Source organism: Pinus tabuliformis, chromosome 7 (assembly GCF_031772625.1).
Source record: "Pinus tabuliformis cultivar Carrire ecotype Pingquan chromosome 7, CPIR1, whole genome shotgun sequence".
Classification (NCBI taxonomy): domain Eukaryota; kingdom Viridiplantae; phylum Streptophyta; class Pinopsida; order Pinales; family Pinaceae; genus Pinus; species Pinus tabuliformis.
Genome location: NC_142293.1, coordinates 344,032,936 through 344,105,024, shown reverse-complemented (window position 1 = coordinate 344,105,024; position 72,089 = coordinate 344,032,936). Strand labels below are relative to the sequence as shown.

The 72,089-nt window shown below is 35.6% G+C and overlaps 1 protein-coding gene across 1 annotated transcript; it reads right to left on the bottom strand.

Annotated features, from left to right (window-relative positions):
* Positions 1-21,897: 21,897 nt before the first annotated feature.
* LOC149247344 (DNA replication licensing factor MCM4-like) lies at positions 21,898-50,813 on the bottom strand. Its single transcript, XM_089443953.1, is given in 14 exon segments — positions 21,898-21,995; positions 22,493-22,647; positions 22,745-22,842; positions 22,916-23,099; positions 23,209-23,327; positions 23,437-23,655; positions 23,873-24,013; positions 26,231-26,302; positions 27,815-27,901; positions 49,535-49,648; positions 49,790-50,128; positions 50,244-50,293; positions 50,494-50,544; positions 50,651-50,813. Coding segments are annotated over 14 exon segments (1,890 nt in total).
* Positions 50,814-72,089: the final 21,276 nt, after the last annotated feature.

Sequence of the window (72,089 nt, the reverse complement as noted above, 5' to 3'; positions counted from 1 at the left end):
AATCTCACTTCAGAAGCCAAAATTAACATAGCCCATGGTTGGCTTGACTAACTCCTCGACCACTTGATTTATATATATATAGGCACCCATTGTTCCACAACACATAATTAGCTTTATATATATATAGGCACCCATTGTTCCACAACACATAATTAATTTGAATGAGTATATGAAGTAACCACACATGGAAGAGTCCGAGGAATTTCGTTACAAAGGTGTTTTTTTTTGTTATTGTTTTGTTTAAGGTATGTTTGTGTAAAAGGACAATTATGATGGCTTTGACTCTGTCCACGTGGATATGCATATGAACAATTGCACTTAGGTTTGTTCATGTAAAAGGATAACCATGATGCCTTTGACCCCATCCTCATAGATATACATATGAATGATTGCACTGAGGCTGTTCATTTACATTGACATACATATGAACGATTCTAGGGAGACCTATTCACATATCCATGATGGCTTCAACCTCTTCCACATAAATATACATATGAGTGAAACCATAGAGGATTGTTTGATGTCAAATCTTGTGGGCCAGTGAAAGGCCTTGCCTAGTTCAGGGGAAGTATTATTACAATAAAATGATTGGCTCAACATGGTATCATAAGTGACACTAAGCAATTGAGTTGGTAAGCTGTGTGCAGCATATACCCTAACTCGGAGGTTTGACCTCTGTGAGGTGAGAGGTTAGTTTAGTTTTATTTTTAATTTATGGATGTCTTTTTCTCGAAATAATAACTCAATGGTGATGAACAAATTGTGGCACCAACACCATATTTTGGCATTCTCTTAATCACGCCTAGGAAGGGGAAAACTATAGCATATTTAATTTAAATATAATGTTTTATATGATTATTCTAGGTTTCTAAGAGCATTATTTGTCCAAATTGAGTTTCGAAAAAAGCTAGACGATTACGACTCAAAAGATGAATGTAACTAGAATGGTGTTATGGTCTTTTAACACTTATTTGATGGTTAGAATATCTTGTATTCATTTTGATGATTTATGAACATGTTGCAAGTATATGATGTAAATAGGTTTTGAGAAGGGGTTTGAATGACCAAATTGATTGAAGAACTAGTTGAAGCAGAGGATGGGAAAAGGTATGATAGCTAACAATAGTGATGGATATGATTTTTGTTGCAGTATAATATTAATAGATTAATAAATAAAATATTTTATTTATTTTTAATTAATTATGTTTATATATATATATATATACACACACATACGCACACACAAGTATGTGGATATTTACTTTCTAGTTTCTTTTGAGGTCATGATTTTTTTTTTTTTTTTTTGTGCAATTGGAAAACTGGTTGAATAACTTATCCCTATGAATACTTATGTTACATCTAGAATTGGTACATTAATTACTTTTAGGGTCTCTTTCCAACTTATGCACTATGGCATGGAGGAAATTCAAATATTAAGAAACTAATGAAGCTAGAATATTGATAGATATCCATGCTAGGTAAGCTTTTGTACAATGAAAAATTAAACACAAAAAAAAATTACAAGGTTGACTTCTTTTTATTACTAAGAAAGTACATATTGAAGAATTTATTTGTAGTAATTGTGGGATTTGAAGTTAAATAGAAAAAGAAATTTTTTTTTTACTCTTTTTGACATTCTATTTGTTATAACTAACAATAGTAAACCTAATTTCATGAATACTAGATTATTATGTATTATAATTTATTTATTACATAGTTGTTCTTTAAGAAGATAAAGAAAACATTAATTGTTCAAAATAACATTATAACATCCTATAATTTAATATAATGTTTCATAGATTCATCTCAACCAATAATTTATCAAGGGAATACAAGGAGTAATATTCTTGAGGTGCTTCATAGTAAGAAAGGTAAGAATATATACACTTTTGTAGACTTTAGTCAACTCCTTTGTAGACTCAGTCAACCCCTTTGTAGACTTCAATCAAATTGTTGTGCAAATTTTACTCACTTGTCCCATGAACAATGGGGTCCCATACATCATTTTTGTGTATACCTTGGTAGTGAATTTCAAAACATATTATTATTACTATTATATGCCACTTGATAGATATGTGCTCCCAAATGCACTCTACAACCTAGTGTGGGGGAGATGTTCAAAGATGTCCATATTAGATCATTAGATTGTTATTTTTAAAATGAGATAAAAATAAAAGTAAAACAATTGATGTGAGTTGAACTAAAAAATAATAAAAATAAAAAAGTATTAGAAATAATAAATGGATTCAATTCAATTTTTTATATTATAATTTTTCTTCTATTAGGAAAATCATAAATAACATTTTGATTTAATACTTTTGGATCCATGACATTCTAATTTTTGGTCGCGAGTGTGGTTTATCATCAGAAAGCTGATGGGAAGTTTGATAAAAGTTCGTTAAATAAATAGGTGAGAGATGTTGGGAAGGAAACCTCAAAAAATAAAAAATAGGAAAAAATGTAGTAACCATTGAGTTAATTATATATTCTTAAAAAGTCAAAAGAATATATATATATATATATATATAAAAGAGAACAAAAATACATATTGATTAATATTAATAAACTCATATTCCAATGTATTTGGTATGTACATAAATAACTCAATAATAATAAAAGAATCAATATATATAACCCCGCCTTGGCATTTTCCCTCCGTTGAACCCCTTACTAATAATTATCTCTCGTCTACCAATAAAGTTGTTAATCTTGGTAGTTTTTTATGAGACGTGCATGTTTATAACCTTTTAGAGAAATGATAGGGCGAAAGAGCACAACCATAACCATGTCTTAGTCTGCAAGTTCCTTTGAGAAAACTAGTAGGAGCTCGATTAATTATGATTGAGAAACTAACCAAATAATCACATGCCATTATCCATCTTACCATCCAAGTACCCATTCCAATTTTGTGAAGTAGAAGCTATAGAGAAGTCTAATACAACCTATCATATGTTTTTTTAAGATTAAGTTCCATGAACACCACTAGATTTTTGTTGACTTTGATAGTATGAAAAACCTCCTAAGTGACGCCATTGGCATTGAAAGTCAATCTATTGGATAAGAACCCAAACTAATTTTGTTAAATAATTATAGACAACCCATCCTTCAATCGCAACGCTATCAGTTTTGTAATAATTTTGTAAACCACATTCCAAAAGGAAATAGGCCTAAAATCATTAAAAGTCTCAGGATCGTACTTCTTTGGAATGAGTGAAGTAAACGTCGCATTTAGTCCACATAAGATTAGACCTTCAAAAATAGAATACTCCACCACCTTTAGGATTTCTTCCCCTATTAAATCAAGAAATTTGATAAACACATGACTAACCGAACAATTTGGGCCTAAGCTTTTATCCATGGGAAAATTTTGGAGGATAGTATGAATTTATTTTAAAGTGGTTAGGTGCTATAAATCATCATCAGACACCTAGTTGACTAAAACGAGGATAAAAATGGATGATTTCTAGCTGATAATTGATATTAAATACCCTATATGAGTAAAAATATATTGGAAGAAATCCTTACCAATTTTAGTTATCTCCTCATGAGAATTTGCCCAATTCCCCTCTTGATCCTTAATGCAGCAAATGTGATTAATCAATATCTTGAGATTCGTAAATTTGTGAAAAAAATTGAATTCCTGTCACCTTTGGTAATCCAAAGGGGCTTTCTTTTTAACCTGAGAGTTGTTTCCTCCATCAATAAAGCCTTATGCTTCTTCTTTTGATACTCTTGTAGCTTACAATTTTCAAAATATGAGAGTAAACCACTAGGATTATATTTGAATATATTATCTATTTTAACATCTAAATTAAACAAAACTTTTCTTTCCATTTCCTTCCTAATGTGAATCCAAAAAAAGACATACATTTTAATGTCAACGAGATTCTCCGAAAATTATTGCACCACGAATTCAATCTTATGTAGGTGAACATGTTTCCACTTAGATCTAATAATATAATTCAACTCTTCAAAGTTTAGCCATCCCCTGTTGAACTTGAATGGATAATTTTGGTTAGAAGTATCAATCCCTAATTCCATAAGGATTGGGAAATTATCCAAAATTGTATCAGAACCTATTAATGAAAGTTAGAATCCCACTTCTACAAGTAACAACCCAACACCAATGAAATGATTAATTCGTTTCAAATAACATCCTAGATAAAAAAAAGATTCCTTTAAGGAGGGGTTACCATAAGGAGTTCAATATTAATTAAATCAAAATTAGATAGAATATATTTAAAAGGTTTGATAAAGGATCCAGTTGGGATCTAAGACCCCATACTTGTAGAGCAGATAAATTAAAATCCAATTCCCCCACCCCAAGGATTAAATTATGATTGCAAATCCACCCCTTCTCAATAATGTAGTTCTAGTAAATTTCACAGTTGCAATAAGGCCCATAGATATTTAAGATGATCAAAGGGATATTAAGAGCAAGATAGGAACCTTTTATAAGGATTCCCAAATCACAATCCTCTTCAACATAATTTTTTGTTAACGAGCTCCATCCAGTGACAAGCCCTCCAAAGTGGCCTACTACTGGGAAGGAAACAAAAGTCCATCCAATTAAGAAGGAAGACAAAATATTGACAAACTTAAGGCTAGATATTAGGGTTTCTTGTAGAAGTAAAAATTCAGTATTATGATGTAACATCCATGGTTAAAAGGCCATGTAATAAAGTTGATAAGGGAAAAACAGGACCAAGGTCACGAGACCCGTAGTCCAAGATGAATGTTGGAAAAAACATCTTATTAGGTGTCACTTATGTTTATTAATGGCTAAGGAAATTGACAAATGCTTTGGCAAAGGATTTGAAAAGGAAAAGAGGCATTAATTGGTATTTTATTTATGAAAATAAAGGAAAATAGGAGAAAAGGGAGGTGAAAGGTCACAGGTTGTATGTGAGGAATAAATTGAAGGTAAATTAAGGAAAAATGAATAAATTAGAAGCCTCAATGATAAAAAAGGTTATGAGGATCAGTTTGTAACTTTTGCTGGTTTAGCCTTTTTTCAGTTCAGTTTTGGAATTAGTTTAAGAGAGGAGAAGGAAATAAAGAAAGAAAAGGAAGAACAAGGAAAGGAAAGGAGAGGAAGGACAAGGAAAGCAAATGGAATCAAAGGAAAGGAAGGATCAAGCAAGGAAATGTTGGATCATGCAACTTCAATGAGAATACTTACATGTAATAGGCTGCATGTATCATTTCCTTGTTAATTTTGGCATGCATCGTCTACGCATGTGTTTATTTGGTTAATTTTATTTCATTGGCATGGGTTTTGGTAGGTTTTGATAGTGGTTTCAGTCTTGCCTCACATTTCCAGATAGCCATGGTGTGATGGGATTCATGCTTGGTTTAGCTTTGGATTGCCCAAAGGTTTTGGATCTCGATGAGGTGGTCTCAGAATAATCCCTAGGGTTGGGGGTGGAGATGGTTTTCTCTAGGAAGCCCTCGATAGGTGGGTGGAGATAGGAAAATTCCTCAATGGATGATGAAGTAATTCTAAGGCATCCAAGCTCAGTTTGGTTTTGTGATCTCGAGACTGGTTTAGGTGAGATCATGGTAGTATGAGGGTAGAGGTGGTTTAACCTATGGATTGGTTCATTCCATGAGATCCCGCATTCATGGTTGGAATATGGTATGAGGGTGATTGGATGGAAGAAAGATTTGGTTTAGCCCAATCTATGGTTGGGTGGTCCGTGGAAGTCCCTAACTTGGTTGGATTTTACATATGTCAATAAGAGCTAAGTACCTCTTGTATTTTATGAGTAAATGTACTTGTTATTACGTGGCTTTAATGGTTATTCTATCATTGTTATTTATCTCATTATAAGTTGGTTATAAGCATGGTTTTATGACATATTTAAGTATGGATCTTATCACCTTTTAATTCATGAATGACTGGTTAATGAATGCATGACCTAATTGGTATTATGGTAGCTATTGTGAGAGGGCATTCGACCTTCTTGGTAAATCTTAGATAATTTTCAGATCTCTATGTCCAGACATGCATTCATGGCCTGTAGGTTACATGTTGACCATCTATTTGACGGAATGACTGTCGTGGTTAGACCAGGTTAGGTCAAGTCCTTGAGTAAGTTTTGTGTTAGTGGATTTGTCTCTATGTTATTTATTATTTCTGTAGGGTTCATTAAGTTCAAGGCAGAGCTATGGATCCTGCCCCTAAAAAAGTGGCTTAGATTTTGCGATCGTCGACACCGAATTGGCTAAAAGAGATTATAGTCAATGGGAAACAGGCCCGTGGGAGCGATTTGATGGTTACAGTCTCTTGGAAGCCTTTTAATGGGAATGAATGGGGGTGTCACTCACTGAAAAATAAAGTTATCTTGGGGGTTGGACACCTCAAATGGTTGGTTAGTTCCTGGGGGTCTTGTAGCACCTAAGGGAATTCAGTAAGGTCTTGTTATGTTGGCTCCATTTCCGTAAGGTCATATAGGAGGTTGAGTCATGTCATAGGAACCCTCAGCTCATGTTTACCCTGGGAAATCCGATGAAAGTGGGTAGATAGAGAAGGAGGCGTTACAAAGTGGTATCAGAGCATGGTTCAATACTTGGAATGGATGGGCAGAATGTGATTATTGTGCATGCATGTTTTTCATGTGCATGCATGATAGTGGTGATGGTTTTCATGTATATGGTCAGTGTCATAGTTTATTTTATCATTTATGATGTTCATGTTTTCGCTGATATAGAGTAGGAGATGTAGATCATAAGAGTGAGGTTGTAGTACTGGACCTTGGGGTAAGAGAAGATCATCATACAGGTTTGCATGTTTTCGAAATAGGTATGTTGGTTAATGGTTGTTATAAGAATTATAGTTAGATACATGCATGTCACTCTATGGTTGTTGTGGTTACATGTATGATAGATGCTAGTTGATCAGTGTGGTCATATGCACTTGTGTCAGATACTCATACATGGTGGTTAATTAGTGTTATATGCATTGTGGTGATATGCATGATGATTATGGTCATTGTAACTAAGGTCTTGATGTTATATGAATTGTGTTAAGCTCAATTGTCCTATGAAAATGGTTATGATTATGATATTCAAGTATGAGTCGATATATTTTTGATATTGTGTCATACTAATTTAGACTGACTTGTGAAGATGTGATAGCCTCCCCTGAGATACATTGAGGTGTGAGTTTGATTATGTCATATTTTTGGTTTATCTAACATGGCATGTTACAGGTTTTTTGAATGTTTATTTAATGGCATCGTATGGGTCTGTGTGTCTATAATATTTCATGAAGGAATGATCTTGTTTTAAGACCATTTTACTAACAGAATATGTGTTGAGACAACTCACATGCACTTGAGTGCTAGTGGTAGTATTATGACTGATGACTATGAGTTGATTATGACATGACTATTAGTCTTGGTAAAGGATTATTTCAAATTGATAGACATGATGCCTTGATATTTGGAACGTGTGACTAACATGTGTGAATAGTAGCAGGGGAACATGCTTGGGATTAGCATGACAAGGTAACTGCTGATTTTTTTATATAATTAACAACTAGGTTTTGTGATAATACATAATAAGATTCAATTTCAGCAAGGATAAAATGGAAAAGAAAGGAATTTGGTGAGAATTCCTTTGGCTATGTTTGGCAACATAAATTCCAAATGAATGAGTGCTTTCCATGAATAAATGAAGTCTTTTTAACCTTGATTATGTCTAACATTATGTAGATATGTCCTATATTCATGAACATGTATTTGATAGGTATGATAGTTTATTTCGAGTTATAGCTGGATCTGTTAAGGAATTGGAGTTCCTTGAGATATGATACGGGTACATGTTCAGTTACAAGGCAACATGTGTTTGGCACAACAAGGTAAGGTAATTGATATAATGTTATGTTTATTTATGCACTAAAAATTTTGTTTCTATGGGAATATGATACAGGGAATTGAATGGAAAAAGAGGCTACCATGAAATCTTGAAGAAGGCTCTGGTTGAGAATTTCCTTCGAAGCATTATAAACCCATGGGGATTGACTCATGGTGTTTTTTTCTAGTTTTGTGCTTTCAGTGCTTTAAGATTTGTTTGCATTTGACTTGCATTTTTTTTGTTGTGTCTAGTGCATGACCATGCCACTTTGTTTGTGATGTCGGATTGCTATTGTTTTTTCATGGTTTTCTTATTATTTGTTTCTTTTCTTTCCTTTTATGTCTTGAGGGTATTGGCAATTGGTTTGGGAAAGAGGAACGTTAATGGAGCTCAGGGAGAGCTTAATGAAAGCCAATGGGTAATGTAAGACCCAAATGAAGGTCAGTGAATGAGTAAAGTGTAGCTGAAGGAAAGAATATAACAATTAGTTGGATTAGTTGGGTCCATTGGGATAAATGGATGATGGCATGATAATCAGGAGAAAGGTAACAAGAAAGGTGAAGTAAATGGATTTGAGGTGTCAAATTCCTTAGCTACGTTGGGAACTATTGTTCTCAGGATCATGCTTGTGGAAGAATCATTGTTTGATGCAGGTTAATGGCATGAAGAGGTTCTTGGTCTTATGAGGAATCAAATTGGAAGAGTAGCTCTGACAGATCTATGAGGTTAGTGTCATGTGGATATGAGTTGGTATTATGTGATTGTACTATGTCTATGTTGATTTCATAGCAAGTAATGTTGAGGGATACATCAACAAAATGGAAGTTGTGTGATCTACAACATTCAAGGATAAGGACAGATAGTGGAAAGACATTAGAATCAAGGTTGCTTGGTAAGGATGGTGTGGTCTCTAGATGTGTAGTACTGATGTTGGGTACATGTTGTATATCGGTGTTGTGTACATATGGTGTTATGTACATGTTGTATATGTGGTACTGTGTACATTTGGTGCTATGTACATTTTGTATATGCGATGTTGTGTGCATATGGTGTAGTGTGCATGTTGTACATGTGATGCCATGTGGATGTGGTGTTGTGTACATGTGGTACATGTAGTGTTGCGTGCATGTGGTGTTTTGTACACATCATGCAAGAGGTGCTATGTAGATGTGGTGTTGTGTACACATTATGTAGGTAGTGTTATGTGCATGTGGTATCGTGTTATGCGTGTTGTGTAGTTGTTGTATTGTGACATGTGTATTCATTGTATCATATGGTGTGTACGTTTATGCATTGTGTTGTACACCCAGTGTGAGTGTATGTATTATGTTGTTCACTAGGTGTAGGTGTGTGTATGGTGTTGTACACTGAGTGTATGTGTATGTGTTTTAGTGTACATTGGGTGTAGGTGTACGTTTTGTGTTGTACACTATGTATGTGTATGTGTTGTGCAGTCTCATGGGACAGGTGGCCATGGGATTGTTTGGATTCCCTTATTGTTGCTATTAAGGGTTGAGGAGATTTAGTCTTTCGATACCCTTATTTTTTCTATTGAGGGTTGAGTTGGCTTAGTCTCAATATACCCTTGTTTCTATTGAGGGTTGAGGTGGTTTACTCTTTGGATGCCCTTGTTGTTGCTATTGAGGGTTGAGGTAGTTCAATCCTGGGATACCCTTGTTTCTATTGAGGGTTGAGGCTGTTCAATCTCTGGATTCCCTTGTTGTTGATATTGAGGGTTGAGATGGTTTAGGCTCAGGATGACCTTATTGCTAATACTGAGGGAGGAGGAAATTTAGTCTCCGGATTCCCTTATTTCTTAAAGAGAAGAGAAGGCACTAGGTGCTCGCTAGGTTTGGAAACTAATTTAGTGTGTGTACAGAAAGGATAAAGAAGAAAGGCAGAAGAAAAAAACCATTTCAAAGATAAGTATCAGTATTTTTCTTTAGTTTTAATTATGCATGTGATCTATGAATCTGATCTATGATGGTTGCATGTGATTTATGATTCTGATGTATGATGGTTACATGTGATTTATGATTTTTATTTATGATGGTTGCATGTTGAGCTAACAATGTAATTTCATGCTTATCAGGCACCCACATTCTCAACATGGCTTCGGATATCCACCCATAAATATATCCTAATGGCAGTTAAAACTCAACCAAAAGTAACTAAGCGGTCAACAGGGTCTTGGTATGATGATAAGGAGGGTGTGTTTCATATGCTAACTGAGGTACAAAATCTCATATCCCTTTGCCTCCCATGGGCCATCTCGCCCATCCAAGAAAGTCATCATGCCCATGTATGAAATTATTGTTGGATATGGGACTAGGTGCAAGCCCTTGGCATATATTGTAGAGAAAATTCCCCATCTATGGCTGCTTAACCATAGATTCTTTCAAATGTTGTAAACCAGCTATATTTAATCTTAATATTCCCATACCTGAAAAAGGACATGCTTGCAACAAAGTTGAATTACTCAAATAAATAGAAATAATTTAATGTTTATAGTTGTGCCAAAAGATCTCAATTAGTTGGATAAATCCAGATAAATTCCATATGCGTTATGATACAAAATCAACCTAACTATCTAAAGGCCATGCAATCTCGATCTACTAATATTTCCCCTGTTTAAAACAAAAAATAAGAAGGGAACGATAAAATATCACCATGGAGATTGTTGAAAGGATCGTGAAGAATGACCTTGGGAATAAAGAGAAGGAAGTTGAACTTTTGATTGACTAGGCTTCATGAAATTAGTCTATTGTTGATGGTTTAGTGTTTGAAACTATTGATGTTGAAGGGGTGGTGCAGATGAAGGTAGACGTGGAAAAGTTTGCATAGAAGGCCACACAGATTGTGTGATAGGAGACAAAGAAGAAAGTATTTGTTATTGTTTCCTTTGTGAGAATGGAATTTTGCTTGATGATGGTGTCACAGGAAACATGAATTCAAAGCTCAGGGTATCAGAGCTAAGGGAAGATCCATAATTTTCCCAAGATTTTGGTACCATTCCTAATGGAATTTTTGTGACTGTTGACCTACAGTCATTCAATGAAGCCATAGGGTGACTAGCAGAATATGTTAAATTGAATGAATATACCAAGCTAGAACTAGAATTGTTGTGACCAAGAACAAAAACTTGAAGTGTTGTCAACCTTCATTATGAAGTTGGGCTATTATTTCGATTTGACTAGTGAGGAGGCTGAACCATTACAAATTGATGTTCTAATGCACCTTGATACTTTGCAGCAAAGATGATATCTCTGTGGAAGTATCTCTGATATTTTGAGGCACAATACTTGATTGCGTAAGAGAATATCGATAGTTTTCTTCGGACTCCTACATTAAGATAAATATCATTGTCAGATATCCTTTATTTTTACATGCTAAGGAAATCATTGAAACAACAAGAATGAAAAAAGGAAATGGGTAATAATTTTTCATCAAAACAATTAGATCAAAAAAGAGAGCAGGGAGAAAGGAAGCCTACCCTTCTAGGAGGTCATCTCTCCTTCTCACTCATCATATGTCTATCCACATGAGACAAGGTTCTATGCATATGCCAATCACTGTCAAGAAGAGTAGGTTCCAGACCCATTCTTTTCTCTCTCTCTCTCTCTAATCTTAACCACTTATTTAGCACACCAGCAAAATAATCATATTTCCTTGAGTTATCACTTCCTCTTCCATGATTTTCCAATCTTGGGCTCATATCCTCCCACAATTATTCTTCTTCCTCAGAATTTCGCTAGTTTCTAGACACCATTCTACTGCGTATTATATCAATTTCCTGAGGTGGTTGTACAAGTGAAAGTAGTCCACGCAGAGATCTCTAGCCCCTGTAATTTCCATAGGCATCAATTAGAGCACCATGCATTGGTTGATGCCTCCAATCATAGACATTCCTTGAACCATATGCCACACTCGTATTAGTAGTGTCAAGTTGCCTAAGGTGATCTCCATCACCTTTCCAACCCAAGGCCTTTCCCACCCATTATCCTTCTCTGTATTCATGTCATTTAGTGTTTCAACAATCCTTGATGGAGAAGGATTCCTTCCAACTCAAATTCTTGATGATGCAAGATTAGAACTCCTACCAACAACACTTAATAGAGAAGGATCCCTTCCAATTCCAACTCTTGGTGGAGAGGAAACCCTTCCACCTCTTAACCTAGAGAGTTGAGAGGAGGGTTTTCCAAATCCAATCCTTGGCAAAGGAGAGAGAGGCCTTCCAAGTCTAATGATTTATGCAGAAACAATGAAATTGTAATCACTATAACTTGTAGTAGGTTTCTGTTCATATCCAAGTTCAAGAAAATCATCTACACTTTCCAATCGATTGCCCTTCTGGAAATAAGAAATAATAGTGAGTGGTGATGTAGAAAGATATAAAACCTACAAGCCAAAATTAGTCATACATGCATAACATACAACAACCCACATGAGGTCACGATTTGATGGTGACGATGGGGCATGTGGGGCCATTAATCCATATTTTACTATCCAAGAGCATGATTAGAGGTTGGGACCACATTCAAAGGAAGTCGTACCTGAAATACTTTGTCACAATAGGAACGCCCCTGTTGTAGAGGCTTAGCCATGCATGCAGTTCATAATAGTATGAGAATACGACATTTATTTTTGTAGGTTGGCTACATGGAACTTTGTGATTTTCCATTTAAGGAACTGGACCCACTTAGGGGAGTAAGTCAACTATAAGAATATATCATTTAAAAAATAATATACAACACCAAGCATCAGTGAAAAAACCAAGTAAATGTGAACAAGAATCACACATAAAGCCAAATATGTTCAATAATCGAGATAACAATAATAAAAAATGTTATTAAAAACAAAATAATCAAGTCCATTGTAATGAAAGAAGCTAGAAAGAGAAAATTCCCAATGAGTTTTCTAAAATTATGCACAAGCATCAACAATTTCCAAATCAATGTTCTCACACTCAGACTCAGACTCAACAAAGACTCGTCCGGCCTAGGACTCAACAAGACTCAATAACTTTGGAAAGACTCAGCAAAGACTCTGACCAGTGGCAAGTTTCAAGAGAAAGTCTTAGGCAAGACTCACGAATCTTAACCAACACAAACTACATTGTTCTAAATTACTATAAGCATCAGTTGCAAAATCTAGGTTAGATTCAACAAGGTTAGAACTGTGAAAAAAAGTAAATACACTTTGATGTGCCACATATAGAGGTAATTTTCTATAAGACACGTAAATTATCATGATCATATTAACCTAGCAAAAAGAATCTTACAAATATCTACATCATTGGTTACCATTAGGTGTAAGCTTCAATATATTCACTATCTCAACAATTGGGCTACATGTCATAGAATAATATTGTACGTACTTGAAATAAAATTTAACAATTGCCAAAGCAAATTATTAAGTACATGCTTAAAATGAAAGTATAAGTTAACTAGAAGTCACCTACAAAGTCATATTTTGGCTAAGTGTTGTTTATCTCAGAAAAGGGTAGAAGAATAATATACATGTAGTCTTCAGGAATCTTTAGGCTACCTTTTTGGACTTTCATGTATAGATCTGCCAGATCTCTTTGGTTCCGGACTTAATGAATCCTCATTTATTTCTGAATTTGACCCCTCTACCTGCCATGTGGACCATGTACACATTTAACATTCAAGTTAATTTGTTGCACCTTAAATAAATAGAATATGGGATTGTGTTGCATAGAAATGCATCAGAGAGCATAAACAACATCAATAGCCCAGGTGTTCCAACCAAAAACTCAATTTTGAATGCTTATAAATGATATTCTGAGGGGAAATAAATACATGTCTGAATGGATATCTCAGTAACTTAATGATCAATAGCCAATCAGTGGCATAAATGGATACAATTGGAAATATCATACTAGATTAAAATGACACATTTTACAACTTTAATGGTTATGTCCCCTAAATCAAAAGATTACTTGGTAAAAATTTAACTTAATAATTGAATAATACAAGGAACTAAGGACTAAAAAATCAATTGCAAGAGAAAAATGTTGTATAATTGGTTACATAAGAAGGCATAATATAAGAGTTCACATCTTTGACTCATGATATATTGATTTTCATCTTCTACTCAAAGCTCATAAATCAAGGCTTCAAAAGGCATAAATGTTTCTATGTTACATTCATTTGGCACAACCATTCTCAGGACTTCTTTTCTCAACTTGCATTTTTCATCCCTTTTGGTACCCGTTTGAGTTGGTAAGGGAATATTGCATGAAGGAGTATAAGAGTTTCAGGGTGGTTGACAATTATGTCAGATACACTACCTATAAAATATTACCAATTGACTTTATAAGGTGATCACATAGAAGGAATGAACATAAGAGATGAAATAGGTCTGTGAAATACAACCTTGATACCTTCTCGAGAGACAATTGTGTCTCATATTCTCTTAATGTTGTCTCCACGAACATCTACAAATGAATTTTTCATGAGGGTCCAAGAGCATTGTGAATCTAAAAGAAACCCTAAGAAAAATGAATTAAGCATGTGATAATACCAATGAAGCCAACAAATATACACAGTCATTTCAACTACAACATAAAAGAAAACAATTAAGTCAATCAATACATGTATTCATGCTTGAATTTGCAAATATAGAGAGAGCATACTTACATCATGAAGATGAATGTTAGGTCACTATAATACTAGTGATTGCCCCATTACTATTGTCACTGTATTCCTTATTGTTATTGTTGTGCCCCTATTGTCCCCATATTGTTATTATTGTGTCCCATAGAATCCCACTATTGTTATATTTGTGCCTTTATATTCTTATTGTTAGGTCGGCTTGGTTATATTGTGTCCCCTTAGACTCCTATATATAGAAAGGAGGTTTTTTCATTTGAATCATCCAAGAATTGTTCATTTGTGTAATGTAAAGGAGCTTTCCCCCTCGAAGAGACTAAATTTTAAGGCGTTGATCTATCTTTTTATCTTTTTGTGAGCTGGTTTCCTAGCATTTGGTATCAAAGCTTTGGATTCTAGGGTTTCACCGCTCCAAATAGGTCATCATGGCATTTTCACTATAATTTTTTTCTGCAACGTTTTGGAAGCAAAAAAAAACCCATTTGAGACGAAATCGTGCTGAACCTCCGGTCTAAATGTCAGAGCTTGTCTCGTGATATTTTCGGAGATATGATCTTAGGAAGTTAGGGTTTTTGCAAGCTCCAACATTTAAGCTAAAATAGGTCATCGTGGGATTTTTGCTATAACTATTTTGCTACGAAGTTTTAGAAGCTAAAATAACCCCATTTGAGAAGAAATCGGTTTGAACCTCAACTCCAAATTTCAAATCCTGTCTTGCTATATTTTCGAATATATAGTCTGAGGAAGTTAGGGTTTTTGCAGACCCCCGAATTACATTCCAAACAGGTCACCATGGGAAAATCGTCATAACTGTCTCTCCGAGAATCATATTGAAATTTCGTAAGAAGTTACAGAAAGAGGATGGATTGTAGTTTCTTGTTAATATTTTTCAGATCCAAAGGTCAAAATAGTGACACGTGGCACTTCATACAAGCTCGTTCTTCTTAAAAGGTATATAATTAGGTCATCTTTGATGATTGTTCATAAATCATTCTTAGAGAATCCAATTTTGATCAGACTTGTGACATTGGAAAGAGGACATAGAATGCTACGACAGGTTAGAATTTCAGAACTAGAAGAGCTGAAATCACAGAAATACATTAGATTCAATATCAGGCTCCTACAAAGTGAAAAAAAAGGTGTGTAGTTTTTTTTCAATTTTCGCATAAGCTTGGTTTGAAGAATTCAAAGGGCTTAGTGAAGAATTATTATTGGTAATTGATACCCTGAATAAATAAAATGGGAACACATAGTAAGAAACCTGAAAGCTCTAGCATGACTCATGAAGAAGAGGAAGAAATACAACATGATATATCAAAATTACAAGACCAAGTACAACAAATGTCACTCGCACAAAAAGTAATAGAAGCTAAGATGGATGATTTAAAGAAAGACGTAGAAGCTAAGATGGATGGTTTAAAGAAAGGCGTGGAAGCTAAGATGGATGGTTTAAAGAAAGGTGTAGAAGCTAAGATGAATGGTGTGGAAGCTAAGATGAATGGCATGGAAGCTAAGATGGACGGCGTGGAAGCTAAGATGGATGGTGTGGAAACTAAGATGGATGATTTGAAGACAGATTTGAAGACAAGCATGGAAGATTTGAAGATAGATTTGATAAAGTTTCTACAAGAAATTCTTACTAATAGCGAAAGGGTAGTAAAGGAAACTCATGATGAGAACAAAATAAATGTTAATCATGATTTCATAGACTCTAACATTGGATCAAAGAACCATCATGTTCCAAAGATTGATATGAGGAAGTTTGATCTCAAGGATCCCGGAACATGGATACTATAGATGGAGCAATTTTTTGATCTCCATAATGTGCGAAACACACAAAAGGTACACATTGCAACTTTATATTTGGAACCAAATCAGTTTGTATGGTATCGATGGATTTTCTCTCGTAAACAAATTTTCACTTGGGTTATTTTTATGGATGAAACGATAGCACATTATGAGGATACAAAAAGAAACATTTTTTTTAGCCAATTGATGAAGCTCAAACAAAAGGGTTCAATGATGGAGCACATTGAGGACTTCCAAAAATTGAATATGAGGGTAAAAGATATTCCAGAGGAGCATAGGATTGTTCGTCAGGACCTTAAAAGATAACATCCAACATGAGGTTCACCTTTGGGAACTAGATTGATTAGAGAAGGCATTCAGGTTGGCAAGAAAAATGGAAAGAAAAATTTTGGCAACAAGGAAGCCTACCACTCACAATCATAAGGAAGGAAGTGTTACTACCCCTAGCCATCCACAACCTATAAGGTTGACACCACAAAAATTGGAAAAAAAAAGAGCAAAAGGGCTTTGTTATAGTTGTGATATTAAATACACTAAAGGTCATAAGTGTGCCAAGAAGAAATTATTTTACATAGATTGTGAAGAGGAGGAAGAAAAGGAACAAGAAAAATCAAAAGAAGAGGATATACATCAAGAAAAAACCCTAGAAAAAGAAGAAATGAATCCGACCATATCTTGTAATGCATTGGCTGGAATTACCACTCCTCAAACTATCAAGATAGAAGGGCATATCAAGAATAAAAAGGTAATAGTGTTGATTTATTCGGGAAGTACCCATAATTTTATTCATTATAAGATAGCCAAAGAATTGAATTGCTTCCTATATCCAGCACCAGAGTGTCAGGTGATGGTTGCAAGTGGAGGAACCATAAATTGTTCAGGAAAGTGCCATAATATTAAGCTATCCATGGGAGAATATGTATTCAATAGCCCAATGCTTTCCATTCCAATGGGTGGTGCTGATGTTGTACTAGGAGTCCAATGGTTACAATCCTTGGGTACAATAGCTTTTAATTTTCAAGAACTTTTCATGAAATTCTCTTGAGAAGGAAAGGAAATTGAATTAAGGGGTATCATAGGGAAGATGGGAAAGATAATCAACTCTAATGGAATGACAAAGCTTCTGAAGAAAGATTAATGAGGCATAATTGCACAATTATGTTCACTAGAGGTTCCCACATTGAAATCCTCCATTTCTCCAGATCTCCAAAATGTCTTGGACAATCATTCCAAGGTATTTGAGACTCCCAAAGGCCTCACACCTATTCATGATCATGATCATGCTATCAATTTGATTCCAGGAAGTGTTCCTCCAAACATCAGGCCTTACAGATATCTCTATGTCCAAAAGAGTGAAATTGAATGTATGGTTGAAGAAATGCTAGAGGCTAGTATAATTCAACCTAGTCAAAGTTCTTTCTCCACTCCAGTAGTATTGGTTCACAAAAAGGATGGATCATGGCGCATGTGCCCAGATTATAGGGAGCTCAACAAGCTCACTATTAAAGATAAATTTCCCATTCTTTTCATTGATGAATTATTGGATGAATTGCATGGATCAATTTACTTCACCAAGTTGGATCTTCTTTTAGGATATCATCAAATGAGAATGAAGACTGAAGACATTCCAAAAACAACATTTAGAACTCATGAGGGTCATTATGAATTTTTGGTCATGCCTTGTGGCCTTACTAATGCACCTTCTACATTTCAAGGTTTGATGAATTCAATTTTCAAACCCTTCCTTAGAAAATTTGTGTTAGTAGTTTTTGATGATATACTAATTTATAGCAAGTCTTGGAAGGATCGTGTCCAACATGTTGACACGGTGCTCAAATTATTGGAGGAGAAACAATTATATGCAAAACTGTCCAAATGTTTCTTTGGAGTACAAGAGGTGGAATATCTGGGTCATATTATATCTCATGAAGGTGTTAAGGTAGACCCTAGCAAAATTAAAACCATTAAGGAATGGAAAATCCCCACATCCATAAAGCATCTACAAGGATTTCTCGGGTTGACAAGGTATTATCGCAAGTTTGTTAAGAATTATGGGAGAATAGCAGCACCTCTAACAACATTATTGAAGAAATATGCATTCTCATGGACTCTAGAAGCAACGAAGGCCTTTGAACATCTTAAACAGGCAATGTGCCAAGCACCAGTCTTAGCTACACAGGACTTCACAAAAACCTTTATTGTGGAATGTGATGCCTCAGGAAATGGAATTAGTGCTGTTTTAATGCAAGAACAAAGACCCATTACTTTCGAAAGTCATGCAATCAAAGGAAAGTATTTACACAAGGCTATTTATGAGAATGAAATGTTGGCAATACTACATGCACTTAAAAAATGGCGACCCTACCTAATGGGAAGACACTTCAAGGTAAAAACAGATTATGATAGTCTTAAATACTTTTTGGAACAAATATTATCTTTAGAAGAGCAACAAAATGGGCCACAAAGATGTTGGGCTATGACTTTGAATTCATCTACAAAAAAGGGAAGTAAAATGCTGTGGCAGATGCACTCTCAAGAAAGGATGAGGATGTGGAAGAATTTCTTTGCGCCATTTCTATTATCCAACCTGATTGGATAAACAAAGCAAGGGATGAATGGAAGAATGATGGGGAAGTGTGGGCACTCATTCAAAAGATACAACAAAATCCCATTACATCTGATACATTTAGCTGGAAAAATGATTCGTTATGGTACAAGGATCGATTATACCTATGTAATAATTCCCAACTCAAACAAAAGATTCTTAGGGAATTGCCCACCTCTCCCTTAGGAGGGCACTCAAGATTTCTAAAAACCTATCACAGGGTTAAGAAGGATTTTTTTGGGATGGCCTTAAATCGGATATTCAAAAGTTTGTGGTGGAATGTTTGATTTGCCAACAAAATAAAGTTGAAACAATTAAGACCCCAAGACTATTACAACCCTTATCCATTCCAAGCCAACGTTGGGAGGAGGTTTCAATGGATTTTATCACAGGTTTACCCAAGTCTGAAGGAAAGAGTGTTATCATGGTGGTATTTGACAGACTTACCAAGTATGCACGCTTTTGTGCATTATCTCATCCATTTAAAGTGAGTACAATTTCTACTGCATTTATGGAAACAATTCAAAAGCTACATGGAAACCCAAAGATTATTGTAAGCGACAAAGATCCCATTTTCACTGGAAATTTTTGGACAGAATTATTTTCTTGTCTTGGGACTCAGTTAGCTCATAGCTCATCTTCTCATCCTCAATCTCATCGGCAAACTGAGATAGTAAACAAATGTTTTGAAGGATATCTCTGTTGCTTTGTATCTGATAAACAGACACAATGGGTCAAATGGTTGCCTCTAGCTGAATGGTGGTATAACACTTCCTTCCATACTGCAACAAAAATGACCCCATTTATGGCACTTTATGGATATCATCCACCATCCATCACATCATATTTAAGAGAAAATTCTAAGGTTCAAGCAGTGGAAGATCACATCGAGCATCAACAACAAGTTCTCCAACACTTAAAGGATAACCTTACCTTGACGCAGAATAGAATGAAACAATAGGCAGATCAACATCGCAGCGAAAGAAGTTTTGATGTAGGTGATTGGGTATTCCTACGACTACAACCATATAAACAAATGTCCCTCAAGCAAGCTAAGAAGGATAATAAATTATCACCAAAGTATTATGGTTTGTACAAGGTGTTGCAAAAGATAGGTACAATGGCATACAATTTGGAACTTCCTGCAGCTTCCCGAGTGCACCCAGTTTTCCATGTTTCATGATTAAAGAAGGTTATAGGTGACAAGATTCCAGTTCAAACAATATTGCTAGAACTTGATGAGGAAGGAAAAATCATATTGGAACCTGAAGCAGTCAAAGAAACAAGAACTCGACAGCTATGAAATTGATCAATTTCAGAGTATCTCATCAAGTGGAAGAACTTACCCATTGAAGATTCCACATGGGAGGATGAGAATTTTATACAGAAGCACCCATAACTACTCAAGCGTTGAGGACAACACTTTTTTGAAGGAGAGGAGCATGTTAGGTCCCTATAATACTAGTGATTCCCCCATTACTATTGTCATTGTATCCCTTATTGTTATTGTTGTGCCCCCATTATTCCCATATTGTTATTATTGTGCCCCATAGAATCCCACTATTGTTATTTTTGTGCCTTTGTATTATTATTGTTAGGTTAGCTTGGTTATATTGTGTCCCCTTAGATTCCTATATATAGAAAGGAGTTTTTTTCATTTGAATCATCTAAGAATTGGTCATTTGTGTAATGTAAAGGAGGTTGCCCCCTCGAAGAGGCTGAATTCTAAGGCATTGATCTATCTTTTTATCTTTTTGTGAGTTGTTTTCCTATCAATGAACTTCCACTAATCCTTTCTTGCACATCTCCTCAAAAAGCTGGTAGTTCATCCATATATCATAGGTCATTGTTTTAATATAAAGAAAAATCAATACACGGCTAGCTTATCTAGAGTAGTCAAGAATTTTGCACCTCTGATTTTCAAGTAAATAGTCCTCTAGCCTGCATATTTTCTGTGATAATATTTTTGGCTGTTGTAACTAGATTATGCCATCTTATTCTTTATTTGGAAAAAATTCCCATTGTAGTGAGTTCCACATCAATAGTCCTTGTCACCATGACATAATGCATTCATTGAAATTACTTTTGTATAATATATACCTTAGACTTGGAATAAATGGATATAAATACAACTAAGGAATAATTCCATTTATACGAGTGAAACTGGCTTGTTTCAAGACCTAAATAATCAGAGATTTGTGTATAGTATCTTCCGGATTCATCACCTTAGGTTTGTTTAGATCGACGTTTCGAACCAGCAACGGTGGTTCATCTTCAGGATATGAAAGATTAGTGGAAAACTGGTCTTATTATTCCTTTTAATAAAAGAGATGCATTGCCGAGAATTGATGAATCTCTGCATCTCTTTAAGAATGTAAGATCAATCTTCTTTTTCGTTAAGAGCAATCTGTATCATTCAAGTCTGTGAATTTTTCTCATTGTTTCCCTTCCGTATCGGGCGAGTATTTTATCTTTTAGGTTTCTGCGATCTTCATAATTGTGTATATTATCTTCTGGATTCATCGCATTAGGTTTGTTTAGATCAACGTTTCGAACCAGCAATGGTGGTTCATCTTCAGGATATGAAAGATTAGTAGAAAATTGGTCTTATTGTTCCTTTTAATAAAAGAGATGCATTGCTGATAATTGATGAATCTTTGCATCTCTTTAAGAATGTAAGATCAGTCTTCTTTCGTTAAGAGCAATTTGTATCAATTTGAATGATACATATTGCTCTTAACAAAAAATAATACTGATCTTACATTCTTAAAGAGATGCAGAGATTCATCAATTCTCAGCAATGCATCTCTTTTATTAAAAGGAATAATAAGACCAGTTTTCCACTAATCTTTCATATCCTGAAGATGAACCACCGTTGTTGGTTCGAAACGTCGATCTAAACAAACTTAATGTGATGAATCCAGAAGATAATATACACAATTATGAAGATCACAGAAACCTAAAAGATAAAATGAGAGATTTGTAAACCTAGGAAAACTGACCACGTTTATCATGAAAGTTGTAGAATTTACCAGTAGCATGATCAATGGAAGATTGTTGAAGGGAAAAATCAAAGAACTTGAATACTGCAAACGCAACACACCTTTCAACATGCACAGGCCACAACTATTAAGTGCGATTTATATAATTCCAAATTTCACGACCACACAAGATATATATATCTATATATATATATATATATATATATATATATATATATACACACACACACACACTTGATTTTACACTCTGATATGCACTTTGAATTATTCGGGAAGATATTTCTATGCACAACTTCTATTATAGTCGAGGTTGGTTTCTTACCCACTCACAGAATTGAATCTAGGCATGTGCTTCACTAATTTGTATTAGGCACATGCTCCTCTAATTCATATTAGTCTCTCAATTTGTCTAGGTGTTGTCGTGATAACCTATAAATTTTATCAAGGGATGGAATTGAATTAACACATGTGGAATTGTATTTGTGTATAAATATCATGTTCAAGAGAGAGAGAGATATCAACCATTATGTTTGACTTTATTTTCAGTAAATATTTTGGACACGTGTAGCTAACATTTTTACTGTTGTTAGGAACGTTTCCCCTCCAGCACATTTCAACATAACCATGATTAAGATACTTTGTAGCCTCATCAGATCTATTAGGATGTCTGTATTGTATTGCATGATTGATATATAATGAAGTTAGGGTTGATACATCCAATGTGTCCACTCTTAGGTCTTGTAATGAGAAATGATGTAATTTCAGTCATGTAAGTTGGAATAATTCCCTCCAAGTATCATATGAATCCATCCAAGTAGTAGACATAATTCCAGACCTTAGGCTCTTCATAATGCAATGCAACAAGATGCCTTGCAAAGCACTGATCAATTTGCTCAACATCTTTATCAAGAACCAAGTAATCAAATGAAACCTACAACTATAAACCATTAATTTTGTGGATTTGAAAAGTAAGCAAACCTTGTAAGGTCTCATACCATGCCCACAAAAATGAATAAACTTTGCCTGAAGAGCAATGTTGGAGGAAGTTGGATATTGTCAATGACTAAAAGTCTTTGATTGTATTGTGAACCACTAGAGTTAGCGCATGCTAACACAGATGTTCCAGCATTAAGGGTTTGTATGATCCCAGCCTTGGCAACTAACATTGTTTGTTGTTCCATCACCACCCTCAAATAGCATACCACATTAAGAAATGACTAAAAAGTGTATGAAATATAATAGAATGTGGGTAAGCTCGATCAAGAGAAAACCACCGTATGCATAATATTTAGTCAACTCATTTGAAGAGGTAAATACCACCTCATGTAGCATGCTTCGAGCAGTATATGACATCTTTTCAAACTCATTTATGTAAATTCCTTTGTCACTCAATACTAGTGCTCCACTTTCCAATACCTATTAAATTCAAAAATTAATCAATAATCCAGAATTTCAATGGATGCGACAATTCCATTACTACTTATTAAAAGATTCAATGATGCAACATCAAATTCATTAAACATACAATCTCACCAACTTCAGGATCCTTTGAAACATAAGCAGTCAAGCCAATTGTAGAGCTTCCTCAACCACTTATATAAATACCTCAAGGAGCCAACTTGTGTACATAATAAAGTAGTTGAGACTTACTCGTACTTGGGTCCTCAATAAGAAAAATGTTGATTTCACCACAGAAAGTGACACCTGTGGCTATGTTTACTAGCATTCCCCCAAAAGGTTGTTTCTAGCAACAATAGTAACTTCAATGGTTGGATCCCAGTACATGTACAAGAAATTACTAGAAAGAGATAAACAATGAACAACTTGGTTAACTTCTCGTAGATATCAGGTTGCCATGATATCTCTTTCAAATTCTCAACTTAAAAATTAGAAATACATGTTAATGAATTTAGTAAATGTAATAGTATGTTGAAAAGGGGAAGATCAGACTAAATTTATACCTTGGCTTCATACTTAGCAGCTGAAATATCGCCTTCTTGAAAAGAAACAAAGTTGTCACTAGTGGAATCACACTCCATTGGATCTTCATCTTTCAATCGTGTCTTGTCTTCCTTCGTTAAGTGAAGGAATTTGATGTAAGTCTGCAGACAAACAACATTTATAACTTTCATTTCTAATGTATAGTAAGAATAAAGAATATCCAAGCACATGCAAACCAAATTTGGGACAGGATTGATGAGCCTCATCAATGGGTAAGTATATGGGCTCATTTTACCTCCTAACCTAGTCAAATCAACCATTCTCTTAGCTTATTGTATGATTTTCTAGTTATATTTATGCTTATAGGGTGAGTTGAGTTAGTTATTATGCCATGTGGTCTAACATGTATTTAATGCAGATTATTGATGGATTTCGAGGTCAAAGTTAAGGATCTAGTGGTCAAACTACAGCAATAACTCAAAGTAGACAGAGAAGATGACTTATAGGAGGGAATCCTGCTGATTTATTGCTCACTTCAAATTCCCCTTCATTCAGCTTAGAGTACAAGCAGCCGAATCATGCGCTAGAATGCATTGAGCAAGTGGAAGATGATTGATAGTTATATCGAGTTTTGGGAGCCAAGCCTCGCTGATTTTAAGGAAGCTATTGGTAGATTTAGATGTATAAGTAGAGAGGCCTAGGGCCTCACTAGGGTCAACTTTTTTTCTTGTGTAAACTCTGCTCAAATTTCAAGCTTACTATTTTATGACAGTTTTATGTAATCTTGCTATTTTTTGATAATGAAGATGGAATCCTTTTTGAGCTAGCACTGAGTTACCTCAGAGGGCTGAAGCTCTTGGTTTAGGGCCCAATCCAAGCAGCCAATCTTCTCTTTACTTGTATTTGTATGCTTTACTTCAGTTTGTAGATTAGTTTGATGTTAGATGTATTTCTCTTATGGTTAAGAATAGGTTGCTTTTGATGATTTAGTAGCTTGCTTCCATTTTTGCTTTCTGTAGCAGGTTAAGTAGTGATCAGAGAAGATTCAAAAGGCTAGCAACAATGCCTTGGCCTCTCTTCCTCCCTCTGGGACCATGATTTGAGGCAAAGACTCTCTTGCTGCCCCAAAAAAAAAGATTTTCCTCATTCCCAGGACTTCTAGTGTTTGCAACTCTCTAGTAGGTTGATAGTCTAGTTTTTCTTTTATTTAGATCTTCTTTATAATTTTCACTTCCCAATTTTCAATAGTACTTTTGCATTCTTTCTTTTCCTATAGCATTTCCCAGCATTTCCTTCTATACATCATCATTTAGGCCATTTTAATGCAAAACTCTATTTTTCCTAGGATGCACTCATTTCATTGGTTGCTTGATTTTTTTGGTTGATTGTTAATTTCTATGTAGTATATCTCTTCCAACAGTAGGCCAGATTACCATCAATCACACCCTCCATCTGATCCATGCCCTATACGTCTCCCAAACCTCACCTCAATTCTGCCCTAGTTTCCTTCATTTTTCATAGAACTTCTTCCTCTCTCCTTGAGCAAACCCAATCATATTTCTACCTCCTGGTGATTCATGGTAGACCTTAGGCACCCTAACACCTCATTCCAACCTTCATCCACCTTTTCCACCCACTCTCACACTCTCAAAACAGCGAAAATTACTCTCGGCCTCCTCCTGTAGGCCTCCTGTAGTTTCCCCGTTTTCTTCCTGTAGTTTTCCTGTGTCCTCTTGTAGTTTTTCTTGTAGGCTTTCTTTTGAAGGCCGCGCATGGGAAAAACCTCTAGAAGGCCACCTAAGACCTCCTAGGACCCATCCACACCACCCTACATCCTCCCAAGCTCCAAAACCGCCCTCTAACGCCACCTGTTCATTGCCACACACAAAATAAATTAGATGCATGTTAAATTCACATAAAAACACATAAAAATCCAAAAATATTTTTTTTGCTAATTTACTTCTAGAAATAGCATGATTAGATGTTGTTTACATCCTTGAGTCGGTAATGGCATTTCTTTCATGGTTTTCATAGTGTTTTTGGCAAAAGTAGAATTAGCTTGTTAATTAGGGTTTACTAGGTTTTGCTTTCCATTCCAGTCTTTCTCCTTTCTGCAGTTAGAATAACATCTGTAGAGTAATCTTTCTTTCCTTTCATCACACATAGAGCTTCTTTTGAAATCTATAGAAGTGGGCTTGAGCTCCTAGTGATCTCATGTCGGCTGACCAAGTGACAACTTGCAGTGAGAACTAGTACTTGTGCATATAGCACCGACGCTTCCAAGTTTGTTACAAACTACTGGGCTGATAAAAGTAATGTTGGTAGCCCAGGAGTTGCAGCATTCTTGCTGTAATACTGGCTCTCATCAAGGATTATACCGTAAGAGGGGATTTTGCTATCCTTTGGTTTGGTCCTAATCCAACACTCATGGCCCTGAAGATTCCAGTTACCTGTAAAATATTCACAAGTCATGATCAGAACTCCTTTCACAGCAATATATTTTCTACAAAAACAATTTTTGGAAATCACTCTCTACCTTAACTCTATCACTAGGTTTGGAAGCATCCACTAGCTTGTCATGCATTAACAAGCTAATTGTATATGGGGTTCCCCCTTTGGAATGGCATTCGGGCTTTCTTGTGGCTTATGATCTATTTGTCAGCAAACCTGACCCCAAAATAAATGAGAAGGAGAACGTTGTAATAATGAAAATTCAACAACTAGATTACTATTTAACTCAACTATATTGACAATTACCTACATCTATTATGAGACAAAGTCATGAAATTCATAGCAGCACATTCTTATCTTCCACGTCAAGTAGGTTTGTCAATTCAAACTGGTAGTCAGGTTATGAGTAAAAACATGAGTTTCCAAATACATTTTTGAACCTCTTTTGAGACACAATCATGTTCATAGACAATGAGCAATATTCACTAAGAGAGGTTGAGAACTACTTCCAATGGCATGAATAAATCATGAACATAGATGAATCACTCTAAAATTGAATGACTTTCCCTTCATTATAAACTTTATTTTATGAAAGCAGCTATAAAATAATTAAGAAACACAAGATACAGTTGAAATCTATAACTATGAAACACAATTATAGTTGCACTCAAGCATATGAATACCTCTATCAACGAGCACTAGTGGTGGAGCATAGCCACAAAAAAGGAATCTGAAAAATGCCTCTTTGATTTATGGAATTATTATGCTGCAACGTATAATCATCCCTTTCACTAAAATAATCTTCTCAATGTCTAGATTTCAGGGCCAACATAACCCAGACATAGTTTCTACCAAAAGGGGGTATTGAACAAAATGGCTAAAGAGATTAGATAGCGTAGAAAAAATGCATTGTTCACCACAGTCTATCCGAGGGATTCAAATCTCGCATGTTAACTGTATCTTTGAGATTGAATATTCTTTCCTGAATACAAAAGAAATTATGTAAATAAAAATAATTATTTTATACAATTTTATGGGGTGGTCAATTTGAAATAACCATGCAAATGAAACCATAAGCTGAAAATGAGGTATAGAGTTACACATGAAACTTGAGAGGATTGCATTTCACCTACCTATATGTGCTTCTACCATAAAGGTTTAAGATGAACACAAACATCCATCAAAATTATATCAAAAATAGAAAAAAATTCAAGGGGCTACATAACCATCTTCCCTTAAAGGTCTTCATCATAATCCAAGATGCTCATTGCATCAATGTTCAAATAATTGCCTATTACTTCCAGTTTCTGTAGGGGTTGTCACCTAAATGTAGTCAACGCAAAATATAAGACATCCACCCAAAGAATATATAGCAGGTGGAACTTGTTAATAAGTGGATAATGATTAAAAATAAAAGAAAAAACAATTATGACTTTCTTTAAAATCCGCATGTATTTTACCTCAAGATATGAAGTATCATCTCTATAATTCCTAAGAAAATGTTGAATTACTTGATTAACATCTTGAACACTAATGTTAGTCCCCCACACAATAATATGAGGGTTCCCATCAAGATCACCCTCAGAATATTGATGCATCTGCATATACCAACCCAAAATGTTTACTATCTATTTAACATTGTGTCTACCACAGGGAAAAAAATGATCATCTAAATTGACAATAATATACAAAAGATTCTTTCCTATTTGTAATTGTTAGCAAGTTACCTCCCTATTTGTAATGCTAGTTGGCATCAATGTTCAATAAAGTGAATTGTGAATATATAATCTTGTGAATGCATAAAATATTATTGACCAAATATTATCATAAATTTGTTGTTTCATGCCAAAACATGGGATAATTCATGACTTAGATACTAGGACACCAAACACAACATTAGAAAATTGTTGTTTAATGCAACAAAGTGAATGGAGAAAACTATATCTATTAACACTTCTCCTTAAGATTGACTTCTAGACTCTAATAATAAAATGTACTAGAGTAAGGTCATGGCCTTCAACTTCTCTATAACTATTCAAGGCTATGACAACTAGAACTCCAATTAGCATCAAGTCAAGTTAGTTTTCCAAACAACTTGCTTGCTCCAAACAGTGTTTCATCAAACACATCAAACAAAAGAATCCATGATGTGATGGTGAAGACCTCATCCTCCATTCTTATTGAGAGGGGAAAATCTATTTTTCTCTCACAAAGAGAATTTTTTAGCATATACATAAAATTATAACATGTGAAAGGATTTTTACCCTAAAAAACAAAAAGTAGGCCCCGATAATAACTAGTGTTATCATAATTCGGATTGAAACAAACAACATTTCTTAGCTTTTTCATAGTTTTTCCATTTTTTACCATTATTTTCCTCACTTATTTTTTAAATCCTTGTCAATTTATTGTTGTACCCTATTTTTAAACATCAAAAATAAGTTAATAACCCACTCAATGTCTGTGTCTTCTATAATGGGAAGAAAGGCATAAAGTGTGAGCAACTCATATATGTACAAGGTTAGCAACTTAACACAATATTGAAAAATGGTAAAAATGACTCAAAAAACAATCACTCTTTACATATCCTAAGCTTATGATAATTTGTCATGAATGTGAGACAAATCCAGTGGTAGAGAATGAAATAGTTACAAGCTTACGATAAATATTGCATTGAGGCTTCTCAATGATGAAAGATTCACGTGGATGTTAGAAAGTTATTTAAACTCCCTTAAATATTGCATAATTTAACTTATTTAAACTCCCTTAATATTTTTATTTCTATGGTCTTCCATTTGAATCCCTCTACCTGAATGTAGGGAAATGGTTTTTCATTCAACCCATTTTCTCATTTCTGGTTTACCCTTATTCCATCTCAATAAATTTCATGCTACGAATTTAATGTTGTACCTATATTTGGAAGGATAAAGTAAATTCTAATGGTGGCACGGAGAATAAATATATGTATTTTTTTTATTAAAAGGAAGAGGTAAATGCTTAAGAGCAGCTGACATATTCCAACGCTCCTCTGGTCAATGATAGGCAATCTGCAGTAGGGTCTCTCCCCACCTCTGGTTTTAACCTCTAATATTTAATATATCGTCAAAGTTTGACTGGTGGTAAAAACGACATCTCTAATTTGGTGAGCTCTAAGACATGTAAAGTTTCTGATACATACAAAAAGACAAAAAAGGGCACCTCTAAGAGAAGTCTGAGAGTTTTCCACCTAAATACACACAATTTTGTAGAAACTTGAAGAATGCATGAGGAACAAAAAAGAGTCGGTGTTGTATATTATAATATGCACTACTAAGGACACATGATATAGATACTATTGTACAAATAAATATAATAGTTTCATATCACAATTCATCATGTACTTGCATCTGTATGTTTTCGGCATGCATTTCCCCAATTAATTTTGTCAAAGCCTATACTTACAAGAAGGATGAGAACGACCCTCCATGATCAATTTTCTAAAATTTGAACCATCAAAATAATTTCATAGCTCTTGTTTCAAATTATCATTCCATCCATTGTTTACAAATAAAAAGTTAAATGGAGGGTGTGAAATTTAATCTTGTGCACATATAATGACCGAAGATCAAGTATTTTGGAGGTGCAGTAGTAGCTTTCAATCTGTATGACCATAATGGAACTCTAATCAATCTAGAAGTGGTACAAAAACTTGTAGAATGAAATAGGATCTCCCTTGGATTGGTTTTTCTTAGTCATATTTGTTTGATGGAAAATTATGCAGAACTCCAGGATGCTTTGGATTCAAATAATACTTCTTTCTAGAGCCCATGGCCAATGACCACTATGAACAAAAAAATATGACAATGGGTGTTATAACTACATCTCTTGGATTTTTAACCAATTTTGAAGATGTGTATAGGATGTGGGCTTTTGTGGAAAAGTTTCTCAATGCATGTTTTGCAAAAGGAAATCAATTTGAGTCAGTTTTGTAATCTGGAAGAAGGTAAGGAAACAATAGTAACTTGATTATAGAACAACAAATTTTATGGCCAAGGTGGATAAGGGAAAATGTCACTATAGCGAAAATCTTATTCTAATGACAACAACCTCTAGACCCTTCTCGGGTTGCAAACACATCCTCATTCAAAACATAGGTCATGCTGCAAAATCAAGGTATGGTACCTGTGGACTGGTGTCTGTATCAGAGTCTCTATTATGATCGAGTAACGAATCATATGGATGGGAAAGATATTGGTTTCAATCTCAAAATGTGTGATGTGTCTTCGCATCTCACATTGATATGTATATATTGAGGTTACTAGATTGTTAAAGGTTTCTTCTACTTCAATAAAAAGTTCAACATTTTTTCTTGGCCAATGTTTGGTTGAGTAGATTTACTAATTTCATGATCAGTTAATGATGTGTTCAATTTTGTCATTTTGAAATATGTCATAGTTATTACCCTTTTATTGGAAATTGCCAAGGTTCATAGGACTGTGAATGCCAATAATTTTATTGTCCTCCCAGTTCAATAGCATTTTGATTTGGCTTTACTAGAAATTTTGAACATGGATACATAATAAGCATGACATTCCATTAAATTCGTGACATTCCATTAGATGCCTAAGCTTCACCAACACAAAATCATAAACATAATGAAACTCATCCAATTGAAAGCATGGTTATATTGTTGGTTAATTGGAAGATTCCAAGCTCGAAAGAGAAAACAATGCTTAACTTATTTAAATGAGCTTGAGGTAAATTAAGAACCAGAAAGAAATGTGCAGTTGTGAGTACTGAGGAGATTAGTCAACAGTTGCAGGGATTCACAAGCTTAAAAATTAATACAGAGACGTAATTCTCACGATCAGATCCCAAAGAAAGATAACTTCGAGTTGAGAAGTTGCAAAGATAGTCAAGAATTTAAAAGGAAATACAATGGCATCCCAACACTATGAGGAATGCATCCATATTCTAGCTAGCAGAATTTAAATAGTTCAAATCAAGTACGCTGAGACAAGATTCCCTGCACTCATACAAACATGAGTGGCTCAAGGGAACAACCACATCTCTAGGCAGAGTGCTTTATAAAGACACATCTTTGCTGGTATTATGTTATGAGAGGAATTCTGCTACAAAATTTGAAAGAATCCAACTATTCTGGTTATTTAATTTGTGTTGAGTTTTTTTTTTCCGCATCCCAACACTGTGAGGAATGAATCCATCTTCCAACTAGTGTACTTTAAATAGTTCAAATAAAGTAGGCTGAGACAAGCTTCCCTGTACTCAAACAAACTTGAGTGTCCTGAGGAAAAAACTACATCTCCAAGCAGAGTGCTTTATAAAGACACATCTTTGCTGGTATTAGGTTATGAGAGGAATTCTGCTACAAAAAAGAATCCAACTATTTTGGTTATTGAATTTGAGTTTAGTTTTTTTTTCCTCTATTTCAATCCATTCTTTCATGTTTTGAGCTTTTCAAGGGATTGATGTTCAGTCTCCATATTGTTGGAGTGTTTCTTATAAGATTGAAGTTATTAATAGCTATTGTGTGTAAATATCATGATGTATTTTTGAGTTGGAAAGCACAACATCATAGATATTTCGGTGACCTCTATACAAAGCCACTGTGAGCGTCCTGTTCATCTTGGGTCTGAGGAGATCAATCAACAATTGCAGGGATTCACAAGCTTAATACTTAATGTAAAAACAAAATGTTCAGGATCAGATCCCAAAGAAGGATAACTTCCACTTTGGAAGTTGCAATGTTAGTCAAGAATTTAAAAGGAAATACAATGGCATCCCAACACTATGAGGAATGCATCCATCTTCTAGTTAGTGAACTTTTGTTAGGTCCCTATAATACTAATGATTCCGCCATTACTACTGTCGTTGTATCCCTTATTTTTATTGTTGTGCCCCTATTGTTCCCATATTTTTATTATTGTGCCCATAGAATCCCTCTATTGTTATTTTTGTGTCTTTATATTATTATTGTTAGGTTGGCTTGGTTATATTGTGACCCCTTAGACTCCTATATATAGGAAGGAGGTTTTGTCATTTGAACCATCCAAGAATTGTTCATTTGTGTAATGTAAAGGAGGTTTCTCGCTCAAAGAGGCTGAATTCTAAGGCATTGATCTATTTTCTCTATCTTTTTGTGAGCTGGTTTCATAACATTTGGTATCATAGCTTTGGATTCTACGGTTTCGCTACTCCAAATAGGTCATCGTGGAATTTTCGCTATAACTTTTTTTCTGCAACATTTTAGAAGCTAAAAAAAGAACCCATTTGAGACTAAATCTCGCTGAACCTCGGGTCCAAAGTTCAGAATTTGTCTCGATATATTTTTGGAGATATGATCTGAGGAAGTTAGGGTATTTGCAAGCTCTAGAATTTCATCGAAAACAAGTCATCATGGAATTTTCTTTATAACTCTCTCGCTACGAAATTTCAAAAGCTAAAAAAAAATCTATTTCAGAAGAAAGCGGTCTAAATCTCAGCTCTAAATTTTAGATCCTTTCTTGCTATATTTTTGGAGATATAATCTGAGGAAGTTAGAGTTTAAGCAGACCCCCAAATTACATTCCAAACAGGTCACCTTGGGAAAATTGTCATAACTTTCGCTCTGAGCATCAGATTGAATTTTAGTAAGAAGTTACAGAAAGAGGACGAAATGTAGTTTGTTTGGGTATCATATTCAAAACCTAAGGATGAAACAGTGACCCACGACATGTTGTACAAGTTCGCTCTATTGAGCCAATCTATACTCAGGTCATCGTGGGAGATTTGGCATAACTCTTCATTGGAGAATCCAATCTTGATTAGATTTGTGGGGTTAGAAATATTACGCAAAGAGTTATCGCAAGAAGAAATTTTAGGCCTGGGAGATGCAAAATTACAAAGATATATCAAATTCAATATCAAGCTCCTACAAAGTGAAAAAAGGTGTGCTGTTTTTTTTAAATTTTTGCATAAGCTTGGTTTGAAAAATTAGTTTGAAGGAATTCAAAGGGCATAGTGAAGCATTATTATTGGTAATTGATGCCCTGAAGAGAGAAAATGGAAATACCTAGTAAGAAACCTGAAAGCTCTAGCATGTCTCATGAAGAAGAGGAAGAAACGCAACATGATATATCAAAATTACGAGACCAAGTGGAAAATATTTCACTCGCACAAAAAGTAACAGAAAATAAGATGGATGGTTTAAAGAAAGACATAGAAGCTAAGATGGATGGTTTAAAGAAAGGCATGGAAGCTAATATGGATGGTTTAAAGAAAGGCGTAGAAGCTAAGATGAATGACGTGGAAGCTAAGATGGTAGGCGTGGAAGCTAAGATGGATGGCCTGGAAGCTAAGATGGATGACGTGGAAGCTAAGATGGATGGCATGGAAGCTAAGATGGATGATTTAAAGAAAGGCATGGAAGATTTGAAGATATATTTGAAGATAGATTTGACAAAGTTTCTACAAGAAAGGGTAGTAAAGGAAACTCATGATGAGAACAAAATAAATGCTAATCATGATTTCTTAGACACTAATGTTGGATCGAAGAACCACCATGTTCCAAAGATTGATATGAGGAAGTTTGATGGCAAGGATCCCAGAAAATGGATGCTACAGATGGAACAATTTTTCGATCTTCATAATGTGCAAAACACACAAAAGGTACGCGTTGCAACTTTATATTTGGAACCAAATCAGTTTGTATGGTATCAATGTCTTTGCTCTCATAAACAAATTGTCAATTGGGCTATTTTTACGGATGAAATGATAGCACATTATGAGGATACAAAAAGCAACACTTTTTTTAGTCAATTGATAAATCTCAAACAGAAGGGTTCAATGATGGAGCACATTGAGGACTTCCAAAAATTGAATATAAGAGTAAAATATATTACGGAGGAGCATATGATTGATGTGTTTATAGGGACTTTAAAAGATAACATCCAACATGAGGTTCACCTTTGGGAACTATATTCCTTGGAGAAGGCATTCACGTTGGCAATAAAAATGGAAAGAAAAATTATGGCAACAAGGAAGCCTACCACTCACAATGATGAAGATGGAAGTGTTGCTACCCCTAGCCATCCATAACCTACAAGGTTGACACCACAACAATTGGATGAAAAAAGAGCAAAATGGATTTGTTACAGTTGTTATAGCATATACACTAAAGGTCATAAGTGTGCCGAGAAGAAATTATTTTACATAGATTGTGAAGAGAAGGTAGAAAAGGAACAAGAAATGTCAAAAGAAGAGGATATACACCAGGAACAAACCCTAGAAAAAGAAGAAATGAATCCGACCATATGTTGTAATGCATTGGTTGGAATTACCACTCTTCAAAATATCAAGATAGAAGGGCATTTCAAGAAGAAAAAGGTTATAGTGTTGATTGATTTGGGAAGTACCCATAATTTTATTCATTGTAAGATAGTCAAGGAATTGAATTGTTTCCTACATCCAGCACTCGAGTTTCAGGTGATGGTTGCAAGTGGAGGAACCATAAATTTCTCATGAAAGTGACATAACATCAATATATCCATGGGAGAATATGTATTGAATAGCCCAATGCTTTCCATTCCAATGGATGGTGCTGATGTTGTACTAGGAGTCCAATGCAAACCTTGGGTACAAAAATTTTTAATTTTCAAGAACTTTTCATGAAATTCTCTTAAGAAGGAAAGGAAGATGAATTAAGGGGTACCGCAGGGAAATTGAGAAAGACAATCAACTCTAACGGAATGACAAAGCTTCTAAAGAAAGAACAACGAGGCACAATTGCGCAATTATGTTCACTAGAGTTCCCACATTGAAATCATCCATTTCTCTAGGTCTCCAAAAAGTATTGGACAATCATTCCAAGGTATTTGAGACTCCCAAAGGCCTCCCACCTATTCGTGATCATGATCATGGTATTAATTTGATTCCAGGAAGTGCTCCTCCAAACAGCAAGCCTGATAGATATCCCTATGTTGAAAAGAGTGAAATTGAACGTATGGTTACAGAAATGCTAGAGGTTGGTATAATTCAACCTATTCAATTTTCTTTCTCTGCTCCAGTAGTATAAGTTCACAAGAAGGATGGATCATGGTCCATGTGTATAGATTGTAGGGAGCTCAACAAGCTCACTATTAAACATACATTTCCCATTCCTATCATTGATGAATTATTGGATGAATTGCATGGATCAATTTACTTCACCAAGTTGCATCTTCGTTCAGGATATCATCAAATCAAAATGAAGACTGAAGACATTCCAAAAACAACATTTAGAACTCATAAGGGTCATTATGAATTTTTGGTCATGCCTTTTGGCCTTACCAATGCACCTTCTACATTTCAAGGTTTGGTGAATTCCATTTTCAAACCCTTCCTTAGAAAATTTGTGTTAGTATTTTTTGATGATATACTAATCTACAACAAGTTTTGGAAGGATCATGTCCAACATGTTGACATGGTGCTCAAAGTATTGGAGGAGAAACAATTATATGCAAAAATCTCCAAATGTTTCTTTGGAGTAAAAGAGGTGGAATATCTGGGTCGTATTGTATCTCATGAAGGTGTTTAATAAGGTAGACCCTAGAAAAATTAAAACCACTAAAGAATGGAAAATCCCCACATCCATAAGGCATCTACGAGGATTTCTCGGGTTGACAGGGTATTATATCAAGCTTGTTAAGAATTATGGGAGAATAGAAGCACCTCTCACAACATTATTGAAAAAAGATGCATTTTCATGGACTCTAGAAGCAACGAAGGCCTTTGAACATCTTAAAGAGGAAATGTGCCAAGCACCAGTCTTAGCTACACAGGAATTCACAAAAACCTTTATTGTGGAATGTGATGCCTCAGGAAATGGAATTGGTGATGTTTTAATGAAAGAAGAAAGACCCATTACTTTCGAATGTCATGCAATCAAAGGAAAGTATTTACACAAAGCTATATATGAGAAGGAAATGTTGTCAATACTACATGCACTTAAGAAATGACGACCCTACCTAATGGGAAGACACTTCAAGGTAAAAATAGATCATGATAGTCTTAAATACTTTTTAGAACAAAGATTATCTTCAAAAGAGCAGCAAAAATGGGTCACAAAGATGCTGGGTTATGACTTTGAAATCATCTACAAAAAAGAGAGGCAAAATGTTGTGGCAAATGCACTTTCAAGAAAGGATGAGGATGTGGAAGAATTTCATCGTACCATTTCTATTATCCAACCAGATTGGATAAATGAAGCAAGGGATGAATGGAAGAATGATGAGGAAGTGTGGGAACTCATTCAAAAGATATAACAAGATCCGAGTACATCTGATACATTTAGCTGGAAAAATGATTCGTTATGGTACAAGGATCAGTTATACCTATGTAAGAATTCCCAACTTGAACAAAAGATTCTTAGGGAATTACACACCTCTCCCTTAGGAGGGCACTCAGGATTTCTGAAAACCTACCACAGGGTTAAGAATGATTTTTTTTGAAGGGAAGAAAAATGTTGTGGCAGATGCACTCTCAATAAAGGATGAGGATGTGGACGAATTTCTTTGTGCCATTTCTATTATCGAACCAGCGTGGATAAATGAAGCAAGGGATTAATGGAAGAATGATGAGGAAGTGTGGGAACTCATTCAAAAGATACAACAAGATCCTAGTACATCTGATAAATTTAGCTGGAAAAATGATTCTCTATGGTACAAGGATTGGTTATACCTATGTAAGAATTCCCAACTCAAACAAAAGATTCTTAGGTAATTGCACACCTCTCCCTTAGGAGGGCACTCAGGATTTCTAAAATCCTACCACAAGGTTAAGTAGGATTTTTTTTGGGATGGCCTTAAATCAAATATTCAAAAGTTTGTGGAGGAATGTTTGGTTTGCTAACAAAATAAAGTAAAAACAATTAAGACCCCATGACTATTACAATCTTTATCCATTCCAAGCCAATGTTTGGAGGAGGTTTCAATGGATTTTATCATAGATTTACCCAAGTCCGAAGGAAAGACTGTTATCATGGTGGTAGTTGAAAAAATTACCAAGTATGCACACTTTTGTGCATTATCTCATCCATTCAAAGCGATTACAGTTTCTACTGCATTTATGGAAACAATTCAAAAGCTACATGGAAACCCAAAGATTATTGTAAGTGACAGAGATCCCATTTTCACTGGAAATTTTTGGACAGAATTATTTTCTTGTCTTAGTACTTAGTTAGCTCATACATCATCTTATCATCCTCAATCTGATGGGAAAACTAAGATGGTAAACAATTTTTGGAAGGATATCTTTGTTGATTTGTATCTGATAAACAGACACAATGGGTCAAATGGTTGCCTCTGGCTGAATGGTGGTATAACACTTCCTTCAATACTGCAACAAAAATTACCCCATTTATGGCACTTTATGGATATCGTCCACCATCCATCACATCGTATTTAAGAGAAAATTATAAGGTTCAAGCAGTGGAAGATCACATCGAGCATCAGCAACAAGTTTCCAACTCTTGAAGGATAACCTCACCTTAATGCAGAATAGAATGAAACAGCAGGCATATCAACATCACAACGAAATAAGTTTTGATGTAGGTGATTGGGTATTCCTACGACTACAACCATATAAACAAATTTCCCTCAAGAAAGCTAAGAAGGATAATAAATTATCACCAAAGTATTATGGTCCGTACAAGATGTTGCAAAAGATAGGTACTATGGCATACAAATTGGAGCTTCCTGCAGCTTCTCGAGTGCACCTAGTTTTCCATGTTTCATGCTTAAAGAAGGTTATAGGTGACAAGCTTCCAGTTTAAACAATATTTTTAGAACGTGATGAGGAAGGAAAATTGATATTGGAACTTGAAGCAATCAAAGAAGCAAGAACTCGATAGCCATGAAATCGATCAATTTCAGAGTACCTCATCAAGTGGAAGAACTTACTCATTGAAGATTCCACATGGGAGGATGAGAATTTTATACAGAAGCATCCATAACTACTCAAGCGTTGAGGACAACACTTCTTTTAAGGAGAGGGGCATGTTAGGTCCCTATAATACTAGTGATTCCCCCATTACTATTGTCGTTGTATCCCTTATTCTTATTGTTGCGCCCCTATTGTCACCATATTGTTATTATTGTGCCCCATAGAATCCATATATTGTTATTTTTGTACCTTTGTATTATTGTTGTTAGGTCGGCTTGGTTATATTGTGACCCCTTAGAATCCTATATATAGAAAGGAGGTTTTGTCTTTTGAATCATCCAAGAATTGTTCAGTTGTGTAATATAAAGGAGGTTGCCCCCTCGAAGAGGTTGAATTCTAAGGCGTTGATCTATCTTTTCTATCTTTGTGTGAGCTGGTTTCATAACATCGTAGATATTTATAAGATTGAACTTATTAATATCTATTGTGTGTAAATATCATGATGTACTTTTGAGTTGGAAAGCACAACATCATAGATATTTTTATGACCTCTGTACAAAGCCACTGTGAGCATCCTGTTCATCTTGGGTTTGAGGAGATCAATCAATAATTGCAGGGCTTCACAAGCTTAATAATCAATATAAAGAAAAAAATTTCACGATCAAATCCCAAAGAAAGATAATTGCCACTTCGGAAGTTGCAATGTTAGTCAAGCATTTAAAAGGAAATATAATGGCATCCCAACACTGTGAGGAATGCATCCCTCTTCTAGCTAGTGAACTTTAAACAATTCAAATCAAGTAGGTTAAGACAAGCTTCCCTACACTCATAAAAACTTGAGTGGCCTAAAGAAACAACCACATCTCCAAGTACAACACTTTATAAAGACACATCTTTGTTGGTATTAGGTTATGAGAGGAATTCTACTACAAATCTGAAAGAATCCATCTATACTGGTTATTTAATTCGCGTTGAGACTTTTTTCCCTCTGTTTCAAGTCATTCCTTCATGTTTGGAGATTTTCAAGGGATTGATGTTGAGTCTCCATATTGTTGGATTGTTTTTAATAAGATTGAAGTTATTGATAACTATTGTGTGTAAACATTGTGATGTATTTTTGAGTTGGAAAACACAGCCTTGTAGATATTTTTTTTACCTCTGTACAAAGCCACTATGAACGTCCTCCTTGTCTTGGGTATTTTGATGGAAACTCATAGAATCAGTGGAGAGCCTGATGCGTTCTAGTACTTCTATGTGGAAATTACCAAGTTCTTTTTTTTATATCAATGGAAGGCCTTTTCTGAATACCAATGAAGTTTCTACTAAACACATCATGACTTCATACCTACACAACCCAGGGAACATATCACAAAACCCCTTGGGATATAGCATCATTGTTGCTTTTCATTGTATATGTTGGGCCACAACAATCTCAGATAAATGATGGTACATCTCCCCTCATTTCTTTCACCCACGACATTGACCCATCCCTTCTAGCAGAAACAAATTTGCAGATCCGATATCAGACCACCCCTTTACGCTGAGCCTCCACATTTAGTTTGTAGAAAAATTATCAACAACCGTAGTTCAAGAGCAGGAATCCTCCTCATTCTCATTCCAATTTCATGTGTCAAATTCCTCCCACCACTACTCCTGGCTGATTGTATAAGAGAAATCAATCATTACCTCCAATATTTCCAATGTATTTCTTGTTAAATTAATTTTAAATTATTTTATAATTTTTTTTTTATATTATCTTTTAAAATTTATTTTTTTATATTATCTTCAGACTTTTTGGGAAAATAGCCTTTTTAACTATTATATTCATGTTTAAAAGGTAATTTATCGCCACCAATATGCGTATATTGAATCAATTTGGATTCATTTTAATCTTCAATATAAAGTGAATATGAAGGAATTAAGGTTTTTTTTAACATTTAGAAAATGTATCGTTAAGAGGCATCAATATGTAAAGTGAATTTTCACTTGTACATTGTAATCAAGTTAAAGAAAAGATGGAAGACTTTTACAATGGAAAATATGAAATGGATATAATTCTATCAAGTTTAATAAAATATTGAAAACTTGGGACTTTTTGCTTGCATCTCATACTAAAGATGTATTTCGTAAGTTGTAATACAATAAAAAGTGAATTCATGATTACTTATTTTAATTCTACATTTCTGTCAATTGAATCCATCTACCTAAATATTAACTTTACAGATAGATTTGGAGACCCTCTAAATTTTAACACTGTAGATGGATTCAAAGACCCATTTGTCACTAAATTTTAATACAGTTGCATATGGATTTAGAGACCACTTTGTCTCTAAATTTTAACACTGCATATGGATTCAGAAGGGGTCTTTGAATGCATCTGCAGTGTTAAAACTTAATGAAATGTAACACTTCAATATCAAAATTTCAATTTTCCATTTTCAGAGTGATACAATTAAAAATGGCTATCATAAATGACTAGCTCATATACTTGTTGTACTTGTCAGTTGGCCATATTTTTATTCTTAGGCTATAAGAATCGTTTATTTTAATCATTTCTAATTTTTCACTTATTATCTAGTCATATATTTTAGACCTGGACTAAATTAGTCATTTAAGTTAGTCTCTTTTAGTTGGATCACTCATTATCTAGTCATATATTTTATCTTAGACTAAATTAGTCATTTATTTTAGTCTTTTTTAGTTGGGTCTCTTAATATTGCTGATTTTTGGTAGTATTTCACTTGGAAATGTTGTGGTGACTAACCTTTTAGTCACCTAGTCAATAATTTCACCATTTTCTACTAGTGGTGATTTAACCTTTAGATTCCCTTGGTTGTTTATAGATTAGTTCATCTCATGAGATCTCACATTCATGCTTGGAATATGGCACATGGGTGATTGGATGGAATAAATATTTGGTTCAACCTAATGTGTGGTCGGATGATTCGTGGAAGTCCCTATCTTGGTTGGCTTTTGCATATGCTAATATGAGCTAAGTTCCTCTTGTATTTTATGAGTAAATGTACTTGTTATTATGTGTCTTTAATGGTTGTTCTATCATTTTTATTTATCTAGTTATATGATGGTTATAAGCATGGTTTTATGACAAATTTAAGTATGGATCTTATCACCTTTTAATTGATGAGTGACAAGTTAATGAATGCATGACCTAATTGGTATTATGGTAGCTATTGTGAGAGGGTAGTAGACCCTCTTAGTAAAACATAAATAAGTTTCAGATCTCTATGTCTAGATATGCATTCATGGCTGTAGGTTGCATGTTCACCATGTGTTTGATGGAATGATCGTTATGGTTAGACTGGGTTAGGTCAAGTCCTTGAGTAAGTTTGTGTTAGTGGTTTTGTCTCTATGTCATTTATCATTTTTGGAGGTTTCATTAAGTTCTAGCCAAAGGTCTGGATCCTAGCCCCGAAAAAGTGACTTAGATTTCGCAGTCGCTAGCACAAAACTACTTAAAAGAGACTGTAGTTGCTAGGAGGAAGACCTATGGGAGTGACTGGAGGGTTATAGTCACTTGGAGGCCTTGTCATGGGAGTGACTAGGGATCTAACTCACTGAAAATTAAATTTATCTCAAGGGTTGGACACTTGGAATGGTTGTATAGTTCCTCGGTGTCTTGCAGCACATGAGGGAAGTAAATAATCTCTTTTTATGTCAGCTTCATTTCCTAAGGGTCATTTAGGAGGTTGAGTCATCTCATAGTAACCCTCAGCTTATGTTTACCTCACGTAAGCTGGTGAAAGTGGGTAGATATGGGAGGAGGCATTGCATATGAACCTTCAAAAGTATTTTAAGGTAAAGATTTTTGGGAGCTTCCCCTAGCCCCTTAATGGTGAATGAAAGAAAAATTAGTAGGTTAGCATACAACCACGATAATCAGCTCTAAGTGCCTAGAAAAATGGTTGTCAATGGATGGGTAAGGTCCCTTATCTAAACACTAGTTTCACCTAAGAACATATGAGCCTATGGTTCCTTAAGAAGGACATGTGATAGCCCCCATTTAATTACCCACCTCGAAAATAAAGGATACATGGCTTTCCCTAATAGAGTTAATAATTGATCTACTCCCTTTTCAACCAATTTTAAAGGGTTATGAAAAGAAACATTAGGGGTTTTAAAAGGAGGGATAGACTTACCTTTTTATGACTCTAGAGATAAAAGTCCTAACAATCTAGCCCTCAATGAATTGAAATATTTTTCTTGCCCATGCATTCTTCCAGAATAAAAGAAGGGATGCTTTTGGTGACGCATGTCCTCCAAATCTTCATCTAGTTGTAAGATGTTTCATTACTCTTCTTTAGTCCTTTATATCCCTAAAACCGGAGAAGTCTCCAACACAATATGAAGAAGTTCTTTCTATTGTATTTCCAAAGAAGCTTCAACTTCCTTCTTAGGAGTTAAAGTATTGACTTCCATCCTCTCCTCATAATCAAACTCAACTCGAACTAATGTTGAGTCTTTTGTCAGTGCCGGTGGTAGGTTGACCTCTTTTTTGTTAAAAACTCAACCTCTCCATACTTGTTATTTTTCCCTTCTTCAAAGTCTCTTTTTAAATGTCTCGTCTTGTTATGTACCAAAATTTGGAACAATGTACCTGAATAGTCGAATTTTTGATTGAAAATATACCCTTTCCCAATAGAGAAAATTTGAGGTAAAAAATGAGCCTAAAAACAATATTGTACAACCAAAATAAACTTTATAAGAACCAATGGGATTTAAGATGATGACTTCAACCATGGGGGATGATTCACCAATTTTGGAGTCAAAAAGTAAAAGGATTAAAAAAAACAAAAACAGATAAAACTATTTTTTCAACTAATATTGTAGGCTTATCTCCATATGATTTTACTCAAATTTCAAGTATGAGCACTCGTTGAATGCATAATTTAATTCCTCATCTAAGAAGTACCCTTGTTGCATGCTTTTGATGGGCCCTGCTACAAAAAAAAATGAGAAATACATGAAAAATGTGATTGTAATCACATGTTTTCATGAATTTCTGATTTTTCATGTAGCAAGGTTCACCGAAAGTATGCAACATGGGTACTCCTTGGATGAGGAATTAAATTTTGCATCCAATGAGTGCTCCCACTAAAAATTTGAGTAAAATTGTAGGGAGATAAGTTGAAAATACGAGTTGAAAAGGTAGTTTTTTTCTTTTTTTTCCTCTAAAAATTGATGATGTAATCTAATATTATTTTATTATTTCCACTATTATTTTATAATATTTCTTAGGAGACCCATTTTAGACCTCAAAATTTCTCTAATGAATGAGAATTCCAACTCCCCTATCAAATCTTTGGAAACATCTACCTCAATCAATATTTGAGCCACCCATTTGTCTTGAAATAACAGTCTGGATTTTTCCACTTTGAGAAAACTTCCCACCTGATTTCCTATAAGTTATATGGATTCACTATTTCAGAATTGTAATAGCAATCCAGGGAGTAAAGCATGTAAGTGGAATTTAGCATGAATGGCTCTGGTACGTCTCTTATTCTTAAAATATTATGCTCTCCCCTTCCACTTCCTAGCTCAAATGTCAACACTTAAAATCATTTCCTCTAATCCCTGCTCCCGTCTTTCAGAAAATTGAGCATCTAACTATAACCCCTAATCATATTGTGATCAATCTGAAAACTTTTTCACCCTGTACTCCTATCTTAGATGGTTTTGGGTGTCTAACCCTAACCCTATCCCCTTTGTCGACTGATCTAATAACTTCATTATCAAATCCTTATTAATGACCTCGAAGGGAGTATGGAATAAATTTACCTCCCTATCTTTGATATTAACATCCATTTGTCTTTGTAAAAGAGAGTAAAAATCATCATTTGTCCAGAAGATCAACTCGTTTGACCAATTGATCTCATCATTGAGATCAAAATTAAACATGTCCTTCATAATCCACATGTGTTCCTTATATTTTCTACCGTTTCACATCGCTTTCTAAAACTAAAGAATGACTAAAGGACATCATTTGAATCTAGATGACCATGCTTTCTAAATGAATACCACTATTCTTATAACATTCATGATTTACTAAAATAATAAATAGATTTTTTATAATAATAATAATAATAATAATAATAATAATAATAATTTTTATTTTTTTTTGGAAGCAAGCTAAATGTGTCATAAGATAAGTGCCTTGATACTGGTTAGTGTCTTGGTCACTCATACATGTTTAATCATCAAAGTTAATATTTTATTTATATTTAAGAAGTTGTAAATTTGATATAATAATAATATCTATATATATATATATATATATATATATATATATATATATATATATATATATATATATATATATATATATATATATATATATATATAATGGTTTGATTGGAATATATACAAGTGCTACATAGTAATGAGTATATGCCACTTAATTTAAATGTATTTAAACTAAAGTAAAAAGTTGGTCTTGATTATGGAAATCATTACTAGGATGATCCAAGAGCATGTGAATTTGAGGGTTTAGATTAGATCTACTACATATGTTTTCCTTATTTATGCATAGATATGGTATTCTACTATTACCCTTGCTTACATATGATTACTTTATTACTAGTAATTATCGGTGTGTCTAGATATATATATATATATATATATATATATATATATATATATATATATATATATATATATATATATATATAAACCTTAGGATGGTTAAGTTGGCAATCATTTTTTTATGTTTAAATAATAAATATAATTTAAAAACTAATTAAAAATATATGAAAGATTTATATAAGAATTTGATTATTTATATTAGTGTATAAATAAAAAATGAAATTTAACCTTTTAAGTAAAGATATAAATTATAATTGTCCATGGGGTCTTGGATAGGTGGTGATCACGTGTTCTTTTAAGACACTCTTTGATGTGAAGTCACCGGGTTCCCTGGCCCGATTAGGGTGATATATTAGACATGATGAAGATATAGTCGTGCCAAAATTAACAAAATTTTTTTATAACAATGTAATTTCAATAAATAATTTACCTAAACTAAACAAAACTAAACTATCATATATATATATATATATATATATAATTATTAACTACTTTTTATAAAAAATAAATTATGTTTTGAATTAGAAATTCATATTAGATATTCCATATAAGAATATAATTAAAAAGTATGGATATATCTATAATTTGAAAAAATCTTAATTATAAGTTGTTTTGTTTAGTGTGATTAAGTTGCTATTTTACCTAAACTAATATATATATATATATATATATTTACCTAAACTAATATATATATATGTTTTCAATTAGAAAATATTGATATATCTATAATTTGAAAAAATCTTAATTATAAGTTGTTTGGTTTAGTGCGATTAAGTTTTTATGAATAAAGTTAAAGTGGAAGAGGTAAAGTGTTATTTCACAAAATGATTTATAGTAGAACAAGGAGCCACTGCCGTGGCGGTAGTCCCTGCCGGGGTCTGCAGGGAATTACAAAACTTGGAACAGTGGATGCAAATATTACATGGTATGACAAGAACGATTGTGAACTTAACAGAAATGCACAAAATCATTTAGGAACAGGGTTTGGAGATACAAAGTGATTGAATTCAGCCTTAATAAACATTCTGTTCAATCTTGACTGAAAAATTAGTAATTCATATAAGTCAATATTACATAGTAACAAAATAGCTATGGGGCCAGTTTCTTGACTGGACTATGTCAGAAGCACTTCTTGCTGCATCAGTTGCATGAGCAACAACAATTCCTATCAGTCATTCCACATTTGTGCTTTCTAGCACGGTCATAATTTTGATGCACGGTTAGAAGCAAGCAGTCGAAATCTTCAGCTCATTCATTCTCCAACATATCATTTTGTGCGGCTCATACAAACTCCGTTTACCTACTTATGCTCTGCAATGATTAGTCAAAATCAGGAGGGATATGGAATCAAACACTAATTAAAGATATACATAATCAAGAAGAAGAACTTACTGGGAAGGTTCAGGCCACGGATAAAGCAAAAGAAGTCATATTATTAACCTGATATGCAACTGCAAGAGAGCAGCAAACTTGTCAATAACTGTATGAACTCGTTAGTATTCAAAAAATTTGTTTATATATATGTGAATAAATTAATCCATTAACAAGCATAGGTGTTGTGATTACCATGGAAACTCCATCAGAGATTATAGGCATGAAGTACAGTTTAAACCTCTCAGTCACCAAGAGAATTAACAAGAACCCTCATTAAATTTACCATGGTTCACTTACCACGCTGATAACATACAGAAAATTTAAAGTAATGACCGAAAATGAATAGGGGGAGAAATACCAGAAGTTGACTATGAAAATCACTATGAAAATGAATTAAATGCTTTGAATGAGAGCATGAAAAGACCTTGTAACATAGAAGCCCTCAAAGTGATTCTCCTCCATAACCAGTTGACAAAATGAAACTCAACACAATGCAAGTTAAAAGTGGCATAAGACTAGGGTTTCTAATTTGAAATCCTTACCTATAACTGTATGTTTTGAAGGCAAGGTCACCATATTGCTTTCAAAACATAGAAGTTGACATGCCTGTGACTTAAATTAAAAATAATTGTGTAAAAATATGTATTCAAAAAATTTGTTTATATATATGTGGCTAAATTAATCCATTAACAAGCATAGGTGTTGTGATTACCATGGAAACTCCATCAGAGATTATGGGCATGAAGTACGATTTAAACCTCTCACTCACCAAGAGAATTAAGAAGAACCCTTATTAAATTTACCATGGTTCACTTACCACACTGATAACATATAGAAAATTTAAAGTAATGACCGAAAATGAATAGGGGGAGAAATACCAGAAGTTGACTATGAAAATCACATTGTATAGCTGAGTAGCGAAAATAGGAATTCTAAGATAAATGAGTTCATGAGTGTGAGATTGCAAAGGTAAAATTGAGCTAAATGAATTAAATGCTTTGAATGAGAGCATGAAAAGACCTTGTAACATAGAAACCCTCAAAGTGATTCTCCTCCATAACCAGTTGACAAAATGAAACTCAACACAATGCAAGTTAAAAGTGGTATAAGACTAGGGTTTCCAATTTGAAATCATAACCATCGTTGTTCCAGAATTAAATCACAACCGTTAAAACAATTGGTACAATGGTTATGTGAAAAATGTGTGACCAAGGCATCGTGGAGAATAGTCCATAGGCTAAGTGGACCATTCGTACCATGTTATTTATAGGTGGCCCTTCCTCTTAACTGCGGCTGTGACCACACAGTCCTCTATTATGCACAGGAAGCGATGACAATGGTTCTGCTGAAGCACCATGCTGCTGAAGGTGAATGCGCTTCACAGAAGTAGAATGTGTAGAAATTCTACAAACTAAGGGCAATTAATGCATTTTCAGAAAATTTACCTCTTTCTAGAGGTTCCACAGAACTCAACCATGTGAATTTACAGCTTTAGGACTGCTATGAAATATGATAGAACAACAGCAACAACAGAAAATATTTCATCTTTTAACAACCCCAATCAATAAGGCAATCAAAGAGAGAAGATACCAAATGCATGTTGGCAAGTTTCAGCCCTACAGGGCAATTTGTCATGCATAAACCAGATCTGAAATTCACCTTACAACAACAGTGATAACAGTGAAGGCAAGGTCACCATATCGCTTTCAAAACATAGAAATTGACATGCCTGTGACTTAAATTAAAAATAATGGTGTAAAAATATGTATTCAAAAAATTTGTTTATATATATATGGATAAATTAATCCATTAACAAGCATAGGTGTTGTGATTACCATGGAAACTCCATCAGAGATTATAGGCATGAAGTACGGTTTAAACCTCTCACTCACCAAGAGAATTAACAAGAACCCTCATTAAATTTACCATGGTTCATTTACCACGCTGATAACATACAAAAAATTTAAAGTAATGACCGAAAATGAATAGGGGGAGAAATACCAGAAGTTGACTATGAAAATCACATTGTATACCTGAGTAGCGAAAATAGGAATTCTAAGATGAATGAGTTCATGAGTGTGAGATTGCAAAGGTAAAATTGAGCTTATGCACAAGAAGCGATGACAATGGTTCTGCTGAAGCACCATGCTGCTGAAGGTGAATGCGCTTCACAGAAGTAGAATGTGTAGAAATTCTACAAACTAAGGGAAATTAATGCATTTTCAGAAAATTTACCTCTTTCTAGAGGTTCCACAGAACTTAACCATGTGAATTTACAGCTTTAGGACTGCTATGAAATATGATAAAACAACAGCAACAGCAGAAAATATTTCATCTTTTAACAACCCCAATCAAGAAGGCAATCAAAGAGAGAAGATACCAAATGCATGCTGGCAAGTTTCAGCCCTACAGGGCAATTTGTCATGCATAAACCAGATCTGAAATTCACCTTACAACAACAGTGATAACAGTAGTAAATCTGTCCTATCTTATTCAATATTAATGTTGAATATTGTGAAAGAATAACGCATACCAGAATACTGCGGTTTGCAACAGGTCGCCAATTGAAGTGCAAACGCTGTCAAATTGAACTGGACCTCAACCGCGGTAGCAATTCAAATGTATAAAAGCAAAGACAAACTGTATTGTAACAAGGTAAACCGTAACAAAGTAAAGACACAACTTTTAAACAAGTTAAAGACAAAGCTTTTAACTAGACACTTGTCACACATGCAAAAATAAAGGTATAATACAAAAACATATTTCAAACACGTAGACTACCGTGGAGCCCACAACTTTACCAGCTGCCTGCCTCTCGTCCTTCATGCATACCCAACGTCTTTACGTCTTTACCTGTGTCTCTTTTGAATGTTCAACATTACAAGGCTTAACCCTGAACCCGAGAATGCGCCAGATGACCAGGAAATCGCATGTATTTAACTTAAAATTAATGTTTTGAAAAAGTTTCTAGTTATACTTACAGACATGAATAGAGTTTAGGTCAAGCTATTACCATGAATAGACATAGAGGAGGGGACTGGACTGGCGAACCTAGGAAGGACCTACCCATGACCATTAACTTATTATTGAGGAGCTCAACACTTGTCCCTCCCGGCCTACCAGATATATTGACTAGGGTTCTTCCTTTAGTCCCCATCCTTTCCAACTAATAATCTACATAATAGAAAGGAGACGTAACCAAATGTACAGGCATCTGTTCTGGAGCGCCATATATTTTGTTCATGATTATGGACTAATGCCCTATTCTCAGATTCTTTTTGCAATTTCCCATTTCTACAAGGGGTTGGAACCTAGTACTAGTTAATCCTCCACTGTCTGGTTAAGACAGTCATTCGCACCCGCTTTCTCAGTAGGGACGGCAGGGAGTCGGCTGGAGATTCTCGAGCTGCAAGGCCTGGCATGTTTGGGATTTCCCCCCTCGCGTTCGGCACATCGCTCCTTAACGCCTTGGCCTATATATGAGATTCTCGACAGAGGGATTATAGCGAGAACGGCTAGGTGTGTGCCTTTTTGCTTCAGTCGTTTCTGATCTTTCTCTTTTTACTATGCCCATTCTGCGCATACCTAGCAATCATCGTCATCCAAGAAATCACGTTTCGCTTAGGCATTTCCTGAAATAGCTTTAGGGCTTTCGTAGACATGGCCATTCCACATATCCCTGGAATGACAGAATTCCAGGACACCGTGTTTCGTTGAGGCATTTTTTCAAACAGACCCCTGCTGATTATCACTTCAGGCATGGCCTTGAGGGCTCCCATATTCAGACAAACCGGAACAACACTCGCAAAGGTGAACTGATTGGGTTGGACGTTTGTTCGCTGCATTTGGGAAAACATTGTTAATGCTTCTTCACGAAGCCATGCTTTGTGTATCCTTTTCAGTCCATGAGAAGAATCTCGTGCAGCCATAAGGTCAAAAACTCTGCGAGCGTCCTGAAGACTCCAGCATCTAAGCGTATTCCCTATATCTGTCTGGCACAAGTCTCGTTTTAACGATGTGGGAATGGATTAACTTTCCATCAAACAATGCTTTGGTATTAATGCATACCTGCAAGAGAGAAGTATGGCGTTGACACCGGTCGGTTGACTCAGCAGCAGCTACGCAGAGACGGGGACAGTGAAAGAAAAAAGATAGAGTAGGTGTGCTGGGCTTAGGCATCGCTCTCGAGACTATGGTTCTGGGGTTCATGGTTAAGTGAATCAACCGCGCTTTGCGGCAGGGCAGGGCAGCTAGCGTAGAGGCAGGTAAAGAGATATTGCTGTGAAGCACATTACCGTGAGCGCCTCATCTAGCTAACCAGCGGCTTCTGCGACGCTCATGGAAAAAGCGTATACTAGCTGCAGAAAAACTGGCCGAAGCCAAACCAAAGAAATCCCATGAACAAAAACAACTGTAATCGTGGAACTGTTGTAATCGTAGAAAGTAATATTAAGTCATTGTAAAATGGAACTTACAAGCTGTAAACCTGAAGCTCCCCCCTTCACAGATCCTGCTGCTGCTGCTCGACACTCTCTGGTCCTCTGCTCTCTCTGCTCTGCTCCTCTGCTCCTCGAACTTACTCAGAGAAACCATTTCCAGACCACCGTGGACGCCCCTGCATACTTCAACGATATCCATATCCAAACATCTGGCCCAGTTGAACCATATGCAAACATCTGTCCTGCATGCAGGACACTCAGAACACGTACCAAAAACTTAGGACAAACTAACTTATGTTCAGCTCGGAATGTCTTGAAACCTGCGAAGCCGGCAATAAGACCCTCAACTTTGTTGCCCAATCAGAAATTAGATAATAACATTTATATTATTTTTTAATATGAAAACTTTGGTTAAAATCGTGATGCACATCAATATTCTTGGTCAAACACAGGATTAATACCCCGTCAATGCCGAATCGATCACTATTAGTCCCAGGCAGGGACTAATAAAGCCCTAATTTTTTGGTTCTTTTTGACAAAACTTTTTCGAAAGTCTAATAAATTATTGAAAATATATTAATTTTAGAAAGATTTTCCATGATGTTGACCACATTTAAAAATACATTATAAACTACAAAAAATTATGATTTCATAAAAAACGCTAAATTTAAACAAAAATAATAATAATAAATAAATAAAATCTAAATTTTTCAAAATTAAATTTAGTTAGACAACTTTGTTTTCGTGTATTTAAGATGGAGAATAAACTTTTGTATTATTAATATACAAAAATGTAAAATATATATTAAATTGATATCGTAAAAATACTCACATTGTAAGATAAAAACTTTAAATTAAAGAAAATACAAAATGATCCAGCATCATATATTATTCAAATTGATTTGTCACTTCTGCAACATGGGGTAAAGTTACACCCTTGAATCTTTTGAACACCTCCTTCTCAGGAAACACGATTCGTAAAAGCCCAACAGCTTATGGATTAACAATGAGGATGGCTTTATACGTAAGAACGTCATTATACGTAAATATGAATCAAAGTAACTTATGACTTTGCATATGAAATCGAAAAAGAATGCATACCGTAGATTTGACTCTTCAACAAACCCAAAATTTCATGGTATAGATGTGATGAGAACTATATACGTTAGGCCCTCACATCTTTATTGTACAAAATAAAATGTTAATTAATATAGATTAAAAATTATTAAAAAACAATAAATTTTAATTTGTAAGGTTAAACAATATAAAAACTCTGTAAATTTTTTTGGTAAATTCAATGGATTATAAAGATGTTTTTAATTTATATTTAATGGCAAAAAAATTAAGGGAAAAAATGTTAAAATATATAAAAATAAATTGTTTGTGAAAAAGTGATTTGCTCATCAAATACAGTTTGAAATTTTACAAAACTTGAGATTTTTTTGATTAAAACAAACAATTTAACCAAAATTGTTTTTCCAAATTCTAGCAAAAGCTCCAAAATGTACGCCAGCTAGATAACCCGTCTTAGATGAATTGGGCTTGGCCATGCCAGTTTTGAGTTTGGCACTTCAGTAGGTTACATGGCCAGTCTCTAAACAAAGAGTGTTGAGTGTACGAATTTTATTGATACATACTGACACCAGTCTCTAAACAAAGGTAGTTTAGTGTGTAGGAATTTATTGATATTCAGGTGTCCTGTGTCATCTTCTCATAACTAGGTAAATGAAAACATTCGTCAACATTTCCACGTGAAGTTCATACTACCTCGACAGTAACATACAGCCATTTCTTTCATGGAAAGGTTCACAATAAATTCGTACATGACATTCTTACGAGATAAAAAATTTCTACCGCTTCATTTATTATAACGCCTACTTTCACGATGGCCACTATGGACTCTGTTACATAAAATTTAATGCTACAGCAGCTGGTATGAGCTGTCCGTATTTGATAAAACACAGGCAGAACATCATATATTATCTGACGGCTAAGATGCAAAACATGAGAAGGTCTGCCAGCTTTAGAACTGTAACTTCATTTCATCATTGCATTGAGATAGTGAGAAAAACATTTTTTCTCAGCAGCTGCAATATGTCCCGGCGGGATATAAGGGTCACAGCGCGGCAGGTGCTCGTGAAGCCTGCAGCCGCTTTTAACACTTTGTTAAAGACCTCAGGTACTCATTTATTGTGCCCAGGGTTGGAATTTGAAAAAAGATTCATTCGACAAATTTGACGTTTTTCACCCTTTCACAACGGCTTTTTATAGTTTCAAGCTAGAATATGGACGGTTTATAACTTTTTAAACTGTATTGGACGGTTTTATAATTTTTTAAAGGAGTTGTTTTTAGTGCTACTGTTTGTAAGTTTTTATTATAAATTTTTGGGGTCTAATTTCTCTAGAATACAGGAATTTATTAAAATCACAAGCTTTATGGGCAATCTTGTGCAAGCGAAGTGCCCAAAGAGATTTCTAGGGTGCTCAATCCATATATTGAAAAATCCAAAAAATCTCACTAAAAACAACTCCTTTTTTAAACTGTATTTGATGACCAAATCACTCCTTGACAGGCAGATTCCAACCCCGATTGTTCCCTGCCGTCACTCGAATTTCATAATTCCGTCCTTCGGTCGTGATGCAGTAACTGTAGTTAGACAGTTTCCTTACTTCATCATCATATTTTACTCTCAGAGATTGTCAGAGTTTACTACACAACTGACTAACCTATCTTGTCTCCTATTCCAGGCTATTTTTTGTAAAGTGATAGCCTAGCCTACCGGGCCATGAATGCCTATTTAAAACTGGCTCCCCCTTTACTTAAATCACAAATCTCGAAAACCTCTTTTTGAAGGAAGAAACGATTGTGTTTTGTTGTGGGCATGCGGCTATGCAAATACCCAAACGAGTTTGCAGTCAAGCACGGGCGTACTCGCTTCAGAGTTGGAGAGGACCGGAATAAGACAAAATCACAGGCTTGTCTGCTGCCATACTCGTGATGCTACTTGTTTTTTCCTGTATTTGATCGCGTAGTTGAATGCCATTGATATTTGGTCTTCTTATATGCCAGGTGAAAACAATGGATGTTGGATATGTGTCAACGGACAAAGAGTACGTGTCTTCTCTTTGTGCAAAGACTTGCAAGGCAATGGATGATGAGAATAGCGAAGGCTGTTCACCAGCCATCACTGTGAATGGAGAGAACAGTATCAAGTTTGGCGCTATCCCCTCTGAGCTTTCTTACACCTAAAACCTATAATAGCCTCCTGAAGTCGTCCCACTGACTCTGTCCATTTATCTTCCCTGATGTGCCTCAATATTGGTACATAGACTAATTTCATCACCATCATGTTACAAGATTCGTGTGGCTGTTTCCTAGTTTTTTTTCCATTTTCACGTAGCCATATATCATGCATTTCTTGACCTTGGAAGACACTTTCTCTGCTTGGAAGGCTAGCCATAGAATCTGCACTAACTGCAGCAAACTTCGTTCATCTCAAAATTCAATTATGTTAAAATAAGATAATTACTCATGCATGAGGAGTTAGCTAAAAATAGAGTTAGTTAATTGAGTGATTGCATGATTGAGTGTTTGACTCTTGAGTCAAGTGAGTTAAGTGATAGACTACTTTGAGTGTGAGATTGCATGTAGTTGCATGTCAAGATATTTTAGGCAGTTAGCTAGTTGGAAAAGGTTTAAATACCCTTCACCAAGTTCATTGTAATTATCATGTTTTGTGTGATCAATAGAAGAGCAACAACTCATGTTTTATGTGTGAATTGTGTTTTGTCTCCTTTGCCTTTCCAACAAATTGGTATCAGAGCTAGAAAAAAACCATAAAAAATTCTGTAACGGCAGCCTCCAGATTCAAGGGTCGAAAGTTTCAGCGTAGTCGTTGAGCGATAAGCCGTAGCTTGTCAGTTGTTGAGAAATCAGCTGTCGAATTATTTTGGTATCAGAGGTTAGCAGCCCTATACGCCGCCAGCTGAAATGGTAACTAGGTCAACCACAATTGCCGTTGGTGGAATGCAATTTGAAAAAGTCAATACTATTGCTGGTCACGTGGCCTCACCACGAGAGCAGAATCTTTAACGCGGTTTGTATAACCTGTTTAAAAGCTCACGGTGTTTAATGCTGAACAGGGATTTTTTTGGAGAAATATGGCTTTTTCAAATTTGCTGCCCCAGTTCCCATCATTTACAGGGAAAGATTATGACGTGTGGGCCATTAAGATGGCGACCACGTTTTGGGATTATGTCAAGTTTGGGTTTTCATAACCTATGAACGAAGAAGAAGAACAAGCTCTCAGTAATGCAGAGAGGGAACAATGGAAGAAAGACAAGAAGAAGAATGCATATGCGTTGCAGCTTATTCAACAGGGAGTGGACCTAGCAGTGTTCAAGAAGATTATGACCACATCTTCAGCAAAAGTAGCATGCGATACTTTGGCGAAAAACTATAAAGGTATGGCCAAAGTCAATATTCTCAAGTTGTAGAATACTAGGAGAGATTTTGAAAGTCTACAGATGAAGGAGATAGAGGACATCGATTCTTTCATGAATCATGTCATAACTGTTGTAAATCAGTTAAAGGTTTATGGTGAAGATATAAAAAATCAAAGAGTGATTGAGAAGGTTCTTCGATCTTTGTCTACCAAATTTGATGTTGTGGTAGCAGCCATAGAAGAAGCCAAGGATTTGGCATTATTGACAGTCGATGAGCTTATGGGATCACTTCTATCGCATGAGGCAAGGATAGACAGAAATAAGGATTTCAATTTAGAGACCGCTTTCAAACGTTAGGTTTCTATTTCAAGAGCCAGAGGTCGAAGAAGAAGTAGAACGAGAGGCACAGGACGAAGCAGAAGATATGGTGGTCAGAGAGATGACTGAGAAGAGCATGAACATGCAAGTGGAAGCAACTTCAAAAGCTTCAACAATAATCAAAGAGTTGACAAATTAGAGGTGAGATGTTATTACTACAATAAATTTGGTCATTATCTTCGTTATTGCAGGAAGAAAATAGTTGATCAAGGGAATCAGAGAGCTAATGTCACTACAAAGAGTACTAAATCCATGTTCCTAGCTTTCCATACCATGCATGAACCTTCTGTTAGTGTGTGGTTGTTAGACAGTGGTTGCAGTAACCACATGATAGACAACAAGGATTTGGTTGCAAATTTTGATCAATCTGTGAAAACAGAGGTAAAGTTGGGGACTGACAAGACTGTGGAAATAGATGGCAAAGGAGTGGTCAACATTCTGACCAGACAGGGAGAGCCGAAGACAATCTCAGAGGTATATTATGTTCCTAGTCTCAAACATAATTTTTTATGTGTTGGTCAATTGACACAGAAAGGATACAGAGTTATCTTTCAAGGTCAAGAAGTTGTTATATATGACAAGCCCCCAAAAAAACAGTTGATAGCAAAGGTGCAGATGATGAGGAACAGACTCTTTCCTCTCATTTTGAATTACAGTGGTCAGGTGAGTTCTTTTACAGTGTTATGTTCTGAAGAATTTTGGTTATGCCACTTTCGATTTGGACACTTGCACTTTTCTAGTTTAAGATTGTTGCAATAGAAACAGATGGTCAGAGGATTACCTCCCATCAAAGAGCCTGCTAGTACTTGTGAGTGTTTCATCTTGGGAAAACAACACCGTGAATGTTTTCCAAAGGGAGTTGCATACAGAGAAAAACAACCTCTTGAGCTAGTGCATACAGACTTGTGTGGACCTACGAGGACACAGTCAATTGATGGAAGTTGCTACTTCCTCACTTTCATTGATGATTATAGCGGAAAGACTTGGGTTTATTTTTTGAAGCAGAAGTCTGAAATTTTTGCAAAGTTCAAAGAATTCAAAGCCTTAGGAGAGTACCAAAGTGATCGACAGATCAAGATATTGAGGTCAGATCATGGTGGAGAATATGAATCAAAGGCATTCCATGATTACTGCAAACAACATGGGATTAGAAGACAGTTTACAACCAGGTGCACACCACAGCAGAATGGTGTAGCAAAGAGAAAGAACATGACAATTATGAACATGGTAAGAAGCATGTTGAAAGGTAGAAACTTGTCTAATGAGTATTGGGAAGAAGCAGTTGCATGTGCTATTTATGTGATCAATAGATCTCCTACAAAGAGTGTGATAAACAGAGTACTAGAACAAGCATGGTCAGGTATGTATTGCAGCGTATCTCATCTTAGAGTATTTGGATGTGTGGCTTATGCAGATGTACCTAAGGAGAGAAGAGGCAAATTGGATGATAAAAGTGAAAAATTCATATTCATTGGTTATAGTGAGCAAACAAAAGCTTATAAATTGTATAACCCTGTCTCAAAGAAGACCATAATTAGAAGAGATGTTGTGTTCAAGGAACAAGAGTCATGGAATGAAACTATAGACAAAACTATTGATGCACAAGTGCCACTGATGGAAGACGATGATGTAGAAGAAAAGGAGTAGCAAGAATCACAGGTGGAGACACCAAACAAAGACGCACCAGCAAGGACTCCAATATTTTCAGAGAAGCATGGATCCTCAAGCAGATAAACAGATAAAGATTCTACCAACAATCAATCAGGTGATGAATCAAGCAATGGTAAGAGAAAGATGAGAAGTTTGAAAGATATTTATGATGATTTTGATGTTAGTTCAAATTTTGCATTGTTGTCATTCCAACCTTCTTCATTTAAAGAAGCAATCAAAGATGAAAATTGGGTGCAACCCATGGATGAAGAAATTGAAGCTATTGAAAAGAATGACACATGGGATTTGGTTGATTTACCAAAGGAAAAAGATCTCGTTGGTGTGAAGTGGGTGTACAAGACAAAGTTGAATGAGAAAGGTGAAATTGACAGATTTAAAGCAAGACTTGTAGCAAAAGGATTCTCGCAGCAACCGAGAATAGACTTTGGAGAAACGTTTTCTCTGGTAGCCAGATTGGATACTGTAAGAGCAGTTCTAGCCACAACAGCTCAGAACAAGTGGAAAGTATATAAGATGGATGTGAAAACAGCATTCTTGAATGGAATTCTAGAAGAAAAAATTTATGTGCAGCAACCTCTAGGATATGAAGTTGAGAGTAATGAAGACAAAGTTTACAAGTTGAAGAAATCGCTCTATGGACTGAAGCAAGCGCTTAGAGCTTGGTATAGCATAATCAACACCTACATGATTAAAAATGGATTTTGCAGAAGCAACATTCAGCCTACCTTGTACACAAAGGTAAATGAGCATGAACAGATTTTGATTGTTTGCTTATATGTTGATTATATGAATTTTACAGGTGATTTTGACATAAATGAATTTAAAGAAGCCATGATGAAAGAATTTGAGATGACAGATCTTGGTCTCATGAAATATTTTCTTGCCATAGAAGTTGAGCAATCTGAAAAATGAATTTTTATTTGTCAAAATTAATATTCCAAAGATTTGTTGAAAAGATTCAGGATGGAGAATTGCAAACCTATCCCTACACGAGTTGCAACAGGTATAAATTTAAGCAAGGATGATGAAGGATCATATGTCAATCCAACTTTATTCAAAAGATTGGTTGGTAGCCTCATGTATCTTACAACTACAAGACCGGATATCATGTAAGGAGTGAGTTTGATTTCCAAATTTATGGAGATTCCAAAAGAAACACATTGGAGTGCAAGGAAACGAATTCTAAGATACATAGCAGGAACTAGAGATTTTGGTATAATGTATGCAAGCACAAAAAAGAAAGAATTGATTGGATACACAGATAGTGATTTTGCAGGTAGTTTGGATGATAGGAAGAGCACTTCTGGTTTTGTGTTCCACCTTGGTTTAGGTGTGATTTCATGGGCATCTAAGAAGCATCCCATTGTGACACTTTTGTCAGCAGAAGCAGAATATGTAGCAGCAACATCAACAGCATGTCAAGCAGTGTGGTTAAGAAGAGTACTTGATGGACTCAAGCAGAAACAACAAGGATCAACAACAATATATTGTGACAACACCTCAGTGATTGCACTATCCAAGAATAGTGTGTTTCATCAGAAGAGCAAGCATATTGATACTAGATATCACTTTATTAGAGAACTTGTGAGCAATGGAGAAGTTCACTTGAAGCCTTGTAAATCTAGTGATCAATTGGTTGATATATTTACTAAATAATTAGCGCAAGATGTGTTTGAGTTTCATAGAAGAAACTTGGGTGTTGTAGTCATAGCTGATACATAGACCAGCGGACATGTTTGAGTTGTTATGAGTCATGTTTTAGTTAAGCAGTCGTAATTAAGGAGGAGTGTTAAAATAAGATATATGTTTGAGTTGTTATGAGTCATGTTTTAGTTCAGCAGTCGTAATTAAGGAGGAGTGTTAAAATAAGATAATTACTCCTGCATGAGGAGTTAGCTAAAAATAGAGAGTCAGTTAACTGAGTGATTGCATGATTGAGTGTTTGAGTGTTGAGTCAAGTGAGTTAAGTGATAGACTACTTTGAGTGTGCGATTGCATGTAATTGCATCAAGGATAATTTTAGGGGCGAATGTTCGCCCTTTGGCAAAATTAAGGGGTTTTAAATTTTTAGTGGGCGAATATTTTGTATCATAGTACATTTTTACAAATCACCTCAAATAGCCCACCTTATTTTAAGGGAGAGGGTAAAAAAGGTAAATTTAGCCCTTGAAATTAGGACTTACAACCTTCCATTCGCCCATTTTCAAGAATAGGTTTTATTTAAGTGAATCCATTTGCCCATTTTCAAGAATAGGTTTTATTTAAGTGAATCCTATGGGCCAAATACCATGTTTATAAAAGAGGTATGGTAAATTAATAAAAATATAAATAAATGAGAGGTATGGTAAATAAATAAAACATTTTTTATTTTTACTCCATAAGTCACCTTATATACATGTAAGGGTTTAAACAAATAAAAATATAAGTAAAGTGGATGTATGGTAAATAAATAAAACGTCTTTTTATACTTACTCAAAAGCTATGGTAAATAAATATAAATATAAATAAACTATACGTATGGTAAATAAATAAAACCTCTTTTTATATTTAGTCCATAACCCTCGTTCTATTTATGAAGGCTCAAGAAAGAGATTTTATTTAAGTGAATCCTATGGACCAAATACCATATTTGTAAAAGAGGTATGGTAAATTAATAAAAAAATAAATAAACGAGAGGTATGGTAAACAAATAAAACATTTTGTTTATATTTACTCCATAAGTCACCTTATATTTACGAACACTCAAAAAATGTGTTATATTTAGGTGAAACCTATGGCCAAAATACTATGGGACAAATACCATGGACTAGATTGTTATTGGTACTATGCAAAAAACCATTATTAACCCTAATATTAGAATTAATAAAAATAAAAATGGCACATGGTATTGACCCATGGGATTCACCAAAATGGCACATGGTATTGACTCATGGTATTCACCTGGAATGTAGCCTATTTAAATGGGGGAATTAAACCAGCGTGTAGCCTATGCTAAGATTCACTAGGACTTTACAAAGTTTTATTATTTAGTGAAAGACTCGCCAAGATCTTACAAGATTTTATAATTGAGTAAAATATTCGCCATGCTTGGTGAGAGATTCGCCAAAAAATTATATATACATATTATATTATTGATAAAATCCCCTTCCATTTTTCCTATATACCATGGAGATTCGCCCATTTATTATATTTATAAATTTAGGGGGGTTCTTAAAATTTTCCCTGAATTGCATGTCAAGATATTTTAGGCAGTTAGCTAGTTGGAAAAAGTTTAAATACCCTTCACCAGGTTCATTGTAATTATCATGTTTTGTGTAATCATGGAGGTTAAGTTTTAGCTCGGGTTTGTCAAGTCTCAATTTATCTTTGGGTATTTACACAACTGGTTTAGTCTACTCCAAGAAAATATGTAGTTACGGGTGTTGAAAATGTACCAATTTTATTGTAACATATAGTCTGTCCCGTTTATCCTACAGGGCGAGTGTTAGTACAGGTGTTTAGAATTTACTTTAATTTAATCCACGAGCCAAAATAATGTACAGCTATGTCATTTATGGAATTTTTTTGCATCTATTTGATACAATTGATAATTGTCACATGATAGAACTAGTGTTGGGATGCAAATTATGGGTTATTTATAAATTGCGTGTGTATATGATCGCAATGAACTATTGGAGTTGATTTCGTATAGACATGTACATATATCATAATACAGAAAAGATGAAAAAAAAGAGAATTTATTTCTCGACTGTTAGGTGTAACGTCATTTTCTTTTCCTTTCATTACAACGCACATTAATATTGTAAGTTTTTCTTCTTTAGATTCTGCAATATCTTTGCAGTTGATGGCATCATATTTTTCAAATTTCAATATTATGTGAAAGAGTGCCGATTATAGTAATTGGTTGTTTCTGTGGAATGGCAACAACCGTCGTCCATCCTTTGATTTCAGTGGGCACCGAATGACAATATGCGACTTTCCTTTCTATCCGTTTCAACAAAACTTTGTGTTTCTTCGACCATCTTTCCAATATCAAGAGCCTTTGCTCTCCGATGAAGACACCTATATTGTTCCAGGGCTGATATTAAATTCGGAAACTGTAGGTTCAAGAGTTATTTAGATATTTACGTTCATGGGATTCCAATCTCGCCCATTTGTACGGTAGGAAATAGGGAACAAATAGGGAATTCTATTTGCACTGGTTAAAAATTTCTCTACTCATTTCACATTCTCATGATCAGTGGAGATGCCGCAGCATTAATAGACCATTGAACCAATATCTCTAGATGGCATTCAAGGTTGGTTGTTTGTTTTTATATGCAATGGTAAGGGGAAAATGCTCTTAAACCAATAGAAGGAAAAAATGCAGTGCATTTCATTCCCAGTGCATTGTCGGCCCTTTCACTAAAATCATGGCTGCACTGCATTTTGGCTTTTTGCGAAAACATCAATGTTGCATTTTAGGCTCACCCAAGGAAATAATCAATATTGCATTTTGAGTTTTACAACTATTGGTTTAAGTTTTTAATGAATAAAGATATAAAGAAACACGTTAATAGCCCAAGGTTTAAATGTATTTGGCATCATTGAATTTCTGATCTTTAGTGGGCCACTAACTATTTTTCTTGAATAAGAATGATGAAAGAATCTGGGATTGTAGATAGCAGTTAATAATAATTGTCAAATCTCTAGTTTGACAATGAACTATGACAGCTTTTCCCACTATGTGATTTTTTTTTAATAATATGTATATAATTTAAATTATATATTTTAATAAATATAATAAAATAGTCCAATCGGCACTTCATTCCTGGAGACCACCAATTCTGGTTTTCCTTAATGAGTGAGTCTGCATTTATAGGTAGCATTTGACAATGAACTATGATAGTTTTTCTCACTATATTAAAAAAGATAAGAATTATAATATGTATATAATTTATATTATATATTTTAATAAATATAATAAAATAGTCCATTGGGTCTTGGATAGTCATCTCGTGCTCTCTTAAGGGACTCATTGATGTGATAGCCATCTCGTGTTCTCTTAAGACACCCCTTGATGCGAAGTCACAGGTTCAAGCATTTGGCAATGAACTATGATAGTTTTTCCTATTATACTAGAAAAAAATAACAATTATAATATGTATATAATTTAAATAATATATTTTAATAAATATAATAAAATAGTCCACTGGGTCTTGGATAGTCATCAGGTGCTCTGTCTGTTAAGGCACTCTTTGATGTGAAGTCACCGGTTCAATTCCCCAATAGATAGAGGTGATATATTAGACATGAGGAAGATGTAGTAGTGCCAAAGTTACAAAAAAAAATTATAATAAAATAATCAATTAAAAAGTAAAACAAAAAATTGTATATTTTCAATTTATTGTTTTATAAATTTATTTAAATTTTAGTTGTAAGTATAATTATTGGATAGAAATTTAAATTCCAAATTTAATGAATATTCAATCTGCGTGTTTTCTATAGATGTTGCACATAGTGTTGTTATTGATGACAACAAAATGTCATTGATGTTTAAAGTGACCGATGAGACAACAATAGTACCACCTATAATGACTAAAGAAGCACATGACTCCACCTATATGGACTAAAGAATCGCAAGACTCTATGAAACGAAACAACATAGCAATTGGGTCTCTTATAGGTCTCGTTAAGAGTACTTTAAAGCGTTTGAAGTTATTTGAGTTTTTGATGCAGTTATGATATCCTAAAGATCCTACACATAGCATGTTTGTGTAAGTATCATCGATACACTTCCAACAATATATTTTTCTCAAAAAACCTCCTCACAGATGAAAAGTTATGGCCATTTGAGGATTAAGTATTAAATTGAGGAAACAAAATTTAGGAACAAAATTCAAAGATTTAATTTGTTAACTAGTGGGCATGTTTAAGGAAGATCCACCATTGATAAAACAAATCAACGATATAGGGCATGCAAACATGCACACTATTTAATGCCATTAAATGGTGTACATCTTTAGGGCTAATCAATGCAAATTTTAATAGTCCAATAGATGGATGATGGTTAAGATACATGAATTTTAATCATCCCTATTGGACCAATCACATGACGACATGTGGCAGCATGTCATTGGCAATGATGTGGACCTATTGATCAATGACACATGGTACTCTCATGTGGTGAACATGACACATCAATGAGATGATGTCATTTCGATGACATGGTACCACCAGAGGCTATGACATGGCATGGTGATTTGACATATTTGGATTGGGAAATAGTTTAAGAATAGGTGTTATCGGGAAAAGTGTCTATTCAGAACGACCCTATCCCACTGGGTTGTGACAGAGACCTCAGAAACAAACAGGGAAAACTATTCTTGTATTCTCCTTTATGAACTATAAACGAAGAGGAATAGGATGAACCAACCTGTGTCTTGCGCTAATCCTTTGATCCAATCTCCCTTCTCTTTGACAGCTTCCAGCTACCTGCTCCCTTACTTACCCAGCGTCACCAAGTTCCTGCAAGATCACAGAAGGAGGAAACTACACAAAGACATGGATTTATGTTCATAAAAAGCTTAGGATCAGATTTAAGCTAAACATACGAATATAACAAACATCAGTGATATACAAGCATGTAGGAGAAACTCAAATAGTTTTATTGATAAAACAAGAAGATCCAGGAGGAGTTACAACCGATGATTCTCGATCCAGCATCAACCTCCCAGCATAGAATCCCTTCTTCACCTCCAACAAAGCGTAAATCACCCAATACTCTGATATCTATCTCAAAACCAACAACAATTCTCTGCAATGTACAAAATTCCAGCCTCTGGATCTCTTGGTGAGGGATCCATATATAGATGTATGCAAAGATGATGAGTCAGCTCATGAATTGATTAGTGGCTTCTCTCTGTCAGTTCTTGCTTCCACTTGGAGACTGAGAGCCTCTTACTCATCACTGGTTGAATTCAGTGAGGCAAGTGTCATTGGAGAAGATTCTGGAAGCTTCCATTGTCTCTCCACCTCGTGGAATGACTCTGCCACTTTTCATTTCCCGCTCAACGTACCCTGGTAGTGCATTCAAGTGTGTTGCAACGCACCTAGCCAGTGTATTTGGGTGCTTTGCAACGCAGCTAGCTAGTGGAGCATCTGAAATGATCCTGATTTGACTAGTTCTGAGCAGTTTCTGGTGGAGAACTTCTGGGAGAAGCTGTAATTTGTTGACCTTGTTTCTTTAGGAGCTGGAACAACACCTTTAAGGACTTAGGATCCCTTGGTTTATGGACATTTCATGCTTATAGCTGTAAGGCACAAAAATGTCTATAACAGTTGCCCCCTAAAGTATGAGGCCGTTTATCGGGTGAAATGCTTTATTAGGAGGATCCGAAGTTCTTTCAATGCTGGGAGGAGACCTGTAATAAGATACAATACAATACATTATCTTCATACTGTTTTCATTATCTAGCTGAGGCAGGCATTCCCATGCTCATCTTTATAAATTCATTTTTATGTAGATAGGACAGACAATCGTCTGATGGTAGACTGATGATTCTGATGAAATCATCATCCTTTTGGTAGGATGATTATCTGTGTTGTAATGCTGTACATTTCAATGTCTTTATTTTTCCTAAATATATATCGCAACCCGGATGGATGAAACTAGATCCGGGGTCTTCAATCTCGTCCGATCTTCACTCGAAGTACAAGTCGATCCATGTGAGAGATGTTTTGAAGTCGAACATGGAAAGACATCGCTTGATTACCAGTCAATGATGTAAACTATTAACAAGCGCGAGAGGAATCACCGATAATGATAATGACCCTCAAGGTACTGTAGTACAATTCACGTGGTGTGAATAAAGGACTTGGCGTCGAACACCATGCAAAATCTTTCGGTCGAAGGTCATTGATGTATACCTGTCGCCAGAAGTGAGAATCTTGCCATTGAGGCATGCAAGCTTCAAAGTACTGAAGGGGTTGTTCCTAGATCAACTTCTTGGATAATGAGCTAATGTCGACAAGAAGCGATCCGTCAAAGGAGGGCCTTAATGAATCCCACATCAATGACACGGAATGGAGAAAATGATTTTGATGGAGGTGAAAACGATCTGGTGATATATGATTCAGGGTGGCGGTCATGAAAGAATGAAGTATAATGTATGGTAGTGGATGGGACACGGGTGACTTCTCTGGATGACTTCTCTTGAACATGTCGGCGATACTTATGTGATGGATCGGTTGCATTTACCCCAAATGTGGATGGTATGGCGTGACCATGGTGATGTGACCGGTGAATGAAACAACCCAACTCGACTCTGGCATGGAGTTGAAGTGTCATGTTCAAGAGCGACTTGCTACCAACAAAGTTTCTTTGAGTTTTCTTCCCAATTTTTCCCCAGTCATTGCTAACCAGTACCTCTTTATTTTTGTCAAGCTTGAGGAGGATAACATATGCTTGTTCTATAATTTTCCCTTCGGGCAAACCCATCGCTATGTTTTAACGAGCCTAGCGATAGTGAAACTTGTTCTCGCCTAAAGACAAGTTTGTCACTATTAATCTTTTTAACGAGTCTAACAACAAAGATAACTCGGTCCTTTTAATTTTTAGAGAGTCTGAAAAGGTACGTAAAGGTAACTCCAAAGTTCCTTTTTCGTCATCTAATCCCTTAAGTCCGAAAAAGTATAAAACAATACAGAAGGGATGAGTTTTCGATAGTTTTAACGAGCCGAGCAAAACAAGCGCTCGATCTTTTTGTGTAATAATCCCTCAGGTCCAAAAAGATTAAAATCTAGAGGAGGGATAGCACTTCTGGTCACTTTAACGAGCTGGAAGGCCAAAACTCGGCAATTTTTTCATATTTTACGAGTCAGATGAAAAGAGCTTAAAGAAGACTCGTCTTTTGAGGAACGAGTGATAAAAACGGGTAGTAGCTGATTCCAGGTAAGGTTTGGAATTTTCCAATCACGGCAGTGTCACAAGGATGGCTAGTGAAATCACTCTTCGCAGCTGTTCCTCAAAATGGGTAAACAATCAAATGGAGGTGAATGATCGGCCAATGAAAAAGTGGAGGTGATGGTGCAAACATGACCAAGGCTTTAATGGCTGAAGTACTACATTCACGGTGGTTATTTACCAGGGATAGTTCATTTTTTAACGAGCTTAAACGCGGGTGGAAACACTTGCTCAGTCTTATGTTTATTTTTCAACGAGCTTGAACTATGCGCTAAAACTGCTCGATTAATCCAGTCATATGATAAGAATGTCTCATATAAAAACGACAACTTTTAGATTTTTTCCCCACATCCTTTCTTTATGCAAGTTAGGAAATGACTAATCCCAAAAACAGATAAATAATCGCTCTTTCGCTTGCATGCCAAAAGGTTTACATGCCCCCAGGTATAAAATATGGTTTCAAGGTTACCCCTAAATTTGCAGACAAAACATTTGTTCTATCAGGAGAGGCCTACCTCTTACAGGTTACCCAAAGATTGTTCTATTCACACAGAAAATAAAACACTTCTTTGGCGATGTCTACCGAGATAAACAAAGGTGAGTGGCGAGATCAACCAACTCACATAACTTTGACAAAAGAATCTTATTCTAGAATAACCCCTCTTCCACCGACGGACGGGGTACAGACTAGTCATATTCTCCCGCGGAAACCTACTCTATACCCGAAGTTTTCCTGCCGAAGCAGACCAGGACGCATGCCCCCTGGGTTTCAGTCATATCCCTCCGAATTACTCACGCTCATCGGGAGGACAGACCGGGGGTTGAGACATTTCTTGCGTGAAGAGACCATTTAGGGATGGTATATGACTATTTGCTATGCGTGATCCGGGAAATGAAAGCTGGTCCACGAGCTTGACCGCTCTTCCTTCGTGCGGAAAACACATTACTCTAAAGAGTGAGGAGACGATGGCTCCCATGCAATAAATATAGTCTCGTCCAAGGAGTAGGTTATAATCCAAGGGTCCTTGAACGACCATGAAGCTCATGTGAACTGTCTTCCCTCTCAATGTTATGGGCACATTGGGAAGGATCCCTAAAGGTCGACTCGTTCCTTTATCAAAGCCTGTCAGATTTCTCATCTCAGGCAAAAGCGATGGCGAACCAAGCGCTTTCCAAGCAATAGAGGAAAGGATACTCACAGAAGCCCCCTCATCTATGATGGTACCAGCCATGACCATTCTATATATTTGAACGATAATTCAGAATGGTATGCTTGCTGGCAAATGGGGTTTGCCTAGTTGATTCCAGTCGAAGGAGACAACTAGGTTGCTTGGAGGTGGGACTGAGTAGATGGTCGGGTATGGCTCTGACGAACTTCCTTCCTGCGGTAAAGGAATGGGTGGATTGCCCCCATGTTCGTCGGAGTTTGTGTTGATGAAGAGAATTTGGACGGTGTCATCCTTGTTCTCTTCAGTGACTGTATCATCCGAAGATAAAACCTCTGAAGGCAAGACCGGGTCAACTGCCGCCTCGACCTTTTGACTTTCGTCTGGTATGGATTCATTTGGTTTATCCTCGATGACAGACGCTTCAGCCGACCACTTGAGCGGGCCAGCTGGATTCTCAACTAGTGACGGACTTGGCAAGAGTTTTTTATATCCAGGAGGAAGTCGTAACGGTGAAACTGGTCGATCATCCAAAACTCTTTTAGCTTCGTCTAAGAAGGGACAACGGTGGAGGGCATGGTCGCCTTCGCACAGTTTACAAGGAAATCTAGTTTTCCCTCTTTGTCCTGGGGCTTCACTTTCACTAGTTGACGGTGTGCTTTCAACATGATCTCCAGAGGTTGATGACACCAGATTGTGCAAACGAGGAGACCAGTCCCTTAGTATCCGGGGGATGCAAGGACAATCTCTGTGAAAGTGGTCTCCTTTGAAAATGACGCATGGCGATTTAGGCCTGGTCAGTGCTGTGTGTGGATTTTCGTTAGATGACACTCGTTTTCCCACATTCGCCTTTCGCTCCTTCTTCTTCTTCTCTTTCTTCTTCTTTTCCTTCTTCTTCTTAGGAACTTGGTTTTTAGCTTTACCAGTTCCATCAAGCGAAGAGGAAGGAGGAGAGGAAGAATTAGAGGAAGTAGAAGGCTGGTGGGTAACTCTGGACTCGTCTAATTGCTGATTCGATTGTTCAGGAATAGTGGTGTTCGGAATGACATTGGTTGAGAAGAGCCATACTGGCAAGCCAATTGTCAGTCCTGGAAGCGACAATGTGGCCATATGGGGTGCACCAACATCTCCCCAAGAGGAGAAGGGACTAGGATTTCCACCAAGGGGAATTCCTTGGTAGGTAGGCTCCATTTTCTGAACCCAAAGATCAACGTAGGAAAAGGGTATGAATATTCCATTTAAAATAAATTTTAACACACTTTGACACAACTTGTTTTTTCAGTTTTAAAGAGTCGAGAAAAAGCAAAAGATGACTCTAGTCTCCTTCGATTTTTAATGAGCCTGAAGTGACAAGTGCTCAGATGGACCTTTTCCGTTAAGGAGTCTGAAAAGGAACGAAAGGGACTGCTCTGGAGGTCTAGGTAGAGGGAGTACCAAACCAATCGCAAAACTGCAGAATACTTTTTACGGTACGACAGTCAATCTTCCCGAATGCTGTGTTCGGTGCATTACGATCAGTAGGGCGGCCGACACGACTTCCTATATATAAAGGTTTTATGCCTATAGGGGTCTCCCAATATATACTCAACGGTACGTGGGAGCCCAAGTCCGTACTGGCACTTATCGTCTCAAAGTGGAGGAATCACCCAACCATCAGTGAGGACAACAGTTACCAGGCTTTACGACGCCGGAATACGTCTCTAGCCTAGACCTCTAGATGTTGTGCGTTAAGTTACAAAGCGTTGTTAAATTCATTGAATTTATTTTAGGTTGATCTTTCTTATGAAGTTTGCCTTTTGGGTTCACCACGAGATGTAGATGTAATTCCTAAAATGCAATCTAAAGATGATAAGCAAGCTTTTATCTCTTTTCAGCAATGAAAATCCTAGCTACAAGGGGAAAAGAAAGACATAATCTTTTCTCAAAGAGCAAAGAGCACACTGTAAATGCACTTTTCCTAAATCAAGCCAAACAGACTGTCAATATGCAAATGCACATGTGCATGTATTTGTTTTTCACTTTCTTAATATTGATGCCTAAAAAGAAAGTTGTTGTACAAATTTGAATTCACTTTCAAGTGAAAAACACTAACAAGCTTCTTTTCGAAATCAAAAGGTAGAGACGATTACGACACTTTATGATTTTGAAGTAAACACTTGTTTCGACACTAGAAATTCACAAATTCAAGCCAAAGGTAAAATTAAAAGCATAATCGACTGTCAACAGCAAATAAACTTTCTCCTAAGATCAAAATCGACACTTACGACAGATCTAAATCCAAGGACGACAGTATGACTAGTCTACTTTTGCAATGGGAAACTGTAAATGACGTAACAAACACACAAAAACAAATACAGTTTCTTTTATACAACTGAGGCGGAATTAAGGCAAAGAAAAGGGGCTTTTAAACAGACACACACACTGATCACAGGCTGCAAAAATCAGAGGCAAAACTGGAAAAAATGAGCAAAGAACCTCAGCTACACAGGGCTAAGCTGATCAATGCACCTGCTACACAGAGAAACTGGATTGCAACGCAGGTAGCCCTCTCGGGAACTGCGCTGAAATGCAGAATCTCTTCACAGAGCCTGCGCTGGGACAGAAACGAGATGTCTCTCCGGGTTTTGGGTCATGGTTTGCAGTTTAATCTATGGTTTTTGGCCGGGTAAAAGCAATCAGTAATGCACAATCAGAGGGTTGATTTAAAAGAGGTTTAAGAGCTATCACAAAGGGTAATCAGATCATTTGTGAATCAGCTGTTCAGATCATAAACAGATCCAGTGAATGGATTGAAGTAGCAGATGTCTACTTTGCATTTGTAAATGGCAAATGCAGTTCGATTCGCTACTTCTAAGTTTATGAAACAAACAATCAGAGAAACACAAACAAACTAACTAGACACGATCCCCAGCGGAGTCACCATTTTGTTATCGGGAAAATTGTCTATTCAGAATGACCCTATCCCACTGGGTTGTGACAGAGACCTCAGAAACAAACAGGGAAAACTATTCTTGTATTCTCCTTTATGAACTATAAACGAAGAGGAATAGGATGAACCAACTTGTGTCTCACGCTAGTCCTTTGATCCAATCTCCCTTCTCTTTGACAGCTTCCAGCTACCTGCTCCCTTACTTGCCCAGTGTCACCAAGTTCCTGCAAGATCACAGAAGGAGGAAACTACACAAAGACATTGATTTATGTTCATAAAAAGCTTAGGATCAGATTTAAGCTAAACATACGAATATAACAAACATCAGTGATATACAAGCATGTAGGAGAAAATCAAATAGTTTTATTGATAAAACAAGAAGATCCAGGAGGAGTTACAATCGATGATTCCTGATCCAGCATCAACCTCCCAACATAGAATCCCTTCTTCACCTCCAACAAAGCGTAAATCACCCAATACTCTGATATCTATCTCAAAACCAACAACAATTCTCTGCAATGTACAAAATTCCAGCCTCTGGATCTCTTGGTGAGGGATCCATATATAGATGTATGCAAAGAGGATGAGTCAGCTCATGAATTGATTAGTGGCTTCTCTCTATCAGTTCTTGCTTCCACTTGGAGACTGAGAGCCTCTTACTCATCACTGGTCGAATTCAGTGAGGCAAGTGTCATTGGAGAAGATTCTGGAAGCTTCCATTGTCTCTCCACCTCATGGAATGACTCTGCCACTTGTCATTTCCCGCTCAACACACCCTGGTAGTGCATTCAATTGCGTTGCAATGCACCTAGCCAGTGTATTTGGGTGCTTTGCAACGCAGCTAGCTAGTGGAGCATCTGAAATGATCCTGATTTGAATAGTTCTGAGCAGTTTCTGATGGAGAACTTCTGGGAGAAGCTGTAATTTGTTGACCTTGTTTCTTTAGGAGCTGGAACAACACCTTTAGGGACTTAGGATCCCTTGGTTTATGGACATTTCATGCTTATAGCTGTAAGGCACAAAAATGTCTATAACAATAGGTGACACATGGAACCCTTTCGAATTGCCACGTGGCATGCTAACATCATGTTGACATCATCGCATGGAGGAACAGTGACCTCCAGGTCACATGGGGTGGTCACATGGTCATATGGGCCCAAAATTAAAGGTGTGAAGGTCAGATAAGGATCCTGGTCATTTAAAAACTTTGAGAAGGGTCACATGGTTGGTCCTATTCATTAAACAATAAGTGAATCTCAGTTCGTGTAAAAGGATAACCATGATGTCTTTAAACCCGTCCTCATAAATATACATATGAATGATTTCACTGAGGTTTGTTCATCCGCATTCACATATGAACGATTTCAGGGAGGCCTATTCATATAGCCATGATGGCTACAACCTCATACACATAACTATACATAAGAGTGACACCACAGAGGGTTGTTCGATGTCAAATCTCGTGGGCCAATGAATGGTCTTGCCTAGTTCAGAGGAAGTACTATTACAATAAAATGAATGTCTTAACATGGTATCGTAAGTGACACTAGGCAGTTGAGTGGGTACGGTTTGTGTAGTATATACCCCAGGTCACAAGTTCGACATCCGCAAGGTGACATGTTAGTTTAGTTTTATTTTTAATTTATGGACGTCATTCTATCGAATGAATAACTCAATGGTGATGAAAAAATTGTGGCACCAACACCATATTTTGGAATTCTATCAATTGCACCTAGAAAGGGAAAAACTATAGCATATTTAATTTATTTACGAGGATTTATATGATTATTTTGGGTTTTTGAGAGCATTATTTGGTCCAAATTGAATTTCGAAAGAGGGTGGACAGTGTAGGCTCAAAGATGAATGCAACTAGAGTGGTATATGCTCTTTTAACACTTATTTGATGGTAATAATATCTTGAATTCATTTTGAGCGTTTATG